General features: G+C 35.2%; 5 protein-coding genes across 12 annotated transcripts; 3 read left to right on the top strand and 2 right to left on the bottom strand.

The window, feature by feature from the left end:
* The first annotated feature begins 321 nt into the window (after window positions 1-321).
* LOC141683446 (ABC transporter E family member 2-like) lies at window positions 322-7,099 on the top strand. The gene is made up of 12 exons (XM_074488177.1): window positions 322-408; window positions 500-562; window positions 659-699; window positions 1,007-1,101; window positions 1,179-1,296; window positions 1,389-1,484; window positions 2,140-2,444; window positions 2,661-2,847; window positions 2,922-3,107; window positions 3,214-3,483; window positions 6,340-6,585; window positions 6,703-7,099. The coding sequence occupies exons 1-12, from the start codon at window positions 396-398 to the stop codon at window positions 6,817-6,819; spliced, it is 1,737 nt and encodes a 578-aa protein (XP_074344278.1). The 5' UTR covers window positions 322-395; the 3' UTR covers window positions 6,820-7,099.
* A 2,844-nt stretch (window positions 7,100-9,943) lies between these two features.
* LOC141683451 (uncharacterized) lies at window positions 9,944-17,846 on the top strand. 5 transcript variants are annotated; one of them, XR_012560300.1, is made up of 9 exons: window positions 9,944-10,613; window positions 10,915-11,058; window positions 11,221-11,400; window positions 11,485-11,640; window positions 11,723-11,903; window positions 12,645-12,691; window positions 12,837-12,923; window positions 16,070-16,165; window positions 17,537-17,846. XR_012560300.1 is itself a non-coding variant. In XM_074488184.1 (3 exons), the coding sequence occupies exons 1-2, from the start codon at window positions 14,149-14,151 to the stop codon at window positions 16,162-16,164; spliced, it is 450 nt and encodes a 149-aa protein (XP_074344285.1). In that variant the 5' UTR covers window positions 12,930-14,148; the 3' UTR covers window position 16,165; window positions 17,614-17,846. The 5 variants fall into 5 exon arrangements, 2 of the variants coding, with proteins under 2 accessions (XP_074344285.1, XP_074344284.1); XR_012560302.1 differs by lacking the exons at window positions 9,944-10,613; window positions 10,915-11,058; window positions 11,221-11,400; window positions 11,485-11,640; window positions 11,723-11,903 and having other exon boundaries at window positions 11,982-12,691; XR_012560301.1 differs by lacking the exons at window positions 9,944-10,613; window positions 10,915-11,058; window positions 11,221-11,400; ... (2 more) ...; window positions 12,645-12,691; window positions 12,837-12,923 and adding exons at window positions 12,930-14,503; window positions 16,242-16,351.
* Window positions 17,847-18,620: 774 nt separating this feature from the next.
* On the bottom strand, window positions 18,621-21,870 carry LOC141683445 (uncharacterized). Its single transcript, XM_074488176.1, has 4 exons — window positions 21,732-21,870; window positions 20,313-20,829; window positions 19,266-20,123; window positions 18,621-19,186 (listed from the first exon to the last, which is right to left on the bottom strand). Exons 2-4 carry the CDS (start codon window positions 20,814-20,816, stop codon window positions 18,761-18,763), a joined length of 1,788 nt encoding a protein of 595 aa, XP_074344277.1. The 5' UTR covers window positions 20,817-20,829; window positions 21,732-21,870; the 3' UTR covers window positions 18,621-18,760.
* A 1,206-nt stretch (window positions 21,871-23,076) lies between these two features.
* LOC141686560 (elongation factor 1-alpha-like) lies at window positions 23,077-23,732 on the bottom strand. The gene is made up of 2 exons (XM_074491585.1): window positions 23,574-23,732; window positions 23,077-23,424 (listed from the first exon to the last, which is right to left on the bottom strand). The coding sequence occupies exons 1-2, from the start codon at window positions 23,730-23,732 to the stop codon at window positions 23,077-23,079; spliced, it is 507 nt and encodes a 168-aa protein (XP_074347686.1).
* A 19,340-nt stretch (window positions 23,733-43,072) lies between these two features.
* Window positions 43,073-46,770, top strand: LOC141687096 (ABC transporter E family member 2-like). 4 transcript variants are annotated; one of them, XM_074492253.1, is made up of 9 exons: window positions 43,073-43,296; window positions 43,378-43,495; window positions 43,586-43,681; window positions 44,398-44,702; window positions 44,919-45,105; window positions 45,178-45,363; window positions 45,470-45,739; window positions 46,100-46,345; window positions 46,450-46,770. In XM_074492253.1, the coding sequence occupies exons 1-8, from the start codon at window positions 43,226-43,228 to the stop codon at window positions 46,124-46,126; spliced, it is 1,260 nt and encodes a 419-aa protein (XP_074348354.1). In that variant the 5' UTR covers window positions 43,073-43,225; the 3' UTR covers window positions 46,127-46,345; window positions 46,450-46,770. The 4 variants fall into 4 exon arrangements, with proteins under 4 accessions (XP_074348354.1, XP_074348357.1, XP_074348356.1 ...); XM_074492256.1 differs by having other exon boundaries at window positions 46,107-46,345; XM_074492255.1 differs by having other exon boundaries at window positions 43,075-43,296; window positions 46,258-46,345; window positions 46,455-46,770.
* Window positions 46,771-72,089: the final 25,319 nt, after the last annotated feature.

Genomic DNA, 72,089 nt, shown 5'->3' on the forward strand with positions numbered 1-72,089 from the left:
CACTTTTGAAAATAATGGCACAAAATGTCATTTCATAACGGTACTTCGTCTTCCGTTTTGTATTTTTAATCCAAAACGGTACTTCATCTTCCGTTTTGGTACTTTAATTTTTTTAAAATTTGTTTATAATGTGCAAAATGATGGTTGAATTAGCGTTTTGGCTCAAAACGGTAAATCATATAGCGTTGTGTATTAAAACGAAACTTTATCTACCGTTTTGCGCATAAAAAAATTTAAAATGCCAAAACGTTGCACGAACTTCCGTTTTAGATGTTTTGCATAAACGATACACGATATACCGTTTTGAAGTGACATTTACTGTCATTTTTAACCCGTTGTTAGATTAGATATTGTCTATTTTACATTTGGGAGAAGTAGAAACCCTATCGCAGAAAATGACATCGAAAGGTTAGTTGTATGTATATATGTATGTAATTTGAATTCAATTGAATTGCGGATGTATCTAGGTTTATTTATTTTACCCCGTTATTATATTCAGGTGTGCAAGTTCGGGTCAGAAGTAGCATAAGGTTTAAACCACCTCCTCGTGTTGAAAGAGACGGTAATTTTTATCAATTTCCGTTTGTATCTTTGTATAATAACCCTAATTAGGGTTTGCAGTTATGTATGAATTTGCCCGCTGATATTTTGGTTGCAGAGAACGAGTTTTGTCGTCGATGGGGAAAATTGTGTCACGGGGTGGGTACTTGTTTTTTAGTTCAATATATATTTGGAAAAACACTTAATTTGACATTTGAACTTGTCCCCGTTGCGTTTTGAAATATTGTTTTGAAATTGTGGATTTGTTTGAGTTAATTAGGGTTTACAAACGGGCCGTAGTTTATGTGTTTTTTTTTTAATTTTGACAATACTTAGTTGAATGACGAGGGACAAGTTCATATGTTAAATTATGTGTTTTGCCTAAATCAATGTATATGCAACTTTTATACGTTCATATGGCTTTACTCTATTCATTTTTACTATTTTTTTCTTTTTATGTCTGCAGTGTTGCTCTTGTCAAGCAGATCCCATGCGTCCCAAACATTTGGACGAAAACACCGTAGTTCACCGTTATAATCCTGGAAACTACAAATTATATGGGTGGGTGTGTTTTGTCAACTGTGTTCTTTCTAGTTAGGATTTATAGATACTAATTGGGTTTGCACTCTTAATTACAGGCTACCAGTTCCAAAGCTTAATCAAGTTCTTGGTTTGGTTGGCCCATCTGTCATTGGCAAGTCGGTGGTCTTTGATATTTTTTCCAGGAAAGTAACACCCAACCTTGGATGTCCTGAAGTAATTCCTCTTTCCCTTTCTGTATAACTGTGACCAACTTCCGGTCATAAATATTGTCTTTCTAATTGTTAGCTTTTCATTGTTCTTTTCAGAATCCTCCTACTTGGGAAGAAATTTTCGAGTACTTCAAGGACACTAACGACAACATGTATAACTACTTCACACGCATAGTGCAGGACCAAGTGAAGGTTTTTTTTTTCCTTTCTTATGCTAAGTTTTGTTTCATCACAATTACCTTTTTAGAACTCTATAGTTCTATAGTTGTTACTTGTTATTATTCTTGTAGCAGTGTTTATGACCTGATTGACATTTTCTCACTTGTATTCAGCTACTAAATATGTTAAAAGTTCTTACAGCAATGTTGCACCTGTATATAGTGTTTTCAAAAGCATTTAGTTTGTCTTGACATTTTCAATCTTCTCAGTATAGGGTGTTTATTTTCTGCTCCTGAATGGTGAAAAAAGTAGCAAAGAGTGTGAGCTATTTGTATGTCACAAAACACCATCAACCTTACCGAGGATCAGTGCCAACTTTCATAAATAAGGAATCTTGTATAAGCTCTCTGCAGTAGTAGGCTCTTCTCTTATTGGCCAACCTTTTGAATAAATATTGTAATTTTTTATTTTTATTTTTGGGAACCATGTACTGAGCAGCTGAGCTTGTCAGAAGTGGCTAAACAAAGTGGGGGCTAGTTCTAGTAGTTCTGTACAGTGTACTGTTTCCTACTTCCATGTTCTCCTTCTGGTCGTGGCAACATTTGCATTTCTTCTTTTAATGTAATATGTATTTTTAGCTTGTTTTATTGTAAGTGGTTGTGTACTCATATTTTATTTTACTTACAAGGTATGTGTTACGCAAGATACTGAATTTTTTGCTCGAAGAGGTCTTCAAGGAATTGTTGGGGAATTGCTGGACAGAAAAGATGAGACAGGCATGAAAGCAGAAATTTGTTCTGAGCTTGGGTTAAATCAGATTTTAGAACGTAATCTGGTACACTTGTCTTCTGGGGAGTTTCAGAGGTTTTCTATTGGTTTAATCGCCGTACAGAAAGCTGGAGTGTACATCTTTGAACAGCCCTCTAATTTTCTTGATGTTAAACAGAGGCATAAGGCTGCTCAAGTTATTCGATCTCTTAGCAGGCCAGACAGGTCTTTATATTTATTATGCCATTTTGATGTACATTGCATGTGTTTGGCAGTGCGTTTTACATTAAAAATGCACTAAATCTTTTTGAAAGCACTAGATCAGGTAGTTTTATTTTGGAAAACTGCTTACATCTCTGTGGAACGCATGGCCAAACACCCTCATTGTTTTCTGTTTGATCTATTAGTTATTTTACTCTCTTGTTAAAATATGAATTTCAGCTACGTGATGGTTGCCGATAATGACTTGAGTGTTCTGGGTTATGTGTCGGACTATATCTGCTGCCTATATGGACTACGTGGTGCCTACGGAGTTGTAAGTCTTCCATTATCTGTCAGAGAAGGTATCAACGTGTTTTTAAATGGTTTTGTGCAGATCCGAAATTCTGAGGAGTCACCTGCTTCTGAGGTATTCTTCTATGAGACACTACTAAAATATGCAGTTACAGCCGAGCTTGATATGACTGTTCTCTGTTTCCCCAGGTCAAAAAGGCTTCGAAGGTACATGCTGAGGAACTGATACCATTAGCACGATATAAATATCCTAGCAAGAGTATAACGCGGGGTAATTTCAAGCTTAAGGTGAACGAGGGCGAATTTACCGCTAATCAAATCATTGTACTACTGGGTGAGAATGGGACTGGAAAATCAACTTTTATCAGAATGCTGGTATGTGGTATCTTTTGTCATGTTATACATTGTCTAACACAAATAGCTTAGTTAATTTCTGTGTTGTACATGGTTGGAGTTGTTTACTATGTGAAAATCGTTACAGGCTAGTTTCTCGATGCCTGACACAGTCGGAGACTCCGCCATCCAGATGCCCAAATTTTGTGTATCTTACAAGGCCCAGGAAATTAAACCACAGTTTCCTTTTACGGTCCGCGATTTGCTAAATCAGAAAATTTTTGATGCCTGTCAAGATCCCGAGTTTATGTTGTACGTGTTGGAACCTCTCGAAATCATTGATTTGATGAATAGAAGAGTTATTGACCTCGTTCGAGGACAGGTGCAAAGACTGGCACTATGCCTGTGCCTAGGGAAGGTAACGATTTCCTATCGGTTGAATTTAGTCGTATTAATTGCACTTGATTTGAATTATGCAGCAGTTTCTTACTCTAGTACTTATCAGGCTTTCAGGTGATATAGCTCATAAGTTTCCTATATATATTTAAATAGCTGCTTAGGTAAGAAACACAATTTAATCCGTTCCTTTTTCTATGGAGTACAGATTTGTTTCCCTTGAAACCGAAAAGATTAAGACTTTCCTGACCTCACAGCTGGCTTTGACTTGTTAGGGAAGCATAAGAATATATTATTCTAAAAAACAATTGAAAGGAAGTACACAACTGTTTTATTGTTATTATGCTTTAGATTGGGTGCTAAATGTTACATGTACCTGTACATACAGACGACACTGAAAATAGTATAGTGAAGCTCCTAGCTCAAATGAGGTGTGTGTTTGCCACTCTGCCTTGTAACTTGTTGCCTTGCTCATGAAATGCATGAATGGAACACAGATACACGTGTATAGACACCCCCCCCCAAATTATGTGTATATATATTTCACTCAGAAACCACGTCTATAATGATGCCTGACTATGGCTATTTTGACTGAAGCGCTCGACTTGGAATTTGGGGCAAGTTGAACAACTAGATACTGGGTAATGGGGAATGATAATTGAAGGGAATTTTCGTACTTATTAGAAAGTAGTTCAGTATTAGTGATAGGGGTCAGTGTTCTATTTTTTATCAGTTGACTAATTTACTTGGTCGGTAGTATATATGAGGATATAATAGTTGGTCATTAGTTGAGTAGACTTACCGCAATTGATTTAGTTCTACTTTGTATTCATATGCTGTTTTGGACTCCTTGTACTGGCACACTTCATATCATATACAAACAGATTAATATACACGTTGTCCTGATTCCTTCTGCTTGGAATAATTTTAGGGTAGTAATTGAATTGCTTCTCATTTACCCTAGATTCTGAATTTTTAGCCCATTTTTAATCTCAATCACTAAGGATTGTCAACAGGCTTACAAGCCTTGCCCCAAAATTGACATGAACAAAATTGTATGTTGCTGCCTTGTTGGAGTGCTAGGAAGCAGGGGTGCGCCACCCCCCTGGCGAACTGCGCACTAAATGCTTCGGGGGTGCGGGTGGGTGCGTGCGGGGTGCACCACGTGGGGTGTCCCCGTATTAGCAGATGGGATTCGCAGGGGTGCGGGACGGGGGGTGCGGGAAGTGTATATTTTGTAATTTTTTTTGACTTCCAATTAAACAAAAAACGACTCGGTCTCATTTACATGTTTCAATAAGGAGCCCTAATTAGAACTGTGAGAGGAGAGAGGAGAGGCGACCAGCTGTTACCTCATCGTCGCTGTTCACCGTCACAACTCTTGTTCCTAATTAATATCTTGTTCCATCTTTATTTCCTTGTTTTGTAGATGTGATTATGTGAATCTCAAACTAGTTTTTACTTTTATGACTTTGGTCTTTGTATGTATAGGCTGTATGTATATATTATAAACTATAGCCCCTTGTCTTGCGTTGACTATTTCTGTGGGTCTGTGAGCTATAAAACCACCGACTGTATCTCTTACTTCCTTTTTTATATTAATTTTTTTCAAATCAGTTTTTGTTAATTTGTTTATTAATTATTATATAATAAATACATAATTGACTGTGTATTTCTTTAGTTATTTGTCTTTTAATTATTAAGGATGTTAAATTATATATTGTTATTTAGGATGTTGAACTTGTTTATTTGACTACTTTGTATAATTAAAATGCAACTTTTGGATCATAGATTTCTCTATAATATTATATATAATATATATTAAATATTTTATTTTTTGCCGTATCCCCCTGCACCGGAATCTCCATATTTTTATTTTTTCCGAATTCCAGTTTCCCCGCACCCTTGCTTCCTAGTTGGAGTGAGTTTGGAGAAAAAATACCGCTGAATCTAGAGAAAGAAAGAAACGTTTCCTTTTTCTCGATCTGACCCTCTTTCTAGTTTTCAGATTTCTATTAACTTGTATCTTGTTATATATATCTACACTAATAATCGAGTAAATACCACTAATGTCAGAAGCATGAGGCAGTAAAAGGTTAACTTCTTTACCTTTTTTTTCAGCGTGCAGCCAAGGTCATGTATCATCTGTTATTTTTTAATCTAATTATAGTATATTATTTTTTCGAATGTACACAATATATAATTTTTAACTATTTTAATGTGTTTGCTAAATGGTGTTTGATAAAATTAACAGCTCTTACATTAATAGTAAGTGAGAATGATAAGAAAATCCATTTAAGTAATAGCATGAAATAACAATAATTTCTATATTGAAGTTTACTTGGAACCTAGTGCTTATTTGGATTACACTTTACAGTAGAGGAAATAGCAAATTCTGTTTGGTAGTAGTTTAGTCATTGAGTTACCACTGGGATTGCACAACTAACTTGGTAACTTCCCATGTTGTATGAGTATTTAAACTTCCAGGGAATTTTAATGTACCTCATTGGCTTTAACCAGACAAGTTTATAAGATGTCACTTCCTAGGGAATTTCAATGTTTTTCATTGGTGCTAACCAAACAAGTTCATTATATGAACCAGTGAACCACATCCTGTAATGAACTTTTGCATGCAAAGAAATATGTATGTGATTTATGTATGCTTATGTTTCTGCTGTTAATTGTGATAAACTAAGCAGATGCGTCTACTTTTGCTGCATATTCATAGAAACAATTGCAGTTTTGAAAATGTTTTTAGGACAATGAATAATGTTTCGCATCCCTGAAGTAGATGCGATGTTTTAAATATAGGGATGAATCATTGTTTACATGTATGCCTTGAGAGTTTTTGCTTACATTAGTTTGTTAACCCTTGCAGCCTGCAGATTTATATTTGATTGATGAAGCAAGTGCGTATCTGTCTGCTGAACAAAATGTTATTGCATCTAAAGTCATAAAAGGGTTTATACGCCGTACCAAAAAAACTGCGGTAGTGGTGGATCATGACTTCATGGTGGCAACATATCTTGCTGACAGGGTCATAGTTTTTGAGGGGAGTCCATCAATTCATTGTACTGCAAATTCTCCTCGTGGATTGTTGGCTGGAATGAATCTTTTCTTATCCGTAAGTGGTTCATATTTTTGCTATTGTCAGGACACTTATCATTACTTACAGTATAGCTAACTACACTTGTTTGGTTTATCATGCGTGCTATTTCACTTGGTTGAATTTCTTTTGTAGCACTTGGACATCTCATGTAGGAAAGACTCGACCACTTCTCAGCCAGTATTTAACAAGTCGAACTCTGCTTGTGACATGGAGCAGAAATCTGCTGGACATTATTACCTGGAAGATTAATATGGGTACCGGCAGCAGTTTATATTAAATCTAGGCAGCAGTATATTAATATTAATTAAATTAGGCAGCAGTATGTTTTGGAGTTATTATGTTGAAAATGTATTTAAAGGATGTGTTTATGGGGTTAACACATTAAAACTATGCGTTTTTGAACCTAGAACGTAGGAATAGAATTCGTTTTCTTAAAATTTTGCAGGCCCAACTTCAAGACCTGATTGATAAATGTAATTAAAACTTGTGTTTATTAGTGATAGTAAGGCATCTCCTTCGACTTGTGATATTTTGGATCATTTATTCTTAAATTGTGAGATTAAGAGTCATTAATCTAGTCTTACTAAATAAATAGATATAACGTATTTTGATTAAATTTTTTATTATAAATATTTTTGTAGATGGAGCAACCTATTCACTTTCACGTTTTTTGTGGATGCTTTTGTTCTCGTGTTTGTATATAACGTGAATATCTGACGGTACAATTTTCGCCGTTTCTGTCGGGTGCCTTTCTTTATCTAAAGCCATGTTTAAGAGTGGCCTAAATTTGGACCGATTTCGGTCCAAATTTGGTCCAAATTTACCCAACAATAATTTATTACCGTGTACCAGTTTAGGTTAGGCCAACACTATTTACCGGCTTAAATCTTTTTAATATTAAAATATTAAGTTTTTTATGTTTTATATATTTATTAATTTGTTGATCGAATATTATTATATATAAGTATTAAGTAGTTTTAATTATATTTTTTAATTTCACTTATTTATATTATAGTTTTCTAACAAAAATATATTAAACACCATGAATTGTTTTAATTCAAATTAATAATAAATAAAATATAAAATAAAGATTACACTTACAAAAATTAATTACAAATACAACTTATACAAAGTATAATATGAACTTAAACATCGATTTAATCAAACAAATTATTTCTTAATCCTCCAAATAATCATAATATTGATTATAATTATGATAATTGTGTGATCTATGACCTTCATCTTCCGAGTCAAATAAAATGAATTAGTATCAACTCATGAAAATAATAATATATTATTAATTAAAATATTAATATATTAATATATGAATTTGGACCAAATTTTAGACTGAATTATTGGAATAAAAAATTATCTCGGTCCAAATTTTAGTCAAGATTTGGACCAAAAACTTTGACCAAATTACATGATCGATTCACGATTAATTAATTTAAATATGAATTTCTTGTTGGAGGTTGTACTAAATATATCATTAACAGTAGCAAAGCCTATCTCGTGATATAAAAATTTATCGTTTTTAAGTGGTATATCAAAATGCCCATCCTTTTATTCAAAAAGTCAAAATGCTTAAAACCCGTCTTTAATTTTCACCGCATTTAAAATGCGTATTTCTAATATGTATAATGGAAATGCGAAATCCTAATTTATATTTAATAGTATACAAATTATCATTTAAGATTATTATATTTAATTAAAAGGTAAATTTTAGTTGAATTTAATAGTATACGATTTGTTACTAGTTTGTTAATCGACCAAATCCAACTAACTATATTCATATTTATGTTAGTTTAATAGAGTTAGGTTTCATGAAATCCCGTATTTCATTGGATTTCTTGGAGTCCATATATGTTCTGCATGTAAAATATAGGTTAAATTGTTGCAAAACGTATTATTTTTCGAATGATATTATACAAATATCACAATTTTATTGAAAATCTTGCAAATTGCATAATTTTACAAGTAGAACGTTGCAAAACATATTATTCTACAAAATATACTTATTTTGCAAAATATAAATGTTCATGTTGCAGAATATACATACTGCACTTGCAAATATATGAGATTTGCATGATTTTATTGAAATAATGATATTTGTGAAACATGTTTTGCAAAATAACACGCTTTAGAAGATATTTTATTTGCAGAACATAAATGTACTCTGAGAACTCCAATTAAAAGGCGGACTTCATAGAATTTTACTCTAGTTTAATATGTTTAAACCCGAATTAATGATAAAATTTTATGTATTAATGACAAAATATTTATATTAGCTTGAGACCCGTTATATCTACAAAATCTAGCTAATTATACTTATTATTTTGTTTAATTTTATTTTAACCCGGGATGATTATTATTTTATTTTAGACCGAATGAATAATATTTATTATTTTGTTTTAGATTGATGACATTATATCGACTTTACGAAATTTCTTTCAAATTTTTATTTTGTTATAGTCTGGTCCAATAATATAATATTTTTTAACGGGATCAATAATATTTATTATTTTATTTTAGCCCGAATCTTCAAATTCAACTAACTAAATGTAATTTTTTTGTTTTTTTTATTAAAATTGAATCAATAATATAGTTTTGTTTAGCCCAGTCAAATGAATTTTATATATTATTTTGTTGAGAATGTTTTATTTTAAATATTATTATAATTACTGTGACCAGATATATTATCAACCAAATTTTCATTATTTCGTTTTTAATATAATAATATATTATGGTATAGAAAATTATTTCGTTTTAAAATTTGTATAAATAAAACGGTGGAGGTTTCGGTTATAATTGATACTTGTAAAACTAATGAAAAATCTATTTCATTATTTTCCTAACTAGAGGCAGTCAACCCCCTAATAAAAAGATCTATAAATGTAGCATTAAATTACGGGCGCATATATTTAGACATGGAGCAGTAAGTAGTTGCTCACATTTATTGTTCATGAAATTTCAAAAATATAAATTAATTTTTCTGATTATATAATATTCTGAAAATATTTTTATAAAAAATTATTTGTACCTAAAGGAAATCATATGCTACTTTTTATTACATTATCTATGAAAAGTAACGAAAAATAATTGAGTTTGAATTTGAGCCTTTGTTGCAATCGTATTTTTGTAAAAAAAAAAATGAAAACATTATACTCTGTACAAATGAAAAATATGTAGGAAAAAGCAAAAATAAGTTTTATTAGTTAGTCACGTCCTAGTAACAGATTCCACGTAGGATAGTTTAAACAGATATGTATGTATGTATGTATGTATATGTATGTATGTATAGTATATCTCTATCTTTATACTCTGTCTTTGGTTTCTCAGTTGGGTCCATTTTATCATGTAAGTTACTTTCTATCATTGAAGCTCTAATTCTAATCTCTTGAATATTTTGTTTTTAAATTCTCAATCTGATTTGTTTGTATGTTACTGTATTGATTTGTATGTAATTTGTTGAATTTGACATTGAAATAGATCTGTGTTGATTAGTCAAATGGTTGAATGGATTTGTGATCATTTTTGAATTTGAGAATTGAGTGATTGTTGCTCTGTTTTAACACAATTATGGTTTTCACTGATTTGAATTGGTTGTATATGATGATAATTGATGATATCTTTGTTGATTTGAATTGGTTGATGATAATTATGATAACAAGTTTTTAAGACACATTGCAGATAGTAAAAGCTCATGGTTTAATTTCAGGTGTGTTGCCATCGGTATTTGTAGGGGCTTGGGTCGCTAACTTGAGGGTGATATGCGGAAGGACATTCTTGATAATCGATTAACAGGCGAGGTTCCAAGCAGAACTGGAGACTCTTGCGAAAATCAGTAGATCGCGATGAGAACTCTATTTCAGGACTTATTCTAAGCATATATTGCAGATGCTTAACTTGAGCAATTATCTGATTTTACACGAAACCTGCACTACTGGTGACTTATCTTATAAGTTTATAATCTGGATTGGTTTTCTAGTGCATCCAAGAACGAATTCTCTGCAGCAGTTGGCTTGAAATGGATGCTTAAGCAAGTGAGTATATATGCATGCTTGCTGTATCAATTGATTCATGTGAGTTGTGACTGTGATTTTCTGGTACTTATTTACTACCTGTGCAAAAAATGATCTTGTCGACCAATTTTAGGAAGCTTAAGGTATTCTTCTTTGTTTTTTTGGAGAGAAAGGTATTCTTCTTAATAATGATAAACACTACCGTATTTATACAGATTCTAGCTTCTGCTCATAAATTTCATCAATCAAACCCAGTGTTTAAGTTGAGCCACTTAAAAATTCCTGTTTAGCCTAAATACATCTAACATTTTACTAATAACAGAGAATCTCTGGAGTTCTGGATGGCCTGTCAATATATGAAGTGGTAGAAACCAAATCTGATCTGCAAAGAAAGCAATCAAAGCATCAGATATATTTCCAAATATTGAGTTATAAGAGGAATCCTTGCAGATGATGACCGAAACACGTAAGTACATTTAGATAAAAAAGAAGCTTGATCAGCACGATAATTATAAAACTACTGTATTAGATAAGTCAGTGAAGAACAACGGTGTGCAGATGGCGAGGCAACACTTTAGCTTTTGGCTTTTTTCTTTTTAGTATTTGAAATTCTTTCAACAATCTACAGGGAGCAATGACAAACCATAAAGAGGTTGTAGAGTACTTCAACAGAAGAGGGGTCTCTGTAATATTTCTCTTCCGAAGGAATCTTCTTCGCAGAATGATCTCAATGCATGCCAACGCATATGACAAAAATGTCAAATCATTACACGGAACTCACAAGTCTCACGTCCATTCATCAAAAGAGGTTGTCACTCAAATCTAATCTCAGTCCTCTACACAACTCACCTTCTCATTGTAAGTAAAGACACAATGTTTTGGTTACTTGCAGGCTCAGATACTAGCACAATATAAGCCTAAAATTAGCACTACAGACCTTGTGACCAACCTAATGGAGGTACAAGGAACAGCTAGACGTGGTTTAGAATTGTTCGAGAGTACCAGGCATATTGTTCTATATTATGAAGATATTGTTAGCAACCGCACTGTAAGTAGTCAAACACTGAACACAGAGTTTTTCATTTTTACAACTTAATTCTCACCACCGTGAAAATGGCTTGTGTGTGCAGAAACTTGTAGATGTTCTAGAGTTTCTAAAAGTACCATACAGAGTTCTCACGAGCCGTCAGGTTAAGATACACAGTGGCCCTTTATCTCAACATATATCAAACTGGGAAGATGTCAAGAATGCACTCAACGGGACATCTTGAGAGCTATCTAAAAGAAGACTATACACTGTAGTCTCGGCATGTACATAGCTGTCTAGCTCCTACTGAAATTTTTGTTACAGTAAAAAATTTATGATTAATATAATACAGGTATAAGATTAATATGGTGAATCACCGCCATTCTTTATGTTCTTATTTGCAAGTTTGAATTCTGATATATAATTTGTCTGAATTGTCCTTTGTCAATCCCCTATTCGTTTTTGGTAGTAGCTTTGTTCAATTTACTTTTCTTGGATGTCTGTAGTTTATAAGTTACTTCGTATCCGAATTGAATCTTCTATTAGATCTGTTTCTGTTTATCTGAAAGTTGCCAAATAATTGGGTAGATTAGTTTTGTTCTTTATGTAATTGTTTGGAAGTTCGAATTCTGATATTTTTATTTGTTATCTTTTGTCAATTCCCTATTCGTTTTTGGTGGTAGCTTTGTTCAATTTACTTTTCTTGGTTGTCTGTATTTTTTGAGTTCCCTTCATATCTGAACTGGATCTTCTCTATTAGATATGTTTCTGTCTATCTGAAAAATGCATCATGCTTGGGTGTATTAGTTTTTGGCGAATACGCATCTTGTAGCAATGTTAGATTACAACACTTAGCATACTAAAGTGAAAATTGAACTTTGTATATTAACTTTTAATTAAGTTGGTAAGAATTCCAAGGTGGGATGTAGGATATACTAGCCGAACAAACACTGCTTTCATTTCTGATATCTTCAAAAGTTTTAATGATTTTTCCAAATAATTTCTTTTATGTTCTGCATCCACAGGTAATAGGGACGCAAAACTACTTGAAGGCAACTCTATTACAGATGTGGTGAGAAACCAACCTTATAACATTATTTTCTTAATGTAGTTTGACTAGGAAGTGAGTGAACGCTTCTCTGTTAAGCCCTTTTCTGTTTTTTTTTTAAAATCTTGATTTATAACTTTGTGTTATAACTTGTTAAAAAACTACTTAGTTTTCTGGAAATGTTCCTGTGCGGCGGAAGTATGAGCGCAAAGGAAAAAACCCTGACACCTGTGTGCTGGAGAGATGGATTCGACAGGTGAGCAATTTATATCTGCAAGCTTCGTTATGAGGTCTGAGTAAATACTTCTACTAGAAGTGTGGTATGTGTTCATTTTTTTTTTCAATTCCTTCATAACATGTATCTGTCAGTATTGATATGTGACATGTAAAAGATGCCACACTTACAATTGTTTCATACGGGAATGGTGGTAGTGACAACTTACACATGTTAATATGCGGTGACACTTCATAATCTCAAAGATTCTGGTATACATGGATTATAAGTATCACATATACAAGATTCTGGTTGTTGAGTCGATATGATATGGAGGGCTTAAGTTCAACTCTCGGTCCTTTTTAAAAAAAAATCTTCAGGAGTACACTTAAATATTAAGTACTATGTAAGTTTGTATCACATTTACAAAAACCTTCAGAACGACCTGACATTAACTTCTTTGTCTTCGTAAGGCAAGAATGCAAATCCTCCCTCTCTCTCTCCCATCAACTCTTTTCTTTTTCCAGTACCAAGCTAACTAGTTCTAGGCCCGAAACTTTTACTTGGTTCGATCTTTGAAAAAGTAATACTTGGATAGTCGCGGAGTAGTCAGTGACCGGAGAACTAATAGGTTGTTTAGGTTTTCTATTTGAATATGAGTTCAAGTACTAATGGACAAACAAAATTCAAAACCAAAGCTAGCAATACATGTATTTGAAGGTCTTGCAATTTGAGGTAATTGTACTATTTTTCATAACCTTTACTTTGTATAGAAATTTAGTATTTAAATTTTATTAAAATAAAAAATTATTTAAAAGAATATAACGTTTTAAGTACATTAAAGTACTTGTACATAGTATAAATAGTATAAGGGTCATATAAAATCAAACAAAGTAAATATATTTTTTAGCCCTCGATTTATGTGTTATTTATTCATTTTTATGCAAATGTTGTTTAACTAATGTAATTATGTTAGAATAAATAAATAAATATATGTATATATGTATGTATGTATGTATGTATGTATATTTGATACTATTTATTATATACTCAATTGTTTTAATTATTGTTAGAAGATATGTAAATATTAATATATTTTAAGATATATATACATATAAATATGTATATGTATTTATTTTGTTAAACTTGTGACATTGATTGAGTACAAAACATAGTGGATACGGGTCCTGTACGCCCACATTCCAAAGACCTAAATTTCAATTTTCAAAGCCCTACATTTCATTGTTTCCTTTTTCCACTGCTGTCCATGGATTTTGATGATATTGGAGACTCCCTAATTGCTCTTTTCCACCAAGATGTGCACACTGCAGACTTTAAGGATTTTGGAGAATCCTTACTCTCTCTTTTCTACCTAAACAAGTATATCAATGACATCTGCATGATTTGTCTATCTTCGTTGGAAACTGGGCGCTCCATCCTCATTCCCAATTGCGGACATTGGCTTCACACCTCTTGTTTTGTGGAGTATTGGCAAGAAAGATGTCCCACTTGTCGTGCTGTGATGTTTGATTTTAAGGAGGAGACTGTCGATTGGGCACCTCCCACTGATGATGATGATATGGGTTATGAGGAGGTTATGGAGGCAGCTCGACGGGTTCCACGTAAGTAAGCGAGTCATTTTTTAAGCATGACATGTGCTTCTCCTTTTGTGCAATCTATAGGCATAATGCAAACTCATTTTTGCCTTGACTTTTAGTTGCCTCTCCTTTTTCAGTCTTGACATCAACATTGCTACCCAATTTCTGTCTTGTCATTGCTTTCCCGACCATACTCATCTTTTCATTTACAACTGCTACTTTAATTCTCCTTTTTTAATGGTAGTTTTTGTTATAGAATCAGTAATTACAGAACCTGTGGGATGTGTCAGGTTGCATTTGTTATTTTTGGACAATTTGTGGATGGATAATAAATTGTGTGCGAATTGCGGCACATGTAAGTTATTGCTGATTTTCACACCATTTAGCAGCAGTACGTCTCTAATGCGAGTTATCATTACACTGTCCCCAATAGGTACTATAATTGTGAAGGTTGAACTGGTATCTTGACATTGACCATGGTTTTCAAAGATAAAGTTATGTGATCCGACGCACCCGAATCAATTATCCACTCAATTATGTCCGTTTCTTTATTGAAAAGTTATAGCCTATTTCCTCTTTCGTTTCTGATTCTTTCACTCGAGAGTACTCTGCTTTTGGTATTAACTTTAACTGATCAAGCCGTTGGGAAATCATTTTTATGGCTTGTTTGCCAACTCCTCCTTGAACGTTATTTGCCAATATGGGGTTGCCATTCTTGTTGCTTGACCACCTTCCAGAGACTTGTTTTTGTCCGTGTTTGTACTTATAATGCAATTTTAGGTACCCTACGGTCTCCCAATACCTTTCATTTGTATAGCCTTTTCTCCCACAAGCGCTGCATACCATCTCTTCCCTTTGTTTCTTTTACTATGCATGGCTAACACATCAGAATCACTTTTGTGATAACACTTCTTTCTGCGACTTCTCTTGTTGAAGATAGCACATACCACTTCAACCAGTGTTGTTCAAGGCGCAACAAGCCGTACTATTAGCGGATAATCTTACCGAGGCGCATCGCCTTCAATGATGCATGCGCCTAGACCCTTGAATCGAGAGGCGCAGCGAGGCAGAGGCGCAAAAAACAGTCAAAATAGTCAAAAACATCCCTAAAACCTAACTTGTTTTTAAGCCCAGTAAGTGTTTAGAAATCCATGTTATCTATAATAACAAACATGAAGACATATCCTTACATATACATGTATGTTCTACTTCTTTTCTTGTTCTTTTGGTGTTTCCACTTACTTTTTAATAAATATGTATAAATTTACACAGTATTGGTGTATAAATTTGTTTTTCATTTCGATGAGGCACGAGGCGAGGCGCCTCATCGCCTAGGCTCCAAGGGACCCTAGCATCGCCTCGATGCGCATCTCGCCTCTAATAACATTGACTTCGACCGATGGCAATGGTCCCATCATCAGTAAATAATTGTGTTGTGTTCTATAAATATCATCCAACCCATTCAAAAACTGGAATAGCTTTGATTATTATTATTATTATTATTGTTATTATTATTATTACTGCTATTGTTATTATTATTATTATTCTAACAATTTTTATGGCTATACTGTACGCTATGAATTTTGACAGGGCATCTAGTTGTCATTGGGAGTGACACTGATTCTGACACTGACGTGGTTGATCCCTTTGATGACTTTGCGTATGACTTTGCGCAGGATGCTTGAGGTAAACTTTTATTGATTTGGATGCATTTTTTGTTCAGTCAAGTTTCATGTTATAACGCTTTAATTCGTACATTTAGGTTTTTGAGGTGAACTCGTAATAAGATCTGGATTTGTTTCTACTCGGTTATTCATCTTTTCGAATTAATTTCAGCTTCATATTCATTTTGCTTGATATTCTGCCGAATTGGTAAGAAATACTTTTGTGTTTTTATAGTTTAATTTAAGATTTTATAATAGAATGTGAATTTAATACTTGCTAGATCGCGTTTGCGCTTTTTTAAAGCTTCTACAGCAAAAGTATCTAGTTATCAAGATATTGCAAAAGTATCTTGTTTTTTACTTGTAAAAGGTGCTTACTACAAAAAAAAGGGTCATCCTAGTTCTAAAAATTCCCCGGTAATTCTTTTTACCTTATGAATTTTCTAACCATGTTAACCAATCTTTTACGGAATTAAATTGAGGTTCCATTTATTATAATTTAGTAATGTGTTTGGCTTGTACTTATATTATGTGTGTACTTGTATATGGCTGTGGTTTTAAGTAAATTTAAGGTTCTATAGTAGAATTATACATTAAGTTTATATTTAATTGTATAATCGAATATCATTTTCAGTGGTAGAATAAAAAATATGTTAGTACTTATGTGTTTTATATATTAATTTTATATTAGATGGACAAGACATGTATGCTGCATCCAAATTAATATACTATCTGCAAATAGAAATATCTCCAGATTTACAAGATTTAGACAATCTCCGGATTCTGCAAACTAAAAAATAATACAGTGCATAAACTTTCCACAAACTTATCACCAAAATCTGTCCAGAATTTCACTAAATTCTGTGTAAATTTGCTGCATCAGTCTTGTGTTACTTAAGCTATACCAGTAGTATTCTTGTAACAAGTTTACACACCTTGAAAATTGGATATCTTTGGCACTTTCAAGTTGGAGGAGCATTGAACGGGGAGCTTGTGCTTTTGGTTTTGTGTCTCAGAAATTTCTGTTGAAACAGCTTGAGAATCCTCTGGTTTTCTTTTCTTTGACGAATTTTCATGTTGAAATGCTATATATGACTAAATAATTTTATGCTGCCACGGAATATACCTGACTATATTTCTATTATGTTACAGTCTATGACTAAACCTTTTTATAATGGATAAGTTTACTTAAGTAAGATTAACATGGGTAGTGCAGAGCATTAAAAAAGAGCTAGTATAGAGCTGCAAATTGCGCTGAGCTGCAAATTGCGCTGACACTGTGTAAATTATGCTTTATGTCAATATATATCATATCTATTGTAATTTGTGTTTTAATTTGCAAGTTATGGTACGAGGAATCTGTCTAAAGCTTTGATGGTATATGCACGTGCAGGTGAGGACTTTGATTAGAGAATCATGGAATACTTTATTAGGTTTATATAATATTAAGTAATATAAAAAAGACACCAGGAAGGACAACAAAGCTTTTGGGATGCTGCGAAGAGAAGCTGAAAGGGGCAAGAGAGCTCTGAGTAGCCAATATCAGATTTGTAGAGATTTAATCACTCTTTGATTGTACAAATATATCTCTTATACTGAATAGGTATCTGGATTGTAAGCCCTGGTCTCTGTTTTTTGCACTCTCACGTTTCTAGACAATATATAACACCTCGACTCGACATTCTGGTTTTTTCTTTCCTGCATTAGTCTTCTCATATATATTATATTAAGTTTCCTATATTATATATGCAAGCAGGCCAGGAGGGTTTTGTTATCAAAAAACGGGCTCTAGTTCTACTCGCTCTGATTGTTCTGGACTCAACAAACACAACAAATTAAAGTCTATCACAAAAATTCGTATATATATATCAAATTTGAAAAGTTTCACTTGAAAATACCTAGTAAGGTTTATACAATTGTTCTTTGTTTATACATGATGATTATCATCCATACAGGTTTGCTAAGCTAAACGAAGCCATCTGACGAACTTTTCAACTGATATTATTTTACTTTTGTGCAGAACTTCGACTAATATTCCCTCATTATACCACTTGACCTCCTCCAAAGGAGGCAAAAACTTACCCAATGCACCAACCCTTTGTTGGAATCAAGACTACGAGTTTTCAAAAAAAATCATAAAGACGTATCGAAGATGTTTATGCAACTTCAACTTGAGGCCGGTCCTTTTGTGTGGACGAAGATAGCTATACTATGATGAAATGAACTAAACTTGCTTTTCACTCCTTATAATGAACTCAAGATTGCTTCAAAGAAGGGATACATTATATACTATAACTACAGACTGTGACCCTGCAAGACTTGCAGATCAATCTACCGTATAATCACATCCTTTTATTAGTAAAAACAGATTTTTCTGCTGCTTTTCTACACCACAATCAAATATTATAGCGGATGCTGCAGAGAACAGTACAAAAATTTTACAGTCACCAAGAACAGATTAAGAAAGAACGTGCCCAAATTGTAAACATAACTTCAATGCATAATTAACTTGCGAGTAGTTTTAATTAGTCAAATCGTTTAGATTCAAGTAGAACTATATGAATTACATTTGCTCTGAATTACTCCAACAAAAGTGCCACGACTTAAGTACCAGAAATTAAAGCAGCGTCATCCCTGCCTCAAGAAGAGACTCGAGATCCATCTCGAGAGACTTGACTTCAGTTGTCGGACCAGAAGGGCCACATGTGACAACCATTCCAGAGTTTAAAGTACTATTCTCAACTCGTTCCTCTGGCGCAGTTCCAATATTTCGGATCTTATACAGATCCTGAAGTGGAAGACCACGGTGTGTGTCCACAGGTCTTTTAGGCTCGTCGATATGGTCAAGAGCTTCATAAAGAGTAGGACCCTTGTACCAAGACAGTCTTGCAGACCGCTGAATCATGTAGTCTCCCTCAAGTGCAGAAATAGGAATAAAAGGAATTCTGCTAGCTTCATACCCAACCTTCTTCAAGTAGGAAGAGACTGCCTTCTTAATTTCAAGATACCTAGCCTTGGAGTAATTTGGGGTGGTGGCATCCATCTACAGGAGTAAGCATACCATATTAATCAAAACCCGAAATAAGATAATAGATTATATTAACAACAGAATTTGCTTTCACCTTGTTACAACAACATATCATTTCCTTGACACCAAGGGTATGAGCAAGCAAAACATATCCACGAGTCTGACCTTCCTCGGAAAAACCAAATTCAAAAACACCACTAATGGAGTCAATTACGAGGATAGCACAATCCACCTGAAATGTACCAGTACCAATAATCATATTTTTGATTAAGTGGCGATGTCCAGGGGCATCGAAGACAGTGCAGTAGTACTTCAATGTTTCAAACTTCCATAAGGAGATATCAATGGTAAAACCACGTTCATGCTCAGCCTTAATCTTGTCAAGCACCCACGCATACTTGGATGACTTCTTGTTCCCCTCGGTAGCCTCATTCTTCAATCTTTGAAGATAGTGATTGCTAATACGACCAAGCCGGTGGACCAAGTGACCAGTTGTGGTTGATTTCCCAGAGTTGACATGGCCAATGACTATAATATTGATGTGAACCTTTTCCTCCGTAGCAAAAAGTGGATTGTTAGACTTAACTCTTGTTTCCAGACTAGATGAGCCGAAAGTTACAATCATTCCAGGCTTTCGAACACGAGTCTTAACTCCTCCTGCTGGCACAGTTCTCACAGATCTTGTCTTGTATACTTCCTGAAGTGGATGACGATTGAGTTCGTCTGAGGGACATTTCAGCTCAATTAACAACTCAAGGGCTTGATAAAGAGTTGCCCCCCGGTACCAAGACAGTCTTGTGGAACTCTCAATAATATTGTCACCCTCAAGTCCATAAATGGGGACAAAAGGAATTTTATGAGGGTCATACCCAACCTCCATCAAGCACGAAGAGACTTCCTTCTTAATCTCATAATATCTTGCCTCGGAATATAAAGGGGAGGTGGCATCCATCTATAGAAGACAAAACATTACATCATGTTAATCAAAACCCAAAATACAGTTAAACCTCTTTAAAGTAATATGGTTGAGACCAAGAAAAAAAAATTAATTTAACGCGAGGTTATTACTTTATTTATTATTACTTCGTCGAGGTTAAACTGTACTAAGATCAATAATATAAAAAACAGAGTTAGGGTTCACCTTGTTACAACAACAAATCATTTGCTTCACACCAAGGGTATAAGCAAGCAAAGCATGTTCACGAGTCTGACCTCCCTTAGAAATACCGGCTTCAAAACCACCAGTAGTTGAGTCAATTACGAGGACAACAAAATCAGCCTGAGATGTAGCAATAATCATATTTTTAATAAAGTCACGATGTCCAGGGGCATCAATAATTGTGCAGTAATACTTGGAGGTTTCAAACTGCCACATGGCAATATCAATGGTAACACCACGTTCGAACTCGGCATTGAGTTTTTTAAGCACCCAGGCATACTTAAATGTCTTCTTCTTCGCCTCAGGAGCCTCATGCTCCAATCCTTTAATATAATCTTCATCAGTAGCACCAAGCTTGTCGATCAAATGACGAATGATGGTTGATTTTCCGGAGTTAACTTGGCCAATAACTACAATTTTAATATGAACCTTTTTCTCCTTCAAAGTAAAAGGTTGATTGTCAGACTTGGATGTAGCTGTCGTCATATCAACAGAAAACCTGGAAACAATCAACGAAAAAATATAAAAAATAACATTTTTATTAACAAGAACAGGATTACCAATTATCTGGAGAGCAGGTTCAAATATCGGTTTTAATACCCAGAAGGCATGAAGTTGATAAATGAAGTTGGTTTTAGACTACGTGTAAATGTGTGCTTTCTGCAAATGCTATAATAACCCCATCAGGAATGCGTAACTTGGAATACCCAAACTCCAATTGTGTGTCCAGTGAATATAATAATTACATCATACGCAATCTCTACTTGCATCTCATTTTTTTCAAAATACATAAACTTCACTTTACCTGATCTGCGTGGCGTGTTTGCTAGTTACTCAAACTCTAAATGCGTATAATCTGAGACCCTAACACCGGATGTGTATTATATCCGGTATTTTTATACTTGACCCACAATCAACTATAGTATTAAATGACAGAAGATCATATTCCGTACATGACAGTTTCTGAGTTTCATATTAATCAAAAGCCAATGTTAAACATAGACTTGCCACATATCATATAAAAACTAATGACACAACATAATCACATAATACACACAATCAGAGAGCCAAAAATCCACCAGACTACAATGTTATTATGTTAGGGATCCTAAATCAACTTATTTCAAAAAAAAACATTATATAATGAATACAGCTCAATATAAAGTTAATGACAACAATAAATTATAGTAATTTTCTGATTACAAGTTATAATTATGTGCGTATGGGCGGGGGAGAGGGAGGGAGGGGGAGAGAAAGAGGGAGGGAAAGAGAGGGAGGGAGCTGGAGAGAGAGAGAGGAAGGGATGGGGAGAGAGAGGGGAGAGATAGAGAGAGAGAGAGGGGAGGGAGGGGGAGAAAGAGAGGGGGCGAGAGAGAGAGAGAGAGAGAGAGGATGATTTACCCAGAAGAGAAACTAGTCAAGGAGATGACAGAAGGCTATGGTCGCCAATGGAAAGAGATGCCGGTGGGAAATTAGGGCTCAAGCACAATTGTTGTTTCAAAGGAAAGGGGGGGATCGTATTACTAGAACTAGAAGTGACGATTCGTTTGTCATTTCATCTCGTGAATAATTTGTCAATATTAATTTTTTTTGTGTACAAAAATTTAATAATCTTATTTATTTTTTATTTTTTATGGATATTGTTAGATAAATATTTATATTTATGTATACTTACAAATAATTAAATATAATAGATTATACTTATGACATTTTTTTTGACATGAAATTAATCCATTAATCAAAATTGAACAAATACATAGTAAAATAGAATAAGATACGATCGTTTTCACGCAAAGTTTCCCTTAACAAGATAAATATCGGTTTTTTAACCCAACTGATGTTGTAAGTTTGTTTTAGAAAATTGATCCAGCGAGCCAAATAATTCATTCACTCTCAAAAGTTTCTCCTCATTTTTTACCTTAGCAACATTTCAACTCCTCATTTCCACCTTTTCAAAAATAAAATCAAAATTAAAATAACATTAAAAATTAAACTCATTCTAACATATAACATAAAGAGAAAACTCTGAGGTTACCCTCAAGTAATGTACATGATGTTGTATTATCATTTTTATAATAATTGAAATTTGCCCCTCTATTTACAAAAATAACACATACTTGTATTATATCTGTCTTAAACTCAACGTTGTTGCATGAGAATGACCTCAGGGTCTGCAAGCTCTTACATAAAACATATACCTCGGCCCCATACTACTCCAGCCGCTCACATAAAATAAAAAAAAAACTCATCTATCTCTCCTCGACTCAAGAAATGTGTCCATCACTCTCTCATCTCACTCATTTCTCTCGCCTAGCTGCTCTCTCTCTCTATCTTTGCTTTCTGCTCTCTCTCTCGTTAAAGTTTGTGTTAGGTCCCGAAATATCATAGAAGGGAGTTGAATACGATTCTCACTAAATTAAAAAATTCTTTTGAATCTTTGCGGATATAAAATTTAGTGTTCAGTTATTGATTCTGTGTTCTTGAGTTGAATAGTATTTGGAACGGTAAAACGAGGAACACAAGATATTCGGGGAAATATATATTCATATATAAATCCGCGAGGGGTGTTGCTACACTCTGGTAAATAAATTAACTGGTTACAATCTAAGAACAATAAAGTTCCTAGCTACTACAAAAATCAACAAATTAAATCTTATACAGTAATCTAGCTTCTGTTTGTCTAAGGATTTAATTACTGGGTAACGTTTATAATGCCCTTATGAATATACAAGAGTTAAACTGGGCATTATAACGTTAAACCGGGCATTCCGGGCTTTCGAACACAAGTCTTAACTCCTCCTGCTGGCACAGTTCTCACAGATCTTGTCTTGTATACTTCCTGTAGTGGATGATGATTGAGTTCGTCTGAGGGACATTTAAGCTCAATTAACAACTTGAGGGCTTGATGAAGAGTTGGCCCCCGGTACCAAGACAGTCTTGTGGAACTCTCAATAATATTGTCACCCTCAAATCCATACATGGGGATAAAAGGAATTTCATTAAGGTCATACCCAACCTCCATCAAACACGAAGAGACTTCCTTTTTAATCTCATTATACCTTGCCTCAGAATATAAAAGGGTGGTGGCATCCATCTATAGAAAACAACATTACATTATGTTACAGTAATATGGTACTTGAGACGAAGAAAAAATATTATTTTAACGTATACTTTATTGATTATTACTTCATTGAGGTTAAACTGTATGAAGATCAATAATATAAAAACGGAGTTAGGATTCACCTTGTTACAACAACAAATCATTTGCTTGACACCAAAGGTATATGCAAGCAAAGCATATTCACGAGTCTGACCTCCCTTAGAAATACCAGCTTCAAAACCACCAATAGTGGAGTCAATTACGAGGACAACAAAATCAGCCTCAGATGTAGCAATAATCATATTCTTAACAAAGTCGTGATGTCAAGGAGCATCAATAATCGTGTAGTAATACATCGAGGTTTCAAACTGCCACATGGCAATATCAATGGTAACTCTCAGAATATATGCATATTGAAGAAGAAAAAGATAACTGTGATTTTTATTGATATCAAATGTGTATTACAAGCTTAAGCTGAGCACTCTATATATAGACTAATATGACTTCTATATATAAATCTTATATCTCTAAACTTGCAACTAACTAACAACTGTCAAAAATACTCTCCACTACTCTTATTTGCCAGCTCACTCTCTTGACTTTCCAGGTTAGTTGCTGTCTGACTTGAGTTAGAACTATATACTGTAACATCCCCCTCAAGTTGGGAGGAGAGAATAAATTCGAAACCCCCAACTTGGACAGAAGATAAGCTAATTGCCGAGATGACAATGGGTTAGTAAGAAAATCAGTTGGTTGCTCCGCGGAACTTATATGAAATGTTTCAATAAAACCTTGTTGCAGCTTTTGACGAACGAAATGACAGTCAATTTCTATATGTTTCGTTTGCTCATGGAACACCGGGTTAGAGGCAATGTACAACGCAGACTTATTGTCACAATGCATAGAAATGAGAGCAGTAATAGTACGCCTAAGAGAACGAAGAACGGAGGTGATACACAAAAGCTCACATGTAGTATCCCCAAGGCACGATACTCGGCCTCACTGAATGATTTAGAAACAGTAATTTGATTTTTACATTTCCATGAAACTAAAGCATTACCCAACATCACACAATAACCAGTTAATGAGCACCGGGTGTTGACACAACCCCCCCCCCCAATCTGCATCACAGTAGGCACGAGGAACCGAGTCGTTGCTGGAGGGAAATAAAAGACCCTGACCAGGAGATTGCTTTAAGTAGCAAACAATCCGAAATGCAACATCTAGATGATCTTGTAAAGGAGAGGCAATGAATTGCGCTAAGGTATGCACGGCATGACTGATATTAGGACAGGTGATAGTTAAGTAGATAAGACATCCAACAAAATATCGAAACACTTTAACATCAGCAACCACTAGCAGAGAAGATTTAGATTTTTGTAAATTGTGATTTTGTTCGATTCGAATCAACGAGGGTTTAACAGCTTCAAGACCAATGTCCTTAAGAATGTCCAGGAAATATTTTTGCTGATGTAAGTAAATACCAGAGTCATACCTTGTAATTTTCAACCCAAGAAAGTAGTGCATATGCCCCAGATCTTTAATGTTAAACTTTATTTTAAGGAAAGCCTGCACTTGAGCAATAAGAGTAGGGGATGACCCAGTAATTATGAGATCATCCACATATACCAATACAACAACAAAATGACCCTCTTTGTGAATTGTAAACAGACTATGATCAACAGGACATTGATTCAAACCAAAGCCAGCAAGAGCATTAGCAAGTTTTAAATACCAAGTACGAGGGGACTGTTTAAGTCCATAAATCGACTTGATAAGCTTGCACACCCATGGAACAGAAGCAGCAGCTGGAAAAGAATTACCAGTTAACTGAGATAGACCAGGAAGCAAGCGCATATAAACATCTTCTTGAAGATCACCATGAAGAAACGCATTGGTGGCGTCCATTTGGTGAAGAGGCCAATTATAAACAGTAGCAAACACTAATAGAATATGGACAGTGGTCATTTTAACCAATGGAGCAAACATCTCAAAGTAATTGAGACCTTCGATTTGCGTGAATCCTTTGGCTACAAGACGAGCCTTGTTATTTCCAAGGAACTAGCAATGAGATTTACAGAAGGGGGGTTGAATGTAAATCTCAAAACTTTTTCAAGTTTTGAGCAGTTTCAAAGGCTAAGTGTTTGATGAACAGTTGTGTGTGAATAGCTTTGAGCAGGTGCAGACAGATATATATTCAAGACACAAATGTAAAGAACACAAAGGATTTAAAAACTTTTTTGGTGGATTTGTTGTTCCACCAGAGATGTGTATTTCAGAAAATCTGTGATTCAAAGAATTGATCACAGCTGCGTCCTAGTACAAACTAGATGATTTTCTCTCTATATTTTTCTAAACAGCTCTGGAAAATTCATCTAATTACTAGCTGCAACTTGGTTTATATATCACCAAGTTTACAAGTGAAGACAAAAATAAAAATATAAATTAAAAAAGTTCTTCACATGTTTCTTCTTCATTTCTTTATCCAATGCAATCTAGGATAATCTTAGAATCTTTGAATACTTCCTTGTTTGCACCAGAATGGAAATGTTGCATTTTCTTGATTCCTCCAAGAGGCTACCACATTCCAATTGTCTATGTCAACCCATGTGCCTCTGTCAGCTTATGAATTGTCACTGTCAACTGCTATTGAACTGAGCATCCGTTGAAACTTTCATCCGTTGGTGCTTTATCAGTTGAAGTTTTATCCGTTGATGCATTAACAGTTGAAGCTTTATCCGTTGATGCATTAGCAGTTGAAGCTTTAGAGACATCCGTTGAAGCTTTGTTTCTCATCCGTTGAAGGCCTTTAATCTATCAGTTGATACTACTTCATTTATACAAAATTACAAGGCATGAAATATTTACAATTAGCCCTCCTATTTGCATATCTACTAGTAGTCAACATGACTTATAATTTCCCACAACTTCTAAGAATTACAACTTAAATACAGAAACTGAAATGTGCTACAATACTAAACTTATTTCTAAGTAAAGTTACTCCATCAACGGATAGCCAAAGTGGTCTTATCCGTCGAGACTACAAACACTATATTTCTACTTAAGTGTTTTACTTAACTTATCATCAAACTAATACATATATTTCTAACAATCTCCCCCTATTTATGTCTACTGGAATTGTAGGCATAAATTTAGGTTTGACTTGATGATAATAAAACACTTAACAAATATATGTGCTGAAATCAAGTAGAAATTCAAAAGTACTGCAAAAGTGTATGTACTGAGATAGAATTGAAGAATTACATTATTTCCAAGGATGCTCCTTTAGACTGAGCAGATCATTTTCTTTTCCTTTGTTCCCTTGTTTTCTTCCCTAGCCTCCTGTCATTTTCCTCTACTTGGAGTTGGAGTTGTCTGTAGAATTCAGCTTCATCTTCATTACTGATATCCAACTTAGATTGCATGTCCTTGAGAGTTTCATTACTGGCAATCTTAAGCTGGTCTTCAAGTCTGAAAAATCTTCTGAATCCTTTATTGTCTCTGAACTCCATCAACCAATGAGGTGACTTATGAATTGTAGTTCCATGCTCAGGGATGAGTAATGTTCTAGGCAAGGAATTAGACTCCCTCCAAGTCTTCCTTATGCTGGCAATCTTGTTGAGAATCTCAGTTTTGGCAGTCCTGGTAAAGCCATTATCTCTTTTGATAGCTAAGTAGACTCTAATCAAGGTCGAATAGCCTTCATCCAGAATTATGTAAAGGGGCCAAGTTTTTTCCCCATTTCCTTTGTACTTGAACACTAACCTTTCTAGAAGCTGTTTGTAGGCATTTATTCCCCTTACTTCCTCCAGCTCATCCAGGTAGAGTTCAATATCCGTGTATTCTTTTATGTCACAAATGTGAACATAATCATCCTTTGAGGCTTGTGGCTTAGGCTTAGGTTTATGTTTCTGAGTGAATTTACTTGAGGTTGGGGGAGGTGTTGATTTGGATTTTCTTTTCAGTTTCTTTGGTGGTGGAGAAGTAGTTAAGAAGGTGGACAATTTGATGGTGGCCCAATCAATAGGTTCCTCTTTAGGAATGATTGTTTCACCATGGATGTTTATATTGAGATCAGCCACAACAGGTTCAGGAATAGAAGGTGGTGGTTTGGATTTTGATTGGGTATCCTCAGTTTCATCTACAATCTTCCTTTTTGCATTGGCCTTCTTTCTATTCCCTTTAGGTCATTCCTTTCTTTCTTCACTTCTTTCTTCCACATCCTCACCAAGCATATTCCTCATATCCACATTTCTGCTTTCAATCTTGTCTTCAATCTTCTTCTTTTCTTCAGTCTGACTTGATTTTAGCTGTTTTTCAAGCTTTGCTTGTGCTCTTTTGTTAGCCTTCAACTTTTTAGCTTCTTCCTTTAACCTCATGGTTTCTTCCCTCTTGGCTATTGAGAATGTGGGATGTCATTGCATCACACAGATACTCTTTCCCTCTCTATAAATGATAGCCATGTTCATTCTTTCCACTACATACAGGGTACTTAACAGCTTGTGCGTAAGTATAAGGAGTAGGCACATTAGCTGTAACAGTAAGAAAACTGGCATAACGAGGTCGAAACACATGATACGATAAGTAATTTTGTAATGGATATGTAACAGCATGAACAACTTTATCCGAAGTAGAAAGAAAAGATGGAAGACCTGTAGAATCACCAAACTTGGTAGGAATAGTGAGATGTCGAGTGGGACGGCCAAATGGAACAATAGTGGAAGAGTTATCTAGTGAAGATGCAACTGTAGGTAACTCTTCTGTTATAGATGGTATATGAACCACCACATGATCTGTAGATGCAGATCCATAATTACCAGCAATAACAGGATTAATAATTGCAGATGGCGAAGCAGACAAATCCAAGAATGGAAAACTATGTTCCACAAAATAAACATCCCTGGAAATGAAAGTTTTCCTGGTTTGCATCTCCATAACCCGATAACCTTTCTTACCAAACGGGTAGCCAAGAAAAACACAATTAACTGCTTTAGGAGCTAACTTATCTTTAGGACCAACAACTTGAGTCATGTAACACAAACAACCGAAAACCTTGAGCTCATCATAGTTAGGAGGCTTTTTTAACAACACTTCATATGGAGACTTAAAATCTAAAAGCTTTGAAGGAGTACGATTGATTAAATGAGCTGCAGTTAATAAACAATCTCCCCAAAGAGAATCAGGAATATGAGCTTGAATTTTGAGAGCTCTGGCAACATTCAGGAGGTGTTGATGTTTCCTCTCAGCAACCCCATTCTGTTGAGGGGTATATGGACAAGATGTTTGCTGAATAATGCCTAAATTCAGCAGATGAGTACTTAAATCTTTGTTGATAAATTCCATTCCATTGTCAGTACGTATAGTCTGAATAGTAACAAGAACTGTGTTTGCACATAAGTAATAAACTGTTTGATCAACAAAAACACATGAGTTTTATCAACAATAAAAAACACCCATGTATTCTTAGAAAAATCTTCCACTATAGTCAAGAACATATTACATTTGCCATGAGTACATGTTTTGTAAGGCCCCCAAAGGTCACAATGGATTAAGCTAAATAAAGAGCTACTTGTAGAAGTACTAGTAGGAAAGACTAGTCTGTTTTGTTTAGCCTGATGACACACACTACAATCTTTAAACAAAGTAGTATCACACTTAGGAAATATCTCTAAATGAGCAAGAAATGGAGTGGAAGGATGCCCCAATCTTGAATGCCATAACTTGCATTGATCCACACTAGACTGTTGAACGGACAGGGTAATATATGGGTTGACAGTAGAAGCAGACTTTAGATGCCATGACAGAATTTTGTGTAGACCCCCAGAGAGCTCACCAATATCTATCATCCTCTTCCGGGGTTGGGCCTGCATAATGCATTTATTCATAGAGAAACTAACATGACAGTTAGAATGTGTTGTCAGTTTAGGAATGGATATAAGGTTGCACTTGAAGTTAGGTACACACAAAACTTGTTGAAGCATAATATCTGGTCAATTTCACAGATCCACAATGAGTAGTAGATGTAATTGTGCCATCAGGTAAGTACAAGTTAGCTTGCATTGGTATAGGATCAATTAACAAGTGTAACTGACATGTAATATGGTCAGTTGCACCTGAATCTAAAATCCACTCAACAGTAGTAGAACATGGCTTAGGCTTAGGATGTCCAAATAATCGATGCCACTCCGGATATCCATGAAGACAGAAAAATTTCTCTTTAGAATGTCCACTAAGATGACAGAAATCACAGTATAAGAGAGTCTGAGGCTCATTGGTAACATTAGGCTTCCGTGTACCAGTAGCAGAATTGTTTCCGAATTTGTTTTTATTAGTCTTAACATGTATTGCAGCATTCTCAACAACAAGAGTACGACTATGACACTCCCTTTGCACTTCCTCTTGTAACAACAAATAGTATGCATGACTTAAACTAGGCAAAGGCTTCATCATCAGTAATTTCCCCCTCACTGCAGTGAATTGATCTCCGAGTCCCATTAAGAACTTACTCAATTTGTGAATTTGTTCATACAATTCCAGTTTTCCAGAAAAATCAGACTGACAAGTACTATCCACACAAATACAGCGAAGAATAGGTGACAAATCATCCATTTCATCGACTAGAGATCGAAACTTAGTGAAATAAGTAGTGATAAACATAAAACCTTGAGATAATGACATCAATTCCTTTTTAATTGAAAACCCCTAGGTAAATTGCTCTGAGCAAATCTTACAGCCAAATCATCCCAAATTAGCTTTGCAGTATTCACGTAAACAACACTTCCTCGAATCTCAGGAGTAATTGAATTCAACAACCACGATACAACCATATTATTACAATGTTTCCACATAGCATCAAGAGCAGAAGTTTGTTCAGGTTTAATAAGAGATCCATCAATAAACCCTAGTTTGAGTTTAGCAGATAACTCAAGAGTAATCGCACGACTCCATTGCGGATAATTGTGTCTAGTAAGGAGTTGAGAGACAATAATCATACCTGGATTATCACTATTATGTAAGAGAAATGGATGATTCACATCAATAACTGTGGAAACAGATGTTGTTGAAGACGTTGAAGAAGACGCCATTGAAGCGATGCGTTCGTCATGTTCGTCGGAACAAATAAAGCAGTGTGAACGATATTAGCTCGAGTTGCAGCGGAATAAGAGCGATTGTTCATGAGAAATGATGTAATTGAAACCCTAGATGATCGAGATTATGCTCAGATACCATCTCAGAATATATGCATATTGAAGAAGAAAAAGATAACTGTGATTTTGATTGATATCAAATCTGTATTACAAGCTTAAGTTGAGCACTCTATATATAGACTAATATGACCTCTACATATAAAGGTTATATCTCTAAATTTGCAACTAACTAACAGCTGTCAAAACTACTTTCCACTACTCTTATTTGCCAGCTCACTCTCTTGACTTTTCAGGTCAGCTGTTGTTTGACTTGAGTTAGTACTATATAAACACCACGTTCAAACTCAGCATTGAGCTTGTTAAGCACCCAAGCATACTTAAACGTCTTCTTGTTCGCCTCAACAGCCTCATTCCCCGATCCTTCACTATAATCTTTATCAGTACCACAAAGCTTGTTGATCAAATGGCGAATAATGGTTGATTTTCCGGAGTTAACTTGGCCAATAACTACAATTTTAATATGAACCTTTTTCTCCTTAAAAGTAAAAGGTTGATCATCGTCAAAGTTAGATGCATCTGTCGTCCTATCAACAAAAAACCTGAAAAAAATATCACACACGATCATATTCGGTACATGACAGCCAATGTTAAACATAGATTTGCGACATATATAAAAACGAATAACACAACATAATCACGTAATATAAACAATCGATATAGCTATAGAAAACTTGCTTTGAATAAACAAAATCACTTACAACTTCAATCCAAATAAACCCACATATGAATAAGAAAAAAAACCACCCTGTATATTATGAAGACATCTCAATATAAAGGGGCAAAGGCCCTTAAAATCATAATTTAGGGGAAAGACCCAAAATTCCATAATGTTGTTATAGGTCCCTTTTATCACATTTTTATACGGTTTTTTAAAACATATTTATATTTTGTGTTTTATTAATTTTAAAATATTTTATTTATTTTTTTAAAAAAAATATATTTAATTTTTTGAACATGCATGCCAATAATGCGTTAGTCTCATAAAGGAGATTTGCAAATACGTTTACTATGAATAAACTAGTATATACACATGTGCGATACACAGTCATTTTTATCATTATATAATATAAATTATAATTTTAACAATATGTTAACGGTAGATATCCATTTTAATTTTCACATCAGTTGAATGATGATATTTAATATTATGCAAAGTAAAAATGTGTTGCTCAGCAAAATTAAGAGGCCCATTACAAGGCCTAGAAGGCCCATTTAGAAAAGCTAACACTTTTTTGATTTGAAGTGATTAATGTATGCACATGTTTTGTTTTTAAAGTGACACTAGCTTAAATCATTCATGATGTAAGATTCATGTAGGATGTATGGTTCCTGTTATTATTTAATTTTTTTATTTATCCCGTTATATTATAGTTTTAAAATATTTATATAAATATATAGTAATTATAAATTTATAATAAAAATAATAGGATAAGATGTAATCATAATTTAGTAGGATAAATAAATTATAGTTTAAGAATTTAGGAGCTTAGCAGATATATACCACAATTTTTTTTTAAATAATAAGATAAGTTGTGTGCTCGTAGTTTAGTGGTAAAGTCTAATATTTTACCAATTTAGTAGTTTAGCGGATATATAATATTATTTATTTAGTTTTTTAATAACCAAAATTAAGGGATTACTATTGGACCAAATTATATATCATTTATTATAGTATTTATTATAGTATAGTATAGTATACATAGTATAGATTAAAAGTCATTTTTATAAGTTGTGATTTTCTGAATCCTTTGTTTCCAAATTTTAGGATTTAAGGAGCATTTTTCTCGATATTAAGCTAGTAAAAAATTATTGTAATTTTTTGATTTTAAGTTATAAATGGTGGGGAGAGAGGAAGAGAGTATAAAATTAAATAAAATAAATTAGTGCGTATAAAATTATATCGTAGAATGGAGAACGGACAATTTAAATTAAATTAAAATAAAGAGTTTTTTTGCAAAAATATGATTTTTATTTTTTCTGTGTAAAAAACACTTTTTTAATTTTTATTTGCAAAAATACATTCATTTTTTATGCAAAAATACGGTTTTGTAACCCGCTTATGCAATCTCATATGCAATCCGATACAAGAGTGGAAAATAAAAATTACTGCTTAAACCCAAATATTCATGAATCATGCCTAACTAATACAATATTTAGATTTGAGCGGGTAAGGCATATAAGCTAAATTAGTAAAAAAAAAACTACTAATATTTAGGTTTAATAATTATACGTTATTTAATTAGAATATGGTTATTATACTGTGGATGATGCTGGAAAGGGAAGACAATTTCAGCAACACTACAAAGCTGTAATTGATAACATTTCCTTGGATGCTGACACTTTTACTCATCCTGTGCCAGCCTATCAATTGTTGGTTGCTCAGGGCAATGAGGAGGCAGAACAAACACTACATCTAGTACATACAACAGAATCTCTTCAAAGGGATAAATCTGCTATTAACAAGATGCCTTCTACAGCTGGTGAGTCATCTGAGGAATTTGGAGTAAATTCTGATGATGATGACTCTGTTTCTTCTGATGGAAGCATGAACTTAGGGGGAGATGAAGGCCCTAGTTCTATTCCAAATTTACCTGAATGGGCCATGACAAAGGACTCTACACCAGGGCAATTCAATGTCTCCTTAGTCAAACAAATCAATTCTATCCAACAGGCCATTCAGAAAACTTCACATACTGGTACCAAGGCAATCCTTACAGCTCACCTGGACTCACTGCATCTCATGAAGTTGCATCAAGTAAGACAGAATCTGAGTGTGGATGAACTCAAGAAGGATATTGCTGACTTGAAGTCCTACAATTCTGAAAAATTGGATTCAGTCATGCCCTATGGTACAATGCAGGACTTAGTGTTGAGATTGAAAAAGGAATCAAATACTGAAAAGAGGTTGGCCAGGTTGGAAGACAGAGTTCAAGTTATTGAAAATTTTGTGGCCACCATTCTTCACAACCAGCAATCTCAAACAAATCTACTTATGCAGCTGGCAAAGGCACAAGGCTTGACCCCTCTCCTTGATGATAACAAAAAGGGGGAGAGAAAAAGGGAAGGGGAAGGAGAGCCATCTACAAAAATCCAAATATCTAAAGTGCTAGTTCCTGCCATCACTACTTCTCCAATCATTCAGATCAAAGGAAAGCCTGATGGAATTGATCTAATTCAGCTAGCAGCAGCTGAAATTCAAGTGAAAGAGCAAAGGAGGAGGATTGATGAAAGGGTGCAACAGATGTTTGGCTCTACTCAAGATAAATCAATATCTGTGAAACATAGCACAAAGGTTGAACCAATCATTATGGAGCACAAGCCAGAAAGGAGAAATAAGGTAGGAGAGACTTCTTTCAAGAATCTAAAACCTATGGTTCTCAAGCCCAACACTAGATCCAGCAAGGACTCTACAAAGAACCCCCTAGACTTTGCTCAGATGAAAGAAGTGGACTTTCCTCTTCCAAAGCCTGATGAAGACAAAGTTTTGGGTGCTAGCATCATAAAGCACAAGGAGACCAAGGACATAGTTGAAAGATTGAACATGGCCATTATCTTTAGAGAGGGAAAGAGTATCTGTGTGATGCAAGGACATCCCAAATTTCCAAAGGCCAAGAGGGAAGAAACCAAAAGGTTGAAGAAAGAAGCTGAAAAACTCAAGGCTGACAAAAGAGCACAAGCAAAGCTTGAACAACAGCTAAAGTCAAGTCAAGTTGAAGAAAAGAAAGGAATTGAAGTCAGGGGTGAAGACAAGATTGCAAACTTAGATGAGGTTTTTGGGAGTATATTTGGTGAAAGTATGGAGGAAAGAGAGGAATGGCAGAAGGGAAACAGAAGAAAGGCCAAGGCACATAGAAGGAGTGAAGACAACACTGAAGAAGCTAAATCAATATCTAAACCACTACCTTCCATACCTGAACCCTTTGTTGCTGATCCCACTATAAACATCCATGGTGAACCAATCATCCCAAAAGAGGAACCTATTGATTGGGACACCATCAAATTGCCTACCTTCTTAACCACTCTTCCACTACCAAAGAAACAGAAAAGAAAATCCAAATCCACACCTCCCCTAACCTCTAAGAAATTCACTCAAAAACAAAAACCTAAGCCTAAGCCACCCACTTCTAAAGATGATTATGTTCACATCTGTGACATAAAAGAAATTTCAGACATTGAACTCTATCTGGATGAGCTGGAGGAAGTAAGGGGAATAGCTGCCTACAGACAGCTACCAGAGAGACTGGTGTTCAAATACAAAGGAGCTGGGGAAAGAACATGGTCTCTCTACAGAATTCTGAATGAAGGCTACTCTACCTTGATCAGAGTTTATTCAGCCATACAAAAGGATTTTGGCTTTACCAGGACTGCCAAGACTGAAATTCTCAACAAGATTGCCAACATAAGGAAAACTTGGAGGGAGCCCAATGCTTTGCCCAGAACTTTACTCATTCAAGAAAGGGGAATTACAATCCACAAATCACCTCATTAGTTGATGGAATTTAGAGATGATAAAGGAGTCAGAAGATTTTTCAGACTTGAAGACCAACTCAAGATTGCCAGCAATGAAACTCTCAAGGAAATGCAATCTAAGTTGGATATCAGTGATGAAGATGAAGCTGAATTCTACAGACAACTCCAACTCCAAATTGAGGAAAATGACAGAGGGCTAGGAAAGAAAACAAGGGAACAAAGAAGAAAAGGATGATTTGCTCAGGCTAGAGGAGCACCCTTGGAAATACTGTAAATCTTCAATTACCTCCTAATACATACACTTTTGCAGCACTTTTAAATTTCTACTTAGTTTCAAATTCATATATTTGTTAAGTATTTTGTTATCATCAAGTTAACCCTGAATTTATGCCTACAATTCTTATAGACATAAATAGGGGGAGATTGTTAGGAATATATGTGCATTAGTTTGATGATATGTTTAACAAAACACTTAAGTAGGAGTTTAGTGTTTGTAGCCTCAACGGATAAGACCACTTTGGCTATCCGTTGATGGTGTAACTTTACTTAGAAATAAGTCTAGTGTTGTAGCATATTTCAGTCTCTGTATTTGAGATATAATTCTTAGAAGTTGAGAGAAACTATAAGTCATGTTGACTACTAGCAGATATGCAAATAGGAAGGCCAATTGTAAATATTGCATGCCTTGTAATTTTGTATAAATGAAGTGGTATCAACGGATAACTTAAAGACCTTCAACAGATGAGAAACAAAGCCTCAACGGATGTCTTTAAAGCTTCAACGGATAGAGCTTCAACTGCTAACACATCAACGGATAAAGCCATCAACGGATGAAGGCTTCAACGGATGTTCTGTTAAATAGCAGTTGATAAGTGGTAGTTGTAACTGCAGACAGAGGCACATGGGTTAACATAGACAACTGAGATGTGGCAGCCTAATTTCAGGAACATCAGAAAAAGCAGCCGTTCTACTCTAGTACAAAGAGGCAATAGTCAACAATGTATTGGAGTAAACTGGAGTAGAAACAAGTGGAGAACTTATTTTATTATTGTATTTTTATCCTTGTCTTCACTTGTAAACTTGGTGATATATAAACCAAGTAGCAGCTAGTAATTAGATAAGAATTTTCCAGAGCTGTTTAGAAAAATCTTGAGAGAAAATTTATCTAGTTTGTACTAGGACGCAGTTGTGATCATCTTCTTGAATCACAGATTTTCTGAAATACCATCTCTGGTGGAACAACAATCCACCAGAAAAGTTTTTAAGGTCTGTTGTGTTCTTTTCAGTTGTGTTTGAATATATATATGTCTGCATTAGCTTAAAGCAATTCACACACTTGTTCATCTTAAACACATAGTCTTTAAAGCTGCTAAAAACTTGAAAAAGTTTTGAAATTTACATTCAACCCCCCTTCTGTAAATCTCATTGTTAGTCCACTAGGAATAACAGAACGCCCTCCTCGTGTTGAAAGAGACGGTAATCTTCTTATTTTCATTTACTCGAGCACGATGAGATAGCTCAGCTGTTGTTTCCATTCTCGCTTTGTTAACTAATACACGTTTGTAAGACATATAAGTTTAAATATTCATAAAATTATTGTTATCATTTTTGTTTCTATGCATGTAGTTATGTATGAATTTACGAGTTTTTTTTACAACTATTTCACTGAATTTTCGGTTGCAGAGAACGAGTTTTGCCGTCGATGGGGAAAAATGTGTCACGGGGTGAGTACTTGTTTTCGAATTCAATATTTATTTGGAAAAACAAGTAATTTGACATTTAACATGTGCCCTCATTTTCGATTTTGTCGATCGTATATGTTATGTTCCATTTTGTTGAAGTGTTTAATAAGTGGTGATTTGTTTGGGTTAATTAAGGTTTATTTTTCAAAGAGATGTCTTTTCGTGTTGTTTCGTGTTTGTAATTTTGAAAATACTGTTGGACAAACTTAGTATTTTAGACTAAGTTGTGAATCATTTTGAGACTCTATATGAGTGAGACACATTATGTGTTAGTGGTGTGTATTTATTGGAACGTATTCTTCTCTTCGAGGGGATTCCAACGCATATTAACACGCTCAAAATGAGTAAAAGGTGAATGAGAACTGATATTCCAAAGTTTTACCTTATAATATGAAAAGTGGTTTTGTACCATATCGAGAGTAGCACAAACCTATTCCTTAGTTTTTCTTATAAATACCATGTACCACATCGAAAAGAAAAACAAGTCCTTTCAAGCCTCTCTTTATAAATAGAGTCTTAGGGCACCAGTTTTATTAAGTCAAGGAAATAAGAGTCATCTCTTTCATTCTTGGTCTCTTTAGTCTTAATTTTTTCCAATATTCCGGTGATAGTTCTCGGGCTCAGTTCAAGTTCGCTGAGAGTATATTCGATCTATCGATTATACTAGTATCTCGTTTTATCCTGGGAAGCAGGTCGCTAAACACGGATGGTGCGGGGCGAAACTGCTTTAAGGAGACAGTTTTCTGGACTCGAGATTAAATCCAATCTCTGTTTGTTTTCTCAAACCCTTCTCCTAATTTAATTGTTAATTCTTATATGCTTATGTGATTTAAGAATTAGCAATGTTCTTATGAATTAGTTATATATTCAATATATATATAATAATGTCTTTATCGTACAAGATTGATAACAATCTTAAAGCAGTTTTCTTCAATTTTCATACTTTCTTGTGAGTAGACGCAAAGGTCAATTTGATTGTTTAAATTGGATTTATTTATGGGTATATGAGTGGCCATTATTTGCCTCATTAATTAAATTAAATTTAGTGCATTAATTTCTTTGATCACTTGTTGCCATGTGCTTGAAATTAAAATAAATTTGATTTTAAGTGGTGCTTTGTTTAAGCATAACAGGTACGAGGCAAAAGTAAGCACAAAGTTGTTGGATAATTGGTTTCTTATAAGGCTATTGATGCTTTAATGGTTATTGATTTATGATCAACTTATATTCAAGTGGACATATTTGGTGACATCTCTCTCGGGTTGATCATTATAAATTGGTAGATTAAACCCAAATTTATAATTCGTCCATGTTTTCGCTATTAATGGATAGTTTATTATGTTTTGTTAACATGGTGATTGATTTCTTAATTCTGAATTGATTTTGGAATTATTAGTACACTGATACAAGAATCGTATATGCTATAGTTTACATGCGTGTTTGCAAGTTTATAACATGATATTGCTATGCAATTAAATGATATGGCTACATAAATGTGACCCTTCATGATGGAACTTGATTATTTGGTGATTAATTATTTTAATCATTGTTGAGTGATGATAAGGCATCAATTGTTATTGTTTAATCTTTAATAATGGAGTTATATCACAAATTTGTAATACTGGATAGAATGCAGTAACATGTTTGTTGTTAAATAATGTGACGAGGTGGGCAGCTGAAGTGAACCAGATTTACAATTGCTCAGGATTCTCCACATTAAAAAACCTAATGGGCCTGGAGTACAGGTTATGGGTCGGCACATAAATTATATTTTTCTGGTTGGATTTTTCCTCCAGTTAAATAGTAATTTCACGTGTTGGTGTCGGTCTGCTGCGGCAGTGACACACGAGCCTATTATAGTGATCCATATGATACTTAATACGGCGAATATTGATCTCAGTAGTTACGCTGAACTTCGGAGAGAATCCGAAAAGTTGTTAACCCTAACGCATCAGTTGATCAAGGATCACTGAATGTGGGGTTATTGAAGATTTATATTCTTCCTTGGGCCTTTTATGGTTGTACCAGTAGGTGAGCCAGAAATGTAGGTTCGTGTGAACCATGTAAATATTTTAGAGAAATTCGGTAATTGAATTTTTAATGATAAGAACCACGGGAAGTTCTTTAAACATGATATTAAAATCTTATAGGTTTTAATGAATGACGTAAAACCTGCTCAGATGAGAGGTAGTGACACGATACGTGTTTACTGTCTGGTTTGATAGTAAAACATTTATCACCCGTACTCGTAGTCGAGTCAATATTGAAGCTAAATAGAGAGATGTGTGCTCTATAAACTCAAGGGCAAATCCAACTTAATACAGATAATTAAGATGGTAGTGATTAAATGTGATGATGAATAATCACCGGGCAAATTCTGTTTGCAACGTGAATATTCATGAGGTCATTGCACCTTACTCGCATTAAATAAATGGAGTAGATGCATGCTTGAGTTGCGCTCTGAGAGAGATGCAAAACGATTGTGATCAGCTCAGACTATCACTGAATTTGGGGATATTAGTTACGAAGGGCTAATCGTTCCTTAAACATGATACCACAGAAGGAAATAATTAAATTTCCTATTAGTTTTGGAATATTTTCTGAAATTCTGTAAAATATTAAAATTGTGGGGGTATCTAAAATAGAAAATTATTGAATTTTCTATGAATAGTGGAATGTAATGAAATATTCTTGAAAATAATTGAAATGTGGGGGTATCTCGAAACTTGATACCAATACCTCTGTTGGTAGCATGAGATCCAAAATCAATTGAGATATTTTGGATGGATACATAGACAATGGTTGAGTCTAATAATATCCGATATATGAATCTAATTTTTGAGATTCGTAAGAATACTATTACAGAGTTTAGGAATGCTTATGCGATAAGCTAGTAGATCCTAGTAGATCTGTAATTAAAAGTCATCTAAATGAACTTACGAGTTATTGGATGAATGTGATGATGAACCTGCAGAGAGCAAAAGACTTGGATAATTGCTAGTCCCGATTGTCTTGATAATTTGCTTGAAGGTGAACTCGTAAATTTAATAGAAGCAATGCGCTTCTCGTATAATTTCTTGATAAGTGAATATATCAAGAGAAAATTTGACTATTACTAAGAGTCAATAAATCAAGATTTTCTAGCACGTGTACTAGAAAATGGATTGTGCATGTTCTCTCTATGTCCTTTGTGGGGGGAAAGGATGTTAAGAAATAGAGAGAGTGGTTCTGTTTGACAGAATCTTGTTTAAAAAATATATAGATCTTCTTACGAGATAGAAGCATTAGGACCCAAATGAATTTTTAAATTGGAAAAATATATCTGGGTCTGAAGGAAGTATAAGGTCAGACTGATACAAAAATATTACAGTCGAAAGTGATGACCTTATATAATTTATGAAATATTCTCGAGTTTTGAGAATAATGTTCATTAAGATGATACTAAAATTATCGTATTGTGAAATTTAAAAGTGCATCAATGAACATTGAGATGGTCTTTCTAAATAGATATTTGGAGAAATATCTATTTACGTGAACCCGATAGTTGCTCTAGATAAAGCAAGAGTAGAAAATCTGTATTTTCGGTGATCATGTTGAGTGAAACAACATTGACACGAAATAATGGCATATTAAATTTGATATTGCTATGATAAGCAATGGCTTCAAATAAATGACATGGTTGCTATTTTGAGGACGCTCAAAATTGGTTGCTATGTGAATAAGGATTGCCAGTTTAAGGACGCTTAAACTCGGTAATGATGCAAACTGAAATTGCTGGTTTTTGGAACGCTAAAAGCTGGTAATATCAATAACAGGTGAAGCCTTAAGTAATAACTAGTAAAGTTATTTCATAAATGTGAAATATGTCAATATGAGATGTCAAACTGATTCAAAATCAGAGAATTGACAAGCGTGCATGTGTTATTTACACATGATATGCAAGTCATAATTGATTGCATGTGAGTGATCTGATCATTACGGGAAGTAATGACAAGAGGATCATCTCTGAAAATCTTGATGAGATTGAAAAGTTTTATTTGAAGATTACAATCTTCGTGACTTTAAAAGTTTTAGATGATACATGTCACATGTTGGTGATGTGAATTTTGAAGAGATCAACGAAGCTAAAGTTGTCATAGCTGGAATGGATTTATGGATTTATATTTATCTAAGCGTAGATGAACAAGGATCTCTCAAGAAGGATTGCAAGTCTGTTGTACTTTTTAAAATTGTACAAAATTAGACATAGGCTATACAGTTGGTAAACTGGGTAGATGCACGAGTACAATGGAAATTGGTCACTTGGAAGTGATTGCAATGAGATTTAAGGTGTATGATATGTGCTCGTGAGCTTGGACTGCAATACGAAAGATATCTAATTGTACTATGTGAATATATTATGTAAATTAGATATTTGACTTTAAGAACTTAAAAGTCATTCGAGAATACATTTCACACTTAGCAGTCGTGTCATGGAAATCCTAAACTTAGCTTAATTCATGATGGAATACGAGTCTGGTGCATAAAATAAATGCAGTTAAAAGGCTGAGTAGCCACTTTGTAAGGATATTCCTAAATGACAAGGAAAATGTGTCTTCAATATGCATATATCGTGTAATCAATATGCAAATTGGGAGATCACATTATTGTGTATGAAATGGTATGTCTCACATCTATGATGAGGACATAATACCATTAAACAACTATTCTCAACGAGAATTATCATGATTGACTATGTAAAGTCAAATGATAATGTTTGGATCCACTGACCAGATGGTTAAACTGAGTGAATCTGTTTAAGACAAGGGAATCTAGTTAGACCGAGAGATAGTTGTCAAATCATCGAGAGGAATGAGCCTTGCCTATTGCTTAACGGCGTCATGGTGGACACCCAACCTTGCTGACTGGAGATCCCAAGAACTTGGTTCAATGGGACAACTAAATCATGATGACTAAATCACTGTGGGGGTAACCCCTGGCCTATTTCTATGATGATGAAACAGTGAGACCCGTAAGGTACGAGGTTAAGCTTTATGCTTTTAATGATCTTTGACGAATACAAGGATTTCAAGTTTGAATACATAATATTCGGTTGAGTAAACGCGGGTTACTCTATAAGAAAAAGATCACCTATGTAAGAGAGAAGTATGGCCGCTTCAAAGGAGAATTGCGAGGCACAATTCTTTAGAAACTCTTGCAGAACCAGGACGATGTTCCAGGGCCAAAATGGACATAATCATGAGAACTGAATGAGTCAGGAAAGATATAGTGATGAGTATGTCATCGTTTACACAAACGGTCGAACAGTTCAAGGACATCGCGTCATACTGTCTACCAGTAAAGTCGATATACTTATTCGAGCGAAGGTTCAAGGAGCATTCTCTACCTATCGTATGCTATATCTGACCGCCGGAACTATCACCAAGTCAAGCTCCGCGTCTGTCTGTCTATGTGGCGTCTATGTGGTGCGTGCTACTGGACCATCAATCTCATTTGTGGGGGATTGTTGGACAAACTTAGTATTTTAGACTAAGTTGTGAATCATTTTGAGACTCTATATGAGTGAGACACATTATGTGTTAGTGGTGTGTATTTATTGGAACGTATTCTTCTCTTCGAGGGGATTCCAACGCATATTAACACGCTCAAAATGAGTAAAAGGTGAATGAGAACTGATATTCCAAAGTTTTACCTTATAATATGAAAAGTGGTTTTGTACCATATCGAGAGTAACACAAACCTATTCCTTAGTTTTTCTTATAAATACCATGTACCACATCGAAAAGAAAAACAAGTCCTTTCAAGCCTCTCTTTATAAATAGAGTCTTAGGGCACCAGTTTTATTAAGTCAAGTAAATAAGAGTCATCTCTTTCATTCTTGGTCTCTTTAGTCTTAATTTTTTCCAATATTCCGGTGATAGTTCTCGGGCTCAGTTCAAGTTCGCTGAGAGTATATTCGATCTATCGATTATACTAGTATCTCGTTTTATCCTGGGAAGCAGGTCGCTAAACACGGATGGTGCGGGGCGAAACTGCTTTAAGGAGACAGTTTTCTGGACTCGAGATTAAATCCAATCTCTGTTTGTTTTCTCAAACCCTTCTCCTAATTTAATTGTTAATTCTTATATGCTTATGTGATTTAAGAATTAGCAATGTTCTTATGAATTAGTTATATATTCAATATATATATAATAATGTCTTTATCGTACAAGATTGATAACAAATACTTTGTTGATAGACCAAGTGAAAAATGAGGGACAAATTCATATGTTAAATTTTGTGGTCTGGCTTAATAAATATATGTAACCTTAACTTGATTCATTTTTACTATTTTTATTCTTCTGCCTGCAGTGTTGCTCTTGTGAAGCAGATCCTATGCGTCCCAAATATTTGGATGAAAACACCATAATTCACCGTTATAGTCCTGGAGAATACAAATTATATGGGTAAGTGTGTTTTGTCAACTGTGTTCTTTTTAATTAGGAATTATAGATACTAATTAATTTGATTTGCACTCTTATTTACAGGCTACCAGTTCCAAAGCTTAATCAAGTTCTTGGTTTGGTTGGGTCATCTTTGATTGGCAAGTCGGTGGTATTTGATATTTTTTCCAGGAAAGTAATACCCAACCTTGGACGCCCTGAAGTAATTCCTCTTTCCCTTTCTCTATAAATGTGATTGTCATGATCATAGATATCGCCTTTCTGGTTGTTAGCTTTTTATTGTTCTTTTCAGAATCCTCCTACTTGGGAAGAAATTTTCGAGTACTTAAAGGGCTCCAACGACAACATGTATAACTACTTCACTCGCTTAGTGCAGGACCAAGTGAAGGTTTTTCCCCCTTTCTTATGCTTAGTTTTGTTTCATCACAATTACCTTTTTAAAACTCTATAGTTGTTGTTATTATTCCTGTAGCAGTGTTTAAGACCTGATTGCCATTTCCTCGCTTGTATTCAGCTACTAAATATGTTAAAAGTTCTTACAGCAATGTTGCGCATAGTATATAAGTTTAATTTTTTAACATATGTGCAAGTTTGTTTTTTTTAACATATTGCCAAAGTGTTTTCAAAAGCATTTATAGTTTGTCTTGACATATTCAATCTTCTTAGTACAGGGTGTTTATTTTATGCTCCTGAATGGTGAAAAGGTAGCAAAGAGTGTGAGCTATTTTTATGTCACAAAACACCATCAACCTTACCGAGGATCAGTGCCAACTTTCATAAATAAGAGATCTTGTATACTTTTAGCTCTCTGCATTAGTAGGTTCTTCTTTTATTGGTCAACCTGTTATGAAACCGTCGATTTCTTGTCACCATAAATATAAAACTATGCATATAGAATTAGTCACCTGATACCTGTAACTGAGCTTATGTCAGAAGTGGCTAAACAAAGTGTGGGCTAGTTCTAGTAGTTCTGTACAGTGTATTGTTTCCTACTTTCATGTTCTCCTTCTGGTCGTGGCAACGTTTGCTTCATTTGATGTAAATGTACTTTTACCTTGTTTTATTATAAGTGGTTGTGTACTCATATTTTATTTTACTTATAAGGTATGCGTTACGCAAGATTCTAAAATATTTGCTCGAAGAGGTCTTCGAGGAATTGTTGGGGAATTGCTGGACAGCAGAGATGAGACAGGCATGAAAGCAAAAATTTGTTCTGAGCTTGGTTTAAATCAGATTTTAGAACGTAATCTGGTACACATGTCTTCTGGGGAGTTTCAGAGGTTTTCTATTGGTTTAGTTGCCATACAGAAAGCTGGAGTGTACATCTTTGAACAACCCTCTAATTTTCTTGATGTTAAACAGAGGCATAAGGCTGCTCAAGTTATTCGATCTCTAAGCAGGCCCGACAGGTCCTTATATATTATGCCATCTTGATGTACATTGCATGTGTTTGGCCTTGTGTTTTACATTAAAAGCTGCACTCAATCTTTTTGAAAGCACTAGATCAGGTAGTTTTATTTTCGGAAAACTGCTTGCATCTCTGTGGAACTCATGGCCAAACACCCTCACTGTTTTCTGTATGATCCATTAGTTATTTTACATTTTTGTTAAAATATAAATTTCAGCTATGTGATGGTTGCCGATAATGACTTGAGTGTTCTGGGTTATGTATCGGACTATATTTGCTGCTTATATGGACTACGCGGTGCCTACGGAGTTGTGAGTCTTCCATTATCTGTCAGAGAAGGTATCAATGTGTTCTTAAATGGTTTTGTGCAGATTGGAAATTCTGAGGAATCACCTGCTTATGAGGTATTCTTCTATGAGACAACTAAAATATGCAGTTACAGCCGAGCTTGATATGATTATTCTCTGTTTCTCCAGGTCAAAAAGGCTTCGAATGTACATGCTGAGGAACTGGAACCAGTAGCACGATATAAATATCCTAGCATTAGTATAACCCGGGGTAGTTTCAAGCTTAAGTTGAACGAGGGCGAATTTACAGCTAATCAAATCACTGTAATACTGGGTGAGAATGGGACTGGAAAATCAACTTTTATCCAAATGCTGGTATGTGGTATCTTTTGTCATGTAATACATTGTCTAACACAAACAGCTTATTTAATTTCTATGTTGTTCATGGTTGGAGTTGTTTGCTATGCGAAAACCTTTACAGGCTGGTTTCTTGAAGCCTGATACAGTCGTAGGCTCCGCCATCCAGATGCCCAAATTTTGTGTATCATACAAGGCCCAGAAAATTAAACCATATTTTCCTTTATCAGTTCGCGATTTGCTAAATCAGAATTTTTTTGATGCCTGTCAAGATCCCGAGTTTATGTTGTACGTGTTGGAACCTCTCGGAATTATTGATTTGATGAAAAGAAGAGTTATTGACTTCATTCGAGGACAGGTGCAAAGACTAGCACTCTGTCTGTGCCTCGGGAAGGTAACGATTTCCTATCAGTGGAATTTAGTCTATTAATTGCACTTGATTTGTATTATGCAGCAGTTTCTTACTCTAGAACTAACCGGGCTTTCAGGTGATATAGATCATAAATTTCCTATATATATTTAAGTATCTACTCAGGCAAGAAACACAGTTTAATCCGTTCCTTTTTCTATGGAGTAGATTTGTTACCCTTGAAACCGAAAAGATTAAGACTTTCCTGACCTCACAGCTGGATTTGACTCGTTAGGGAAGCATCATAAGAGTATATTATTCTAAAAAACAATTATAAAGTACACAACTGTTTGAATTGTTATTAGGCTTTAGATTGGGTGCTAAATGTTCCATGTACCTGTGTAGCATGCAGATTTATTTTTGATTGAATAAGCAAGTGCATATCTGTCTGCTGAACAAGATGTTATTGCATCTAAAGTCATAAAAGGGTTCATACGTCGTACCAAAAAAACAGCGGTAGTGGTGGATCATGACTTTATGTTGGTAACATATCTTGCTGACAGGGTCATAGTTTTTGAGGGGAGTCCATCAATTCATTGTACTGCAAATTCTCCTCGTGGTTTATTGGCTGGAATGAATCATTTCTTATCGGTAAGTCGTTCATATTGTTGCTATTGTCAAGACATGTCTGATTACTTATTAAATATGTGTCAATAACACTTGTTTCTTCTGTGGAACTTGGACATCTCGTGTAGGATAGACTCGACCACTTGCCAGCCAGTATTCAACAAGCCGAACTCTGCTAGCGACATGGAGCAGAAATCTGCTGGACATTACCACCCGGAAGATTAGTATGTTTATTGGCAGCAGTACATTGTAAAATTATGCAGCAGTCTCTTGCTGCTAGGTCACTTTGACATGCTAGCCACAGTGACACCTATCTTTAAAATGTGAGTCGCTTAATATGGTTTTTTTTGTTTGCAAAATCGTATGCAAATAAGAAATGAGATGCCTATTTCTCTTGAACCTGTGAATGCATGTTTGTTTTGATTTTAGTAAATAGGAGTCTTTTCCTCTCTTCTTTTCTGTTATCCACAAACTCTTCTTTTGTATAAAATGTGAATAAGATGAAACTACAAATTCAAGATTCTAAAACTGTTGTTTTCTTATACTATATGAGTAAATAAAATTGGAAATGAGCTGAATTAAGATTACTTGAAAGGACCGGTAATCTGTACTATATTATAATAGCCGGTGTATTATTCGTACTTTGGTTAACCCTGTTGGACTTACTCAGCAGGTCTAACTCCACATTAGTATAATATTGTTCGCTCTGTACCGAGCCTGCACAGATTTATTTTTGGGCACCTTCCAAAAGACCTCATATTAATGGAGTTATCTGGCTGCTGATATTCTAGCAATTTGCCCCTCCCACAAACGATGGAAGACAACTCATAACAATCTCCCATTTCACACATCGGGATCGATACTTGTCGGACCTGCCTCTTGATTGTGTGATCTGGCTCTCTCTTAATCTATACTGGAAGTCCATCTGGCTATCTGCTCCCCTATGCCCATACTGGAAGGCCCATTTGCCTCCCCTTTAAGCTCATCCTGGTGTAACCCTTCTGTCGCTTCCTAGGCCCATTTGCCTCCCCCTTAAGCCCATCCTGGAGCTCACTTGAGATTGTTTGGGACCGTTATAACCTGAAATTCTGATATTACTTTTTGGTCTTGCTCAGCAGGCCTAACTGCACAATAGTATGATATTGTCCGCTCTGGGCTGAGCCCGCACATATTTATTTTTGGGCACCTTCCAAAAAGCCTCATATTAATAGAGTTATATGGCTGCTTATATTATAGCAATCTGACCCTCCCACAAACGATGTGAGATAACTTTTAACAAACCCCTCATTTTGGTTATCTCTTATCACAGCCGTTAGATCTTTCTCATCAACTGATCAAAACCGTTATATGTAAACATTACAGTTATATTCACATAAAAATTTTAACCTATTATTTTTTATATATACAATGACGAATATACCTAATATCGATATAGTTTACTCGACAAGAATGAGTGAGATACATCCCATCTTCTTCAACAACTTTCATGTCTAAACCACTAACATCATACGGAGATGCTCCAAAATTTCTCCACAATTTCAGGGAGATGACCGAAAATTTTACTAATATATTTTTATAGTTACTAATTAAAGAATTTCCCCTTCTGGGATGAGACCAGGAAGGGGGATTTTCATGGTCAGAGACCTCCATGGGTTGCCTGAAATTGAAGATATTATCCTGTAGTTATTGGGTGTCGTCATTGAGATGTGGGAAGAAACTTATTGTTTGCTTTATGAGCTACGTTCTTGTTATCAGCGGGTGTCCTTATTTTAGAACTTTTTAGTAATACTTCACTTTGCACCGCAAAGTTTGGGATCACTTGTCTTGCTATTCGTTGGGTGCCTCTCATTCGGGAGACAAGGATGGGTCCAGCATTTGAAGTAAGTCATTATTATACTAGTGGTTATGACGTAAGGAAACAACTGGGAGCTGAGAGTTATCCTCGGCCAGGAAAATGTCATATCCGTGAAGTCTTGAAATCTTAGTCGAAACGTGTGCCTTCGTTGCTAGGCCTCATTGTTCTACAATTCTAAGACTATTTAAAGATGGTTATGAGGTTCTCTAACTGGGCCTCAGAATGGGAGAAATGGGTCATATAAGTTTATTGTTCCCTAAGAACTATGTTGACTTAATTCCCAATAAATAGGGATACATAGGTATATTGTGAGAAGTTGAAAGTGAAGAGCTCTGAAACAGACATCACTAACCTTGAACAGTCTCAACCACCAATTACATATAACCACCACACTACAGTCAATTTTCAGGCGAATAACCACAATCGTAAATCTTTATCTAGACAATGAACCTCAATTTTTTTGTTACCAAATTGGTGTTAAACTGAGGGCCAATTTGATTTCTTGTTCTCATGATTTCTCTAATCTTCGAATATAACGATAGCTAATACAGTCAAGTATGTAGATCAAATAACAAATGATAGTTGGTTTCCCTGAATTTGCATGGCTAATGACTATAATACTAATGCGAACTTTTTCTTTCGTAGTAAAACGTGGATTGTCACACTTAACCATTCCAGACTTCCGAAAATTAATCTTAACTCGTTCTACTGACACACTTCCCGTAACTCAAATCTTGTGTACATATTTAAATAAGTGAAGATTGAGTTCACTTCAGGGACTTTTAAGCTCAACTAACATGTCATATGCTTGATAGTGAGTTGGGTCCATGTAATACGATAGTCTTGTGAAACTCCCAATAATGTTATCACACTCGAGTCCGAAAATGGGGGTAAAAGGAATTTTGTTAGGAGCATCCAACCTCCGATAAACAGGAACAAACTTCTTTCTTAATCTCATCATACCTTGCCTCAGAATATAAGAAAGATTTATGTCCTGTTTAATTATCTTTCTTGTTGGTTTAAGATGCAATGTTTTCAGATTGGGCTCATGTTAGTAAAAGATGTTCCCGGTGTGAAGATTTAAAATGCAGTGCCAATGTGGCAAGACATTATGCTCAATGTAGGGTTTTGTTTATAAATTGTATGATTATTAATTTAAGTTAACGTAAGAAAAAATTATTTTAAGATGAAATGATAAATGCAAGTCCAATGCATAAATATAGTTGGTCTAATAGGTATAATATAAAATCAAAATGAAAAAAAATCACTGCAATGAATAGTTATACTTGGTCTTATAAGTACATAAATTGATGGTTGGCCTTGTAAATTGGGGATGCTGCTTCAGATTATAGATAGTTATAGTTACCCTTACCACATCATTAAATAACTATAAATAAATAAAATTTTAAACAGTGAGACAAAACTTCACTAAAAATGGAAATATGTGTTTGTAAATTAGAATTAGCATTAGAGTTGAAGTCCTCTTTCGACACCAAAATACACTTTTTGGTCTCAAATTATAGCAATAACTATAACCATTTTCGCTTTAGCATTGGACTTGCTATAAGAAATTATATATATATATATTATATTTACATAAAATGTAACAGTAAATTTTATAATTTTATAATTTTATTATAAAATATGTTAAAAGCAATATTAAAAAGTATGTGTTATCACTTATGCTCACAACATTTTGCATGATTCAGATATAGGGTTTGTGAGTCACGCTATTAGAAATATAATGTCCATGGTGTTTTACTGTTGTTGGTGCTCAAATATTTGAGGAAATTCTTTAACTGTTCTCCTACCAGGACTAAATGTCGTTAATAAGTGTGTGTTGGTTTTTGTTTTTGTGTTTCATAAAGCTTTCGTTTGTTCAGGATGTTGTCAATGTTGGTGGTGGTGTTTGGTTGCGTGATGGTGGTGTTTGGTTGTGGGATGGTGGTAGTGTTGCTCGAATTGAGCTTTTTCAAACAATTGAGGTGGTTCCCCAGGCTGCCCGCTTAGTACTATGTAAGTTGTCTCGTGTATGTGTTGATAATAATAAAAAATATAATGTTATTATTAAATGATATTATTTATGATATTGATGTGGTTCATCTATTTGGTGATCATGTGCAAGAGCTTTGAGGTAATCTTTTGTTGATTTGGATGGATTTTTTATTCAATGTATTGGAAGTATAATCCTTAACTATCATATTTGTTTCTTTGATTTTTCTTTTTTTTAACTGCATTTTTGTACACATTTGTTAAGTATTATGGACTACAACACCTTTAATAGTGTGAGTACATTAATATTGGTTTTTATTTAATAATCTCATTAATTACTTGTACTTTTATTTGAATCAGTTCGGGACACCGAGGCCGATCACAGGGCTAATGAAATTTGAGTATTAATGGTGTTATAAATGTTTTTCTTTTAGTGAGTGTGTTTAGTTATATACAAAATATATTTGTCAGTTATTAGTAATAATGGAATTAATTTTAGAGAAAATTCATTCATCACATATCATATCATTTGTATCACTATGTTGAGTATTTGAGAATTACTGAAATCTGAAGTGATTTGCTTGAAGTATTAAAAACTAGTTCCCGTGTAAATACTTTATATTGCAAAATCTTGTAAAATAGGTCTCAATCATAACCTCCTGCAATCAAGTTGAGCAACGTCTCGTTAAGTAGTCGTAATTAGGTACTGTTATGCCCAAAATTTGGTACAAAATATTTTAAGTAGTCAATTGGACAAAATTGGGGCAAAAATATAAAGATCGCGTCAAATTAGGGCATGGCCCCTTTCTGAGAAAGAAAAGGCGCGCCCTCCAGGGCTGACAGCAGCTAGATTTTTAGGCAGATTCTTTGGACGCTTCGTGAGGATATGAAAATGATGAATGATTATTATCAACATATTTTCTGCACGTACTTTATTTTCTGCAAATGCATGTTAGACCGAAAAATCTAAAAAATTAGAGAAAACAACCAGAACTTAAATTCATTATGGTTGTCCTGAATACTGTTAAGTGTACACAGCGCATACACATTGTGCTTTTGAAATACTTTATTTAAAGCAAAACCTTAATTTGACTATTGTAATTGACAATGAAACAAGATAACAAACACATATGACATGACTAATATATTGATAATGAAACCGAATTCACGATAAACTATTACAAACTACCGGGATATTCGTGAGACCCAACTACTAATATATCCTGCCATATACTTTATGTAATATCTTGTTAGCCCAAGAAAACCTCCTAAGTTTTTAATGAAATTTTGTGCCTACGGTGATTGTCCCTTATATGATGGCTTTTTGGACCTAATAAAAGGTGGGGTTTGAGTCGTTAATGACTTTTATTTCTAATCAAATGGACTTTATTTGGTTTGGAAGTTTGTCGTTCCATATTTATTGATATAATTATACATAATTTAATATTTGTATAATTTGTTTAATTTATTTGTCTTTATTGTATCATATTTTGTTGTCTTTCAAGGAAATTTTACATCTTAAAGATATTTGACGAAATGGAATTAATGAATTGCATGAGCTTGTATACATACCACATTTAAAAGTTCTATACTAGAGGAATCTCTTTATATGCTAATCGAAATTGAGATTACGACTCATGGATTGGTTAAGCATATCTTTCGGTTAGATGATAATGTTTTATGGATGAAATAAACCCTCACAATTCCACTATTTCGTGAAATGTATTTCAAATTTTTATAAATAAAATGGTTCACTAGGACAAAAAAAGCCTCTTAATTTTTTCTAGTTTTTCGGAATATTTCACCCCTAATATATAGCATGGATTTTCACAGTGTCGATATCACATGATCCAAGAAGTGTGTTCCTGGTCCCATAAAGTCGACTTAAAAATTTCTAATAAGAACATTGTAGTATAGATAGCCAAGGTAAAGAACCACTTTAATATATAAGATACTTTATTTTCCACTAGAACCTCAATTATCTTAAATTGTATTTGGAATTACAAATATATTTAAATGTACATCAAATAGAGTTATATGTGCCTACAAATTTCCCTGTTTTTAACATACACTTATTTTTTGTCAGACTGTGTGCTTAATTGGTGTTTTTGAAAAGTACAGTTAACCCTCGATAAATTAGTACTCGATTTATTAATAATCTCAATTAATTAATAATATTTTATAGTTTCGACTCAGGTCATTTGATATAAATTAATAATTCACTAAATTTATATAAAAAAATTGTGAAATATATAAGTCTCATATAATATATAAATTATAAGTTTCATCTTACAATAAAAATTAAATATTTATTATAAAATGTACTTTTAAAATAAGACTTCAATTTAACTTGTTTGATTCTGAAGTTGATTTGTGTGTGTACTTTATCTTGTATTGTTCTTGATGCATCGCAAAGTTATAGTTTATTATGTACATGTTGTAAGAGAAAATTATGCATCTTGTATTTTTCTTAGTGCAATATGGAGCCATAGTGTACTATCTTTTTGACATATATTTTTATAAACATGTTAAAAAATTAATGTTAATAAATTAATAATATCTTGATAAATTAATAATTTATCGATTAATTGTTTATTTTCTCCGATCCCAAAAATATTAATTTATCGAGGTTTAAATGTACAATGAATTGGCCAAATACAATTTGAGGCAACTCACATCATTCGACCAGTGAACTGGGGCGTCCAGCGTAGTCATTAATAAGTATAACAATAACTGCTTTCTTTTCCGTGGAATGTAACTAATATTAATTTGACCGAGCATGTTTTGTACATTGTTCTACTTTTTAACACGCCTCAGAATTTCTCCCTTCTCCCCACGAATATATACAAAGTTGTTAGTTTATAATCATGTCAACATTCTCAAAACATTATAATTGTTATCTTTCAGTTATTTGTTGTCGTTGATAATTCTCGGGTGAGTCAGAGTCGAACCCAGGATCTGGGACGACAGAGGATAAGCTCCTTACCACTGGAGATATCCAATCGTGCTCATAATAGGAATTTTCTTTATTAACTCTTTGTCCCGTTCATTACAGATACCGTTTAACACATCTTCGTCCCAGCTCTGCTGACTTTCATCAAATAAATATAAATTGTGCACTATAACATGCTTCAATATTAAGCCGGTAGTAGAAATAAATAATAATAAAACTATTTTATCATTATTTATATAAATTCTCTAATTTATTAAATATGATTAATTAATTAATCACATTTATTCTACATCGTGAGGGATGCTTCTCAACATATCGCGACTATCCGGATAATATGAATTCACTGCTTAGAATACCAAGAACCTGTCAGTGAATAGTTACCGTACAATAAACTCCTTCTACCCTACAATGTCCCGATTAAATACAAGGCATGGATCTCGTGTCAAGCCTATCTAATTCAATCACTTTGCTTACCATTTACTATGCGTAGTTCTATGCAAATTAGAAACTCCTTTCTAATTTCATTCACTCTGGCCAGAGATTTCTGAACTAGCATAAGTGGATCAGCCTTGAACATTCGCTTCCTTCACTGGAAGGGGTAGATCCTTCATTGATCATACACTATCTTCGTGTACAAATTCCTATACCCAGAAGAGCCCTAATAATTGTCCCTGGAGACTAAGAACTAAACCAAAGCATAGTTCAGTGTACACAAGATGACTATGATGACCTCAAGTCTAAGGATACTTGTACAACTATCACTATGTGAACAACTGCTGACACGTGAGTGAACTCCATCAGTTGTTCAGCTGTGCGAGTCATGTTCAGTGAACTTATTCTATAATAAGCACCTACATACTAGCTATAGTGTCACCACACAAATGTCTATGAGAACAGACATCCTTCATAATGAAGCAAGCATAGTATGTACCGATCTTTGCGGATTATTAATTACCAGTTAGAAATCCTATGACCAAGAACTATTTAAGTTTAGAGTTATCATCTTTTAGGTCTCACTATTATGATCTCATCATAATCCATAAAAAGTTTTACTCTAAACTATGGTATATCTTATTTAAACACTTAAATAGATAGAGCCCGTAATAAAAATAAAACAAGTCTTTTATTAATATCAATGAAATCAAAATAGATTACATAAAAAGTTATTCCTAAATCCTAATACATGATTGGACTTAGGACATATTCCTTTCAGTAGATGCTCCTGTTACAGTGGACGCGCCCTCCAAGGATGATTTCCCTTGTCGAGGTAGATGCTCCCGTTACAGTGTACGCGCCCTCGACAAGATGATTTTCTTTGTCGAGGTAGATGCTCCTGTTACAGTGGACGCGCCCTCCAAGGATGATTTCCCTTGTCGAGGTAGATGCTTCTGTTACAGTGGACGCGCCCTCGACAAGATGATTTTCTTTGTCGAGGTAGATGCTCCTGTTACAGTGGACGCGCCCTCCAAGGATGATTTCCCTTGTCGAGGTAGATGCTCTTGTTACAGTGGACGCGCCCTCCAAGGATGATTTCCCTTGTCGAGGTAGATGCTCCTGTTACAGTGGACACGCCCTCGACAAGATGATTTTCTTTATCGAGGTAGATGCTCCTGTTACAGTGGACGCACCCTCCAAGGATGATTTCCCTTGTCGAGGTAGATGCTCCTGTTACAGTGGACGCGCCCTCGACAAGATGATTTTCTTTGTCGAGGTAGATGCTCCTGTTACAGTGGACGCGCCCTCCAAGGATGATTTCCCTTGTCGAGGTAGATGCTCCTGTTATAGTGGACGCCCCTCGACAAGATGATTTTCTTTGTCGAGGTAGATGCTCCTGTTACAGTGGACGCGCCCTCCACGGATGATTTCCCTTGTCGAGGTAGATGCTCCTGTTACAGTGGACGCGCCCTCCAAGGATGATTTCCCTTGTCTAGGTAGATGCTCCTGTTATAGTGGACGCGCCCTCGACAAGATAATTTTCTTTGTCGAGGTAGATGCTCCTCTTACAGAGGGCGCACCCTCCAAGGATGATTTCCCTTGTCGAGGTGGATGCGTCTCTGACAGAGGACGCGCCCTCGACAAGATGATTTCCCTTGTCAAGGTAGATGCGTCTCTTCCAGAAGACGCGCCCTCCAAGAATGAATACCCTTATCGAGGTAGACGCGCCTCTTACATAGGAAGCTCCCTCCAAGGATGATTACCTTTATCAAGGTAGACGCGCCTTATATAAAGGACGCGCCCTCCAAGGATGAACACCTTTTTTGAGCAAAACGCTCCTCGTAAAGAGGACGCGCCCTCTTATTCACAGATAATTTTATTTGAGGAAGACGCCGCCACTATAAAGGGCGCGCCCTCTAAAAGTATATGATTATAGAAGGTCGTAAAGGTTTTGACTTTGAGTTAAAATGAATCACACTATTTGTGGAAAAGACGAGATCAACGATTTAGAGTTATGATTTGACAAGGAGAAAGAAATCAAACATGGAATGGTATTGTGTTGTTCATGGAAGGATCACTTTCACCAACAAAACACGTCCTCCTTTCATCAAAAATTATTTATTATTTGAAGATCAGAGAACTGGTCTTTTATTCTGCTTATGCCTTCCCTTAGAGAGCGCCCTCTAATGATGACCCTTACTGTTTAAGGCTAGCCCATGAGAAATCAATATTAGGATGAAAAAGTTGGAGAAAACTCTCAAATCTTCGTTAATGGATTATGCTCTTTCAAGGTATGTGAGGTGCACGCTTTTGTACAACTTCTCTTATTTCTTACGCCGAGTTAGCTCATGTAAGCTTAGAGAAGTGGTGCATAAGTGGTAAACCTCTCTAGACAAACCAATATTATAGCTATAAAGAAGAGAAGTGGTAGAGAGTGACAGATGTTACATTGAGGGGTGTGAAGTTGTTGTATAGATTCATGAGACGCGCATTCATCCAAGGCGCATCCTATCATGTTCAAAGAAGAAATGGAACAGGATGAAGAAAGAGGAATGAATAAGTTCGTAAGGGCATACCCTCAAATTGGTAGACGCTCATACAAATTTTTCAAGTTTGCTAGGGGGGTTGAAAATTCCAATCCCATTTTCAATAGCATATGGAATTTGGGGGGTAGTTGTTATGCCCAAAATTTGGTATAAACCTTGTTCGGGTCAAAACCGGGTCAATCGGTCAGAATTGGGATTTTGGTGCCTAAAATTAAAGATAAGGCATCTATTTTATCATAAAGGAAGAAGGCGCGCCCTACATATATGGGGAGGCGCGCCCTTATACATGCGAGAAGAGTAATGCTGACGCCTTACATAATCAAGGCGCGCCCTCATTGGTGAAGGAGGCGCGCCCTCATTGGTGAAGGAGGCGCGCCCTATTGATCTATGAAGAAAGTAATTCAACTGATTCTTAGAGCTATCCCCTAAGGTATTAGGGCGCGCCCTAAGTAAGAAACATAGCTTGGATGGGACTTCAACATGGTTACTTGGACAGGTTCTTTGGATGATTCAAGGAAGATGGAGAATTATTATTACTAACTTATTTGATGCAGGTACTCTATTGAAGAACTTCTTCCTGTAACATATCTACAGGAAAGGCGGTGTCCGTGGTCAGAGACCTCCAGGGGTATGCCTGGACTGAAGGCCTCCTCCTGTAGTCAATGGGTGTCCTCATTGGGGATGTGGGGTGAAATCTGGTGTGTGCTTTGGGAGCTCTATCTCTGTAGTCAACGGGTGTCCTCGTTGGGAAACTTTGGAGTATCCTGCACTTTACACCCAAAAGCTTGGGATCACTTGTCCTGCAATCTGGTAGGGGCTCCTTATCGGGGGACAAGGATGCGTCCAACATTTGGGGTGAACCACGGCTATACCTGCGTCTGCGGACTAGAGAAACATCTGGTAGCGGAGGGTTATCCTTGGCCAGGGAGGTGCTTTATCCGTGAAGTCTCGAAGCCGCGGACGAGCCTTGGGCCTTTGTGGTTGGGCCTCATCGGCGGACATTCCTAAAGCTAGTAGAAGACGGTTTCCAGTAGGTTTCCTACTGGGCCTCGGGATAAGAAATCTAAGCCCATTAGGTTTCTTGTTCCCCAAGAACTACGTGGGCTTGATCCCCTATAAATAGGGGTACGTAGGCAAATTGTAAGGGGTAAGAAGCGAGAACGCAAAGGAGCCACCACTAACCCTAAGCAATCTCAGCCCCCAATAATCATCACCACCAAACACTGTTCATCTTTTTCGACGAATATTGTTCATCGGATTCATCGGTTACTGTTCACGTTTCTGACGAAGAACTGCCATCACAGATCTTGTTTCCGGCCACAAACCTCAAATTTTGTTGTTACCAAATTCCTCCGTCAACAACTTGAAAATAGTTCAACAAAATATTAACTCATCCATGTCAGATATGACTTAAACATCCAAAATAGAGTGATAATACAATACTTAGTCTTTAAACATTCTTTAAACATTGAACTCGATAAACGAAAATAATGACATATTCTTTAAACATGGAGGACTGGTGCTATAAGTTACAGATATATGGGCCTATCTATTAGGCCTGAACATATTCACAGTTATAAAATTAATAAAATAACGTGTAAGTATATTTTAATTGGGTTGGATTGAATCGGTTTAAAAATATCGAATCCCATATCCAATCCAATTAAATTGGGTTGACATTTTTGCAACCCAAATATGTATCGGGTTGAAAAAAATCGGTTTGGATCGGCCGAAATAGGGTCGGTTCGGATCGGTTTGGTCGTGTTGTGCACCCCTAATATACCCCATCTCATTTCTCCAGGCCCAAACCTAATTCAACCACTCCCTAAACGATGTCGTTATCATCCCCACACAATACATAAATATCTCTAGGATCTGCTGACTCATTTTATGCTTCGATCACTTTTTCATCTGAGTTAAGATCAGTCATCAGGTTCATAGCATCAGGATCTACTTTTACCTCTGGATTTGTGTCTGCTTCAGGATCTACATTCTGATTTGTTGTATTAACTTGATCAATGTCAGTGGCTGATCTTTTCTTCCTTGGTATAATCAACTCTTCTGGTTTCTGATCTTCTTCACTTTCTTCATGTCCTTGTATAGGAATATAACCTTCCCTGGATAGAAAATTCAGAAAAGTAGAGTTAAATGCAGTCACTTGACTTGATTTAGAAGTTCTTCCTCCTCTTCCTCTTGCTCTTGTAGAGCTCCCACCTCTTTTTCCTCTTCCTTTGGAAGTGTTAACTTCAGCTTCAATTTGAGCTAATAGCTCCTTTTGTTGCATCACCGCTTCTTCAGGCGTTAGATCAGAAAATTCTTCAGTTATATACCCAAGAGCACTCCTAGCATTCTTTTGCTCAAACCTCTTGTCTTTGTAGTACAAGACAATCTCTTCACCCGTTTCCTTATGCCTGTAAGGAAAGAATAATCCCTTAGCATCTGCTAAATTAGAGATTGTAACATCATCATCCTCAGGAGCACCATCAGTAGTCTTGTGTTTGGCTTTGTGAGCACCAGTAGACTTTCTTTGTCCTGAAGCCTTCTTGGAATGTTGAGCTTGTTGAGCAGTAGAAGCAATTTAAACATCTGTAACTGGATTATTCTTATCACCATCTTCATCAGTATCTTTATCCTTTGTCTGGACATAATCTGGTGCATTTTATAGCAACTATCTTCTTCCCCTTATTGGCATCAGTATTTGAAAGAAGTGAAAACAGAGCATCTAGTTTGTCACCTATAGAAGAAATCTTATTTTCTAAGGAAGATAGTCTAGAGTTCATGCTGTGTTGAGATTTAACAACATCTATGATAGTATTTTTCACACTTTTGAATTCAGCTGAGGTAGGTGTGTGAAGCAAAAATCCATCAATTTTCTCCTTGACATCAACAAGAGACTTCTTCATTTCATCAAAGTCAGAGTGAATTCCTTTAACAGAAATAGTGGAGGCCTTAAGATGCAACTTCAGATCAGGAGTTTGAATTTCATCATAGGCACGAAGAATATATTGCAGGCCAACAGCAGATGAGATAGAAGTATTTGCAAGTCTCCATTTGTAATCCCATTTTGTCTGTCTAAAATGTTCGGCATCAGCATTGTAATAAGAAGGATTTTCATTGAAGTGCGAAGAAGAACCAATATTGGACTTCTTAGATGCATCAATGACAGACCTAAGTTGAGCTGTGTCAGGATAATCCTCATCACTGTCACTACCTGAATCAGACAGCCCATCAGAAGAATGTGCAGAATCAGGCAGAATTGCCTTGCCTTTATCCAGATTCTTTGCAAGAGATGCCTGTGGCTGATGAGATCTGTTGGGTCCCAATGTGTTTGTAGAAGGGGGGTTGAATACAAACGTTATCAAATAATCGAGTAAAATGCGGAATAAAAAATGTGAAACAAAATTCAAGTTAAATAAAAATATTATTAAACTTGAAATGTGTTACAACAACTGTATCGATTACAAGGTATTAATCTCAAATCAATTATCACAAATCTAGAATAAATTCGACATGAACTTTTTCTATTTTTGCAATAATTAGAATCAAATGCTAAACGCGATTTGAGATTAAGTTCTAGGGATTTTGATCCGCTAGATTGTTACACAAGAACAAGATAAAGATTTCTAGTTGATTGGATTTAACTTTACAATCTAGAAATTTAATCTTGGATTAAACAGATGAAAAATGTAATATTTCAAGGCGGCTGCTTTTCTTGTTCTTTGTTCTTCTGTTTTAATGATAGATAATTGAAAGAAGGTCTTCTGCTTCTTTTTAATCAACAAACCAATAGAATTGAATTGGCATGACAATCCTATAGCTGGCAAGACTTTCGGTAGGACAATTGAATGAACTAGCAAGACAATCTGAATGAACTAGCATGACAATCAGAATGAACTAGCAAGACAATCATCCTCCTAGAGTAACTTTCGGTGAGACAATTGACAATGGCCTAGCATGACAATCGGTATGACAATCCTGATTGTCATGCTAGTTCATTTTCAATTGTCTTGCTGATTTAATGCTTGAATTTAATCCAATTAAACTTCTGAAAATTCCTAGAATTAATTCAGAATTAATTAATCAATTAATTCAATTAATAAATAAATTATTCTTCGCAGATATAATTTATTTTCTTAATTAAATTAGATGACTTAATTAATTAATAGAGAATTAATTCTAGTCTTGAGCAGCAACCATTCTTCTGCAAATCTTCTGAAAATCACTGAAAATTATGAATCAATTCCACCACTTCAACATTGACACTCGATGTACTGTCTGGTTCATGAGTGACTAACTTCCGTGATGTTTCTTCATGTCTTGACTTTGATACTTTTGATTTTCTTCAGACTAAATCCTTGTAATTTATTGATACTCTAACGAGATCTCTGTCACTTGATTAAATCCACGATCTTGACTTATATCACTGAGGCATGATCAATTTCTTGAACTTCTTCCAGTGAATTAATTCCTCAAGTCTGTAGATGAACCTTGTCTCTGAATCCTTTGACAGATATTACTTTGCGAGATCTCTTTGACGGTCGATCCACTATTTACTTATTACATTCTTATTTGAGTTGAGTTGAATCCTCGAATATACAAATAGGTCTATGACATGTGACTTACAATCTCCCCCTATTTGTTTGTTAGACAATAACACACAAATACCTAGAGGATAACTCAACTAACAAATAAGAAAAAGATATAAACATACATGCAAAGTAAATAGTAGAAAAGTTTTGGATGAGATTTAACATTTTCCAGATTCCAAGTAGATGTTCCTCTAGATTGAACATATCTTCAAGTAGTTTCATCTTCATTTGTACAACCACATTTCCTGTTGAGAAGCCCATATCTCTTGCTTCTCCCCCTATGAGAATCAACTGATTAAAGAAGATCACCTTCGTTTTACCACCTCTCCCGTACAATAGGATCCGCAGATAAAAAATCAATGGTACTCTCCTAACAGCTTCTTCCCTTATCAGAAAATCAACTTGTGTTTACCACCTCTCCCGTACAATAGGATCCGTAGTTAGAAACAACAATGGTGTGGTGTAGTGTACATGTAGGATCTTTTTCTTCCTCCCTGCTATTTCTCCCCCTTAGTTGAGGAATCCTCCAAACTATTACTTAAGCTTTTATCTCCCCCTTAAAGAAGGAATGTATGCCGTCGTCTGAAGGAGTTCTCATATTTCACTTGGTTGGAAAAGAAATAACAAGTGTTTCTCTTTCTTCCTCACTGTGAGTGTGTGATTGTGTTTTAGTGTACCTCACATGTGTTTCACTCTTCTCTCCACTCGTGTTTACACTCATTCTCACCAGTGTATCATTCTTCTCTCCACTCGTGTTTACACTCATTCTCACCAGTGTATCACTCTTCTCTCATAGCTCCAAAAATCAGTTGTACCTGCAAGGAAAATCACCTTAGCCATCCTTTAAGGAGGTCACAGGTGGTGCAATGGGAGTTCACAAATCCCCATCCTTGTTAAACTCGTCAGATAAATCTGAGTCATAATCTACAAGTTGCTAGTTTCCCTTTTAGGATTCCAGATTCGAATTCTGGGAAGGTAAACAATGATCCAACGATTTTAGCATAAAGATCAAAGTTCCCTTCTAATGTCTGTGAAGACACTTCCTTGTGACTTATCAGGTAATATCTGAATCATTGTCAACAAGTTGCCGATCTGCACCTATGTCAGATCCACTATCCGCAGATGCATCCAGGGGATTTAAGCCTGGGGAGGTAGACACTGACCACTGACATATGGCTTTTGGATCAGTATCCTCTCCTAACGCCTGTAAAGGCAATTGGTCCACTAACGAACCTTGAACAATCGAATCTGACCTTAAAATGGTCGAAACTCTTGTTTCCGTCAACTCATCCTTTGTGTGTGTAACCTCTCCTTGTGCATCAAGAATTGATTATGTTTGAAGTGGTGACACTACATCGGATACCTTGGCCGACAGGCAAAATTCAATAGACTCACCCTGTTGAGAGAATGAATCTAGTAACTGATTTTGTGCCTTTTCAACCATTACATCTTTTTGAGAAGATGTATGGGGGTTAGCAGTTGTCTCAGTTTAAATACTACTCATCTATGTAGGAGACAGAGCTACTGGGTTGACTACAGAACCTTCCTTATGTGGTGCACTAAGGCACTATCTCCCTCACGCTCATTCATACTACATTTAGTGGTAAGAGAGTGTTGGTTGGTTCTGTTTTTGTGTTTGTCTTTACAGTCTGGGATAGACGTTGTGGGTTTTCAACCTCATGACTGTCAATGAAAGAAAGTCATTGGAGACTGAACCTGTAACACAGAACATATGGTAATAGAGAGAAAATGATTTACAATAGTGATTTCAAAAGATTTTACATGAAATAAGAAATCACTAATGTAGAAAGAAGTTTGATTTTGTTTTTCAATATGAATGAGTTTTTGATAAAATATTGATCACTTAGGGTAAAGTCTAAGTAATTCTCATTCATGTCAAAAGCTTACAAATATCTGCAACATAATGTTAACAAGATATCATTGACCGATACTTGTCAAGTACTTTAGATACTAATTGTTATGTTGCATTATCAATATATCACTGCACATATAAAACAATATGATTGTGCCTAGTGATAGTATAGTTATTAATATGACGACTCTACTTATTCATATAAAATTATAACTTCTGTTAGAGTGTCATACCATGTCCTTGACGATTGCTTGAGCAGTATACTAGTTCATACCAACCTGAAGTGAGATTGTGAAGAAGAAATTGCATAGTCCAATAGATTTGCAGATGCAAAGTCCATGAACTGTGGTGCACTGACTTCCTCTTTTGACTCACCAATCAGGAGTACACTTGTACACATCTTACTAGAGTACAATTCCAAGTGTAATGTGCAGCAGGTGTCTGATATGTCGTAATATTCTCAAGTCTCGTCACTAGTGCTATATGTTAGATACTGCTTCCTGATAATAACCTAGCACAATATACAAAATTACAATGATAACATTCCCAGCTTGCAAACAACCATATCCCTCAGATAAACCTTTGCTGTTATCTCCAAAGGTAACCAGGGGGCCAGCTTTCTCAATCCACATTTGATAGCAGGGCTCTATCTCCGGTCATATGTCTTGATGATCCACTGTCAAGAATCCACACTACCGGTTACACCTGTTTAATGCCCTGCACTTCAAATGGATTAGACCTTCTTCGGAACCCAAACTTGGTTGGGCCCGGCATACTTGTAGAATTGTCCTTTGTCAGACAAAACAACATTTTTAATTTTAACGATCTCAACATTTTCAATGACTGAACATTTGACCTTGTAAATAGCCTTAACAAATTTCTGGTTAGGCTTAGGCACAAATGTCTCCTTTCTAGCCTTAGAAGGACTAGCAGTCTTAGACCTATCATGCTTCTTGTTATTCACATGCTGACGAGGAGTAGTCTTATCATTAGACACATGCTTACCATTAAAATAAGCATACATCATATTAAAAGCACAAGACATACAATTAGCAACACCACATGCTTTATGAGAGTGATTAATAGCAGGTAATTTATGCATGGTAGACATGGCATTATTGTTATCCAACTCATGTGTGTCTGAGTTAGTCTCAGTTGCTTTCACAACTTTGACTGGAACTTTCGACTCACTTGACTTGGAAACAATCTTCTCATTAGCATGATCCTCAGCACGTATTTCTTCTTGAATAATAGAAGAGGTCGCATCAAATGGTTCAGCAATTGATGCTTTATAGAGGGGTTCATCAACACCCTTAAGCACATGTGGTACTTCCCTCCCTTTAGCACATACATGAGGAGGGGAGTTTATGCCTAATTCTCCAATAGCAACATTGTAATCATAACCTATTCCAGATGTTTGATTAACAGCTTGCTTACTGTAGAACTCTTTAGCCTTCGAACAAGAATTGAAGTAGGCTCTAACCTTAGTCTCAAGACCGGTGATCTTGTCTTTGAGAATAGTTTCGAGTTTTCTATAACAGTCAACTCTATTCTCTAGAAAAGATACCTGTTCTTTTAATTTATCTTGATTAATGTGCACAAGTCTTAATTCATTGACCTCTTTCTCAAGGTCTGTGATCTGTAAACTTAACAGTTCATTATCACGACGTGCACAATCTAAGTTACCTCTTAGATGATAAACCATTTCAGCATCAGAAAGTTTTACCTCTATTCTTGACGATGAAGTTTTTCCATCAACAGCCATAAGAGCAAGATTTCCTTCTTCTTCATCTTCACTGTCAGTATCATCCCAGCTTCTTCCCTTTTCCAGATAAGCCCTTTCAGAGTTCTTTCTTACTTGCTTTGGCTTCCTACATTCTGTGGCAAAGTGTCCCAACTCATTGCAGTTATAGCATCTAATGGTGCCCCGATCAACCATCCCTGTTTGGTATCCACCACTGCTGGTGTTAGAGGATGAAGATCCACCTTTCTGGAATTTGTTGTAGTTGGACTTGTACTTCAGCTTGGGATTCCTCTTGAATCTGACATGGGAGAATCTCTTGACAATTTGGGCCATTGACTCGTCTTCCAATTGCTCCAGCTCTTCCAAGGAATAAAAATCATCACTCGATTGATTTGTAGTAGGAGGATCATATTCTGCTACTAACTCATTTTCCTCACCCTTGGAAAACTGTACCATTATTTCTAACGGTTGAGATTGTTGTTGTTGTTGACCTTCAGCTACAAGTGCAGTAGATGTGCTGACCATTCTATCATTCCCGTAGACTTCCTTCTGTTGAATCTGCTCCAACTCATAGGTTTTTAACACTCCATAGAGTCTGTCCAGAGAAATCTCACTCAGATCTCTAGCTTCTCTAATGGCAGTGATTCTATGTTCAAGATGAGCTGGCAGTGTTAAAAGGAACTTTTTGTTGACCTCCCTGATTGAATAATACTTTCCATTGATGTTAGGTTGTTGATCAACGCATTGTACCTCTCAAACACTTCAGTAATTCCTTCTCCTGGATTTGATTTGAAATGTTCATATTCAGAGGTTAGGATTTCCAACTTGTTCTCCCTAACTTCCTCTGTGCCTTCATTAATTACCTCAATAGTTTCCCACATGTGTTTAGAATTTTTACAGTTCATCACATGTCTGTTCATCAAAGGATCAAGGGAATCAATTAATATTAATTGAAGGCTGGCATCCAAGGAGGTTTCTTCCTTCTCAGCAGGAGTAAAATCTTCGGGCTCTTTTGGATAGGTTCTAGCTTTAGTAGTCACCACACCATCTATTATTACCTCCGGTTCAATAACCATCGGAGTTTTTATACCCTTCTTTAACAAGTTTGAATATTTGGGATTTGCAACTTGTAAAAATAAGAGCATCTTCTTCTTCCACATAATATAATTCTCATTATCAAATTGTGGAATTTTAACGGTTCCAACTTTATGTGAAGTCATTATGAATTTTTGAATGAATAAAAATTCAAAGAGTTGAAAAATCACAAAAGTCTAGGATCTTGATTTGTTCGTTAATCAGAAGGCTCTGATACCAATTGTTGGGTCCCAATGTGTTTGTAGAAGGGGGGTTGAATACAAACGTTACCAAATAATCGAGTAAAATGCGGAATAAAAAATGTGAAACAAAATTCAAGTTAAATAAAAATATTATTAAACTTGAAATGTGTTACAACAACTGTATCGATTACAAGGTATTAATCTCAAATCAATTATCACAAATCTAGAATAAATTCGACATGAACTTTTTCTTTTTTTGCAATAATTAGAATCAAATGCTAAACGCGATTTGAGATTAAGTTCTAGGGATTTTGATCCGCTAGATTGTTACACAAGAACAAGATAAAGATTTCTAGTTGATTGGATTTAACTTTACAATCTAGAAATTTAATCTTGGATTAAACAGATGAAAAATGTAATATTTCAAGGCGGCTGCTTTTCTTGTTCTTTGTTCTTCTGTTTTAATGATAGATAATTGAAAGAAGGTCTTCTGCTTCTTTTTAATCAACAAACCAATAGAATTGAATTGGCATGACAATCCTATAGCTGGCAAGACTTTCGGTAGGACAATTGAATGAACTAGCAAGACAATCTGAATGAACTAGCATGACAATCAGAATGAACTAGCAAGACAATCATCCTCCTAGAGTAACTTTCGGTGAGACAATTGACAATGGCCTAGCATGACAATCGGTATGACAATCCTGATTGTCATGCTAGTTCATTTTCAATTGTCTTGCTGATTTAATGCTTGAATTTAATCCAATTAAACTTCTGAAAATTCCTAGAATTAATTCAGAATTAATTAATCAATTAATTCAATTAATAAATAAATTATTCTTCGCAGATATAATTTATTTTCTTAATTAAATTAGATGACTTAATTAATTAATAGAGAATTAATTCTAGTCTTGAGCAGCAACCATTCTTCTGCAAATCTTCTGAAAATTACTGAAAATTATGAATCAATTCCACCACTTCAACGTTGACACTCGATGTACTGTCTGGTTCATGAGTGACTAACTTCCGTGATGTTTCTTCATGTCTTGACTTTGATACTCTTGATTTTCTTCAGACTAAATCCTTGTAATTTATTGATACTCTAACGAGATCTCTGTCACTTGATTAAATCCACGATCTTGACTTATATCACTGAGGCATGATCAATTTCTTGAACTTCTTCCAGTGAATTAATTCCTCAAGTCTGTAGATGAACCTTGTCTCTGAATCCTTTGACATATATTACTTTGCGAGATCTCTTTGACGGTCGATCCACTATTTACTTATTACATTCTTATTTGAGTTGAGTTGAATCCTCGAATATACAAATAGGTCTATGACATATGACTTACAAGATCCTAAAATAGAAACATGGTAACACCTAAATCTCTCTGTTCTTTTCAAGTGATCTCATCACTTCTCACACAATATATTACTTTTAAGAGTAATATTGTTCTCTCAGAAGAAACTTTATAAGTAAAGAAAACTTATAAGATTTTTTTCTCAAAGCTACCTCTTATTTTGCCAGTACAGGAGACTGCCACTCAAAAAAAATTCTAATATTTTCACACAGTCTCACAGAAAGGCTCAATCACATATTTAGCAAAGAAATAAGAGATGGCTGAGAAGAGTTGTATGCTTGTCATATAAATAGAGGTAACCTTAAAGAAGAGACTATTTATAATCATACAAACATGAGAATATATGAGAAAGTTACCAATACCTGAAGGTGAGTCCTCAAGTGGAAGTGAGGATAGTGGAGGAACAAACAACACATCAGGATGCTTCTGCAAACTAACAATCAGTAGTGGATCATCAATAGTAGCTAGTGCAGTTGAAGGATGATTCTCAGTATGAGCTATTGTAACATCAGGATTTGATCTGTCAGGAGAGGGTGAAAGACCAGCATCAGTACTTTGAACTTATGGTTCTTGTGGAGTCTGAGACATGTGAGATGCTTCAGTAATGCTTGGTGAAGGTTCTTGTGTGCTCTTCTAAAAAATAGGATCATTAAGATTGCATCCACCTTTGACAATATTTCCTGATAAGTTTGCTTGTCCTGTAGTAGTTGGACATAGTCAGCAAGAAGATCACTCTGAGCAATATTAACAATTATTTGTGCAACCTCATTTTCTGTATTTTCCCTTTTAGAAAATGGTTCTTAGCATCAGGAACTGTGACAGAGGTGTTGTGGCGCCCTCCAAACCCGGGTCAGAAGTTTGGGGTCCACACACACACACCTTATTTATAACCTGCTTATAATAATAATAAAGATAATAATAATATGCAGTGACCCTACTTACCAACTACCACGGACCGCAACAGGTTAAAGTATGTACACAAGCCAAACACACACTTATATTACAAACCGTCCAAATCCCAACTATTCAAACTCATAACTGAGTATTAAACATTATTACAGACTTTTATAAGCTTAAATTATCTCAAAAGATGCCTACTAGCTTAAATCGATCAACCTGAACCCCTAGCTCTCGCGCTGGACTGGGGATCCTCGCTACCAACTGGTTCCTTCTTAACTGGAAAAGAACATAAACAACATCGCACAAATGAGCTAACTAGCTCAGCAAGTCACAATGACAAAAATGAGAATAATGATCATCAAGTGAAAATGGTTATGATATCAAGTGAACAATGAATTATGATTTAGAATTGGATATTATATTTTCAATTTAAAAATCAAGGTAAGGCTACTGATCAGTCACGCACTAACCCCGAGCAAAGCACACAACACTGCTCTAACTACTGGATCCAAGGCACACATTGACCTAACTTGATCATTAATCTGGTTTGACCACGATTCTGGTCCATAATTTTTTAAAAACAATCCAATTCTAACATAATAATAGAATAAACAATGTAAAGCAATAAACAGAATCATAAACAACATCGGATGTTCGATAATGAAATGGTTTCAATCTTTACAAGGGATCAATATGGCAATTTCAAAGCTTGGTTGTTAGGTAATGAAAGAATTGGATAACAAAGGAATCAATGTTTTAGGGTTACAAGTATTTGATCTTTCAAAGCATAGGGTACAATGGTTTAAATATGTAAGTAATTCAATTCAGTGTTTGGTATTTAGTTTGTATGTATTTGTGGAGTAGTATCGTATATTTATGGTTCATATTTGGGTATACAACAATCAATGATTTAGAAAGAATAAGGTTTAAGGCTCAAGATCAATAACTGGAATCAGGGTTTAGGGTTCAGTGCTTCAAAGCACTAGCAATATAAAACAGGACTATCAATCAACTACAATATATCTCGAGAAAGTTCAGAACACTTGTCTGGTACTAACTTGCTATACTGCACTAACTTCCAATCACAACCGTCTACTCCTCGACTATCTGTTTCCCTTTCCTACGCCTTGCCTCTTTTGCTCACATATCATAAGCATCTATCAATATTCAACTCATACGATTCTATTCGACATATACTTCTATCTACCCTTCCTTTCACCCGAATCCGATTAACGAATTGAAAGTTACGCTATAAACAAGTAAACACTGAACATATAGACCGACAGTCAGATAACAAGTCACATATAACACGTAACACATCAAACAATCACTGGTATATTGTTTATAAAGGAGTCTCGGGTCGTAAATAGGCTTTCGGGTATTTAAAATGATTTTTAAAACATTTTTCGGAATTAAAACGGGTCGTTGCATCAATTTTAAAGTAATAAACAGGGTTCGGTTGGCCAAATTTGGCTTCAAAACAATTTTATAATAATTATCGAGCTTCGAAATTATTTTTCAGAATTTTTAAATCATTTTTAAATAATTAAATCTAATTAATTAATTGATTAAAATCAATTAATAATTAATTAAATCAATTAATCAATTAATTTTCGAATTAATTGACCAATTAATCAATTAAATGTTAACTGAAATTAATTAACTAATTAATTCAGATTTATTTTTGAATTAAAAATAATTTTTGGAATTTTCATAAATTAAAAATGAATTTTTATAATTAAAATAAATAGAAAATATGATTTTTAAATATTTTATAAACATGAATCCTAAATTTGCAAATTCTGGAAACCTGGGGGACCAAACTGTATCGTTTTTAAAACTACAGGGGCCTGTTTGCAATTTTTCCAGCCCGCCTTCGACTTCGCTGGAGTATGGCCGGAGAACACGATCCCGGCCACCTCAGGCCCCCAAACTTTCTCGAATTAAAGTACAAACCACCAGGAACTTATTCACGTAATCAAAACACATAACCTATTTCAGAATTGACCGGAAAATGCTCAAGAAACTCGCCGGTTTCCGGCGAGCTCGACGAAAACTTAAAAACACAACTCCCTTCAAACTACGAATCCTCTATTAACGAGCTATACACTAATCGATTGCAAATTTCATAAGGAACACAACCCACTATATCTCGACATCTAAAAACCCCTATAACAAAAAGCCCTAAATTTCATTTAAGAACATTCATACGAGTTATAAACCCTAATTTTAAAATTCGAAGATTAAACTCAATTTTGAACATGTTATTGAACTCCAAATCAGTCATATGACATATGAAAATCATCAGGAAAACAAGCTCTACAACATGCAGTCATCAAATCATTCAAACAATCATCCGAACACAAATTCATAATTTTAATCAAAATAATTCGAAAAAAATAAAAATATATAAAATCAACCTTTTATTCTGCAGTAAAACGAGTTCTGGAATCTGATAGTACTCCTCAAACCCTTTAATTTGGTTACTCGAGCTCTCCAAACAAAGATCAATAACACCTTCAAAAGCTGGTTTGATTTTCAGAAGATTTTATGAATATATGAATTTTCTATGTAAATTTCTATAATTACTGTTTGCAAATGATTTTCGGTACGAAATAAAATACGGTAAAGGCTATTTATAATTATGGAAAATTAGTATCCCGTTGGATCATTCGGATATAAAATGGTACATTTATTTATAAAAACTGATCGAAACGATACCGGTTTTCGGGATAATTATCCAAACCAGTAAATTTGTACTGCGGTCTTGGTCTCAACGCCTGGTTATACGTATTACGAGGTGATAATTGTGATAGTTTAATAAAAAGATCCCGTTTATCGAAAATAACAGTTTTATCGACTTGCCGAAACGAATAATGTACCGAAAATGTTGCGCCGGGACCCCCGCAGGACAAACCGTACGCCGGATCGAAAAAGTCGAAACATGAAAAATGCTCGGAATATTGTGATTAGGTTAGAAAGGAGTTTTCGGAAGAGTTTCGGGTTATAAAAACGTAAAAACGGATGACGTCGGTTGGTTCCCGATTATATAAAATAGTTTTTAAATACTCGGAAAAATATTTTATAAAATCATAAATTAACATAAAAATAAATAGGAAGATATGACAATTATTTATATTTTATTTTGGACATATAAAAATTATAATACTCACTTAATATAATTTTTAAACATTCAAACACATTTAACACTTAACAAATAATTCAAAGAATAAATACTGAACATACATAATAATTATCTATTAGCAAAAATAATTACACGATATATCCCGGATATTACATCCTTCCCCCCTTAAAAGGATTCTGTCCTCAGAATCTCCTAAGAAAATAAATGAGGGTACTTTTCTCTCATATCACTTTCTAACTCCCACGTCGACTCTTCAATCTTTGGGTTTCTCCACAATACTCTTACTAACTTTACCACTTTATTTTTTAATACTTTCTCTCCTTCCTCTAGAATTTCTATCGGACTCTCTATATATGACAAATCTGTCTGAAGCTCTATTGGCTCATACTCGATTACATGCCTGGAGTCTGGATTATACTTCTTAAGTATCGATACGTGAAAAATATTGTGAATGTGCTCCATGTGCGGAGGTAACGCCAACTCGTAAGCTACTTTGCCAACGCGCTTTAAAGTCTCAAAAGGTCCGACGTATCTTGGGCTCAGTTTTCATTTCTTTCCAAATCTCATTAATCCCTTCCACGGTGATACTTTCAGTAATACCAAATTCCCTTCTTCGAATTCCATGTCTTTCCTTGATTGATCTGCATATTTCCTTTGACGGTCTTGTGCTGCTATCAATCTCTTCTGGATAACTTCAACAACTTCCTTCGTTTGCTGCACCAATTCAGGTCCAAGTATTTTGCGTTCTCCTACTTCGTCCCAATATACAGGAGATCTACATTTGCGTCCATAAAGAGCTTCATAGGGTGGCATCCCAATACTGGCGTGATAACTGTTGTTGTAAGCAAATTCTATCAGGGGCAAATGCTCGTCCCAAATTCCTTTGAAATCAATAGCACAAACACGTAACATGTCTTCGATTATCTGGATCGTTCTTTCACTCTGGTCGTCCGTCTGTGGATGGTAAGCCGTACTCATATTCAGTCTCGTTCCCAACTATTCTTGAAAACTCTTCCAAAATCTTGAATTAAATCTTGGATCTCGATCAGATACAATAGACACAGGAACTCCATGACGAACTACAATTTCCTGCAGGTA

This window comes from Apium graveolens, chromosome 9 (genome assembly GCF_009905375.1).
Source record: "Apium graveolens cultivar Ventura chromosome 9, ASM990537v1, whole genome shotgun sequence".
Classification (NCBI taxonomy): Eukaryota; Viridiplantae; Streptophyta; class Magnoliopsida; order Apiales; family Apiaceae; genus Apium; species Apium graveolens.

Coding starts and splice junctions, on each gene's coding strand:
- LOC141683446 (XM_074488177.1), top strand. Junction 700..1,006: donor GGGGAAAATTGTGTCACGGG/GTGGGTACTTGT, acceptor TTATGTCTGCAG/TGTTGCTCTTGTCAAGCAGA. Junction 2,848..2,921: donor AGGAGTCACCTGCTTCTGAG/GTATTCTTCTAT, acceptor CTGTTTCCCCAG/GTCAAAAAGGCTTCGAAGGT.
- LOC141683451 (XM_074488184.1), top strand. CDS start 14,149: ATGGATTTTGATGATATTGGAGACTCCCTAATTGCTCTTTTCCACCAA. Junction 14,504..16,069: donor GGCAGCTCGACGGGTTCCAC/GTAAGTAAGCGA, acceptor GAATTTTGACAG/GGCATCTAGTTGTCATTGGG.
- LOC141683445 (XM_074488176.1), bottom strand. CDS start 20,816: ATGACGACAGCTACATCCAAGTCTGACAATCAACCTTTTACTTTGAAG. Junction 20,124..20,312: donor TGATTTGTTGTTGTAACAAG/GTGAACCCTAAC, acceptor TGTCTTCTATAG/ATGGATGCCACCTCCCCTTT. Junction 19,187..19,265: donor TGATATGTTGTTGTAACAAG/GTGAAAGCAAAT, acceptor TTACTCCTGTAG/ATGGATGCCACCACCCCAAA.
- LOC141686560 (XM_074491585.1), bottom strand. CDS start 23,732: ATGATTATTGCTACATCTGAGGCTGATTTTGTTGTCCTCGTAATTGAC. Junction 23,425..23,573: donor TGATTTGTTGTTGTAACAAG/GTGAATCCTAAC, acceptor TGTTTTCTATAG/ATGGATGCCACCACCCTTTT.
- LOC141687096 (XM_074492253.1), top strand. CDS start 43,226: ATGCGTCCCAAATATTTGGATGAAAACACCATAATTCACCGTTATAGT. Junction 43,297..43,377: donor GGAGAATACAAATTATATGG/GTAAGTGTGTTT, acceptor TCTTATTTACAG/GCTACCAGTTCCAAAGCTTA. Junction 43,496..43,585: donor CCAACCTTGGACGCCCTGAA/GTAATTCCTCTT, acceptor TGTTCTTTTCAG/AATCCTCCTACTTGGGAAGA.